Source organism: Lycium ferocissimum, chromosome 2 (genome assembly GCF_029784015.1).
Source record: "Lycium ferocissimum isolate CSIRO_LF1 chromosome 2, AGI_CSIRO_Lferr_CH_V1, whole genome shotgun sequence".
Classification (NCBI taxonomy): Eukaryota; Viridiplantae; Streptophyta; class Magnoliopsida; order Solanales; family Solanaceae; genus Lycium; species Lycium ferocissimum.
Genome location: NC_081343.1, coordinates 62511257 through 62579933, shown reverse-complemented (window position 1 = coordinate 62579933; position 68677 = coordinate 62511257). Strand labels below are relative to the sequence as shown.

The 68677-nt window shown below is 34.4% G+C and overlaps 8 protein-coding genes across 11 annotated transcripts; 4 read left to right on the top strand and 4 right to left on the bottom strand.

Annotated features, from left to right (window-relative positions):
- The first annotated feature begins 10125 nt into the window (after positions 1-10125).
- LOC132046653 (uncharacterized) lies at positions 10126-12972 on the top strand. Its single transcript, XM_059437353.1, has 4 exons — positions 10126-10260; positions 11569-11635; positions 11759-11957; positions 12575-12972. The coding sequence occupies exons 1-4, from the start codon at positions 10150-10152 to the stop codon at positions 12615-12617; spliced, it is 420 nt and encodes a 139-aa protein (XP_059293336.1). The 5' UTR covers positions 10126-10149; the 3' UTR covers positions 12618-12972.
- Positions 12973-14177: 1205 nt separating this feature from the next.
- Positions 14178-23667, bottom strand: LOC132046652 (plastidic glucose transporter 4). The gene is made up of 14 exons (XM_059437352.1): positions 23440-23667; positions 22862-23130; positions 21613-21727; positions 20725-20792; positions 20330-20462; positions 20147-20246; positions 19941-20053; positions 18578-18671; positions 18305-18458; positions 17459-17605; positions 17302-17375; positions 15398-15486; positions 15118-15232; positions 14178-14577 (listed from the first exon to the last, which is right to left on the bottom strand). The coding sequence occupies exons 2-14, from the start codon at positions 23106-23108 to the stop codon at positions 14395-14397; spliced, it is 1632 nt and encodes a 543-aa protein (XP_059293335.1). The 5' UTR covers positions 23109-23130; positions 23440-23667; the 3' UTR covers positions 14178-14394.
- Positions 23668-30690: 7023 nt separating this feature from the next.
- LOC132046651 (chloroplastic group IIB intron splicing facilitator CRS2-B, chloroplastic) lies at positions 30691-34243 on the top strand. 2 transcript variants are annotated; one of them, XM_059437351.1, is made up of 9 exons: positions 30691-30869; positions 30966-31218; positions 31345-31429; positions 31518-31585; positions 32812-32862; positions 33021-33094; positions 33256-33314; positions 33439-33515; positions 33910-34243. In XM_059437351.1, exons 2-9 carry the CDS (start codon positions 31018-31020, stop codon positions 34024-34026), a joined length of 732 nt encoding a protein of 243 aa, XP_059293334.1. In that variant the 5' UTR covers positions 30691-30869; positions 30966-31017; the 3' UTR covers positions 34027-34243. The 2 variants fall into 2 exon arrangements, with proteins under 2 accessions (XP_059293334.1, XP_059293333.1); XM_059437350.1 differs by having other exon boundaries at positions 30693-30869; positions 31014-31218.
- Positions 34244-35437: 1194 nt separating this feature from the next.
- On the top strand, positions 35438-36596 carry LOC132046650 (uncharacterized). The gene has a single exon (XM_059437349.1). The coding sequence runs from the start codon at positions 35612-35614 to the stop codon at positions 36278-36280; it is 669 nt and encodes a 222-aa protein (XP_059293332.1). The 5' UTR covers positions 35438-35611; the 3' UTR covers positions 36281-36596.
- A 146-nt stretch (positions 36597-36742) lies between these two features.
- Positions 36743-42175, bottom strand: LOC132046649 (uncharacterized). 2 transcript variants are annotated; one of them, XM_059437348.1, is made up of 5 exons: positions 41239-42175; positions 41082-41143; positions 39207-40958; positions 37796-37919; positions 36743-37619 (listed from the first exon to the last, which is right to left on the bottom strand). In XM_059437348.1, exons 1-5 carry the CDS (start codon positions 41393-41395, stop codon positions 36910-36912), a joined length of 2805 nt encoding a protein of 934 aa, XP_059293331.1. In that variant the 5' UTR covers positions 41396-42175; the 3' UTR covers positions 36743-36909. The 2 variants fall into 2 exon arrangements, with proteins under 2 accessions (XP_059293331.1, XP_059293330.1); XM_059437347.1 differs by having other exon boundaries at positions 37757-37919; positions 41239-42173.
- An 8639-nt stretch (positions 42176-50814) lies between these two features.
- On the bottom strand, positions 50815-51949 carry LOC132047847 (uncharacterized). The gene has a single exon (XM_059438826.1). The coding sequence runs from the start codon at positions 51610-51612 to the stop codon at positions 50932-50934; it is 681 nt and encodes a 226-aa protein (XP_059294809.1). The 5' UTR covers positions 51613-51949; the 3' UTR covers positions 50815-50931.
- A 3603-nt stretch (positions 51950-55552) lies between these two features.
- On the top strand, positions 55553-59740 carry LOC132048294 (uncharacterized). 2 transcript variants are annotated; one of them, XM_059439201.1, is made up of 10 exons: positions 55553-56009; positions 57070-57165; positions 57784-57868; positions 58051-58172; positions 58307-58331; positions 58427-58510; positions 58582-58611; positions 58692-58797; positions 58884-58948; positions 59340-59740. In XM_059439201.1, exons 1-9 carry the CDS (start codon positions 55917-55919, stop codon positions 58945-58947), a joined length of 705 nt encoding a protein of 234 aa, XP_059295184.1. In that variant the 5' UTR covers positions 55553-55916; the 3' UTR covers position 58948; positions 59340-59740. The 2 variants fall into 2 exon arrangements, with proteins under 2 accessions (XP_059295184.1, XP_059295183.1); XM_059439200.1 differs by having other exon boundaries at positions 59330-59740.
- A 528-nt stretch (positions 59741-60268) lies between these two features.
- LOC132046648 (elongator complex protein 5) lies at positions 60269-66230 on the bottom strand. Its single transcript, XM_059437345.1, has 9 exons — positions 65926-66230; positions 65744-65836; positions 65483-65649; positions 65326-65372; positions 62943-63012; positions 61580-61806; positions 61334-61423; positions 61100-61175; positions 60269-60943 (listed from the first exon to the last, which is right to left on the bottom strand). The coding sequence occupies exons 1-9, from the start codon at positions 66090-66092 to the stop codon at positions 60750-60752; spliced, it is 1131 nt and encodes a 376-aa protein (XP_059293328.1). The 5' UTR covers positions 66093-66230; the 3' UTR covers positions 60269-60749.
- Between the last annotated feature and the right edge of the window lie 2447 nt (positions 66231-68677).

Sequence of the window (68677 nt, the reverse complement as noted above, 5' to 3'; positions counted from 1 at the left end):
GTTGACTTGGTGTCAGGTGAAAAAAAAATTTTGGGGTATATCGTGGATCAGCCCACGATATACCCCTTTTAATATATAAATTTTGGGCACCCCCTTTTGGTAAATACCGTGTATTTTTATACCCTTTAGGCTCCGGACTCTTATCATCTCTATGATTGATTGATTAAATGTTAAATCATGTGTCGCATTCGTTTAAGCAAATCACTATTTAAACGTAACATGCAAACAGGGACGATTTAGTGTGCTATATGGGGTTCTCGGAACCTCAAATGCATTTTGCGCGTTTACAGTATTTGTATTGAAAAATCTAATATATATATAACAAATACGAATTGGGAACCCATTAACAAAGTGTGCTATTACTTTAGTGGTAAAATAATAATTTTTTAAGCTTTGTTCCTCTTGGTTAAGGGTTCGAATCCCCTTGGCCACCATGTATCAATTTTTTTATTTTTTAACTTGAGATGGGTGGAAACCCCCAAACTTCAAATCCTAGACCCGCCTCTATGCAGATAGTATCAAGATATTATCAATAAATAGTAATGCAATGTTATGAAATCGAATCTGGTGATTTGTTATGTTGATTTTCGTGCCCTCGTGTGTAAAATGAAGTTGTAAGGCACACTTATTTGGACTAGTTGATGCACATGAAGACTTAAATTGAAAAACTAATATATTGAGAAATCTTGGGGAGCAAAAGATATTTTTCTCACATGATTAATAGGAGTATATTAATAGCCGTCACTAACTCTAATAGGAAAAAAAAAAAAAAGGGTTAGTCGAAGGCATTTAATTTAACGGAAAGCCAAACAACTTAGACAAATAAACAGGACAGCCACCTCAAATAATAACAGGATATTCATTTGGCATTTTGTTTTCAGTTGTTTGAAACAAAAATGGCAAAGTTTTACATCAACGACAATACAATCAAACATTACTTATATTAAATAATCTAATTGCTAACTGCGACAATGGCCCACTTGCAATGTTAGGTAGTTCTACCAATAATAAATGGGGAAAAAACAAAACGTGGTTAGGACATTAAACTGATTAAAGTACGAAAAGAAAATGAGACATTCGACTATTGGTTGGCCTTAATCTTTCCATCATTTTTATTCTCTTTTGAATTTACCGGTCAAAGCAGGAGCACACATTAGTACATTACCAAATCGAATTTGATTAAAAGCTTATCCGTCGCGCAGAGGGAAAAAAGGTTGAATGTTAAACGTGCAACATCTATATATCCCTCAAATTCAAATTGTGTGCGCATGGGAATTGTGATGGGAACAGAGTTCCTTTTAATTGATACAATTTTAAATGTAAATATATTAGATAAAGTAAGGAGTAAAACGTAGTGAGTGTAGAGAGACTCTGACACTGTTGTTTTCCGATGTCGATGTCTTCACATGGTATGGGTGTTCGGCAATCTTCAACTAGTGTGTGCTGTTAACCGTTCATGAGTCCAGTTGTCGCTCTTTTAGTACTGTATATTATTGCTGATTCAGTTAGTCACGTTTCTGCCTGCTATGTGTCTATATATATATATATTATTTTTTTTGGGCAAATTATACGTTTGGCTGTTCGCCAAAAATAATTATAACAGTTAAGTAAATATTCAGATACTGTTATAAAATAATAAAGCAACAAAAAGAATATTAAAAGAAGAAGAAAAGAAGGAGATATCTTATTTCTTGTTGGGGATTCATTCTACGACGGAGAAGAACCTCTATATTTATAGGAAAAAAGTTAAAGATCTGAAAACCCTAATATTTCTCTCTTAAAGATATATCCATAATAAATAATATTTATAACACTCTCAATGTCTATTTGATAGATAATGTATACTCGTTAAAAACTTCTTAAAAAAAAAAGCAGGTGGAAAAAATTAAGTGAAGGAAAAAAGAGTCACATTTCTAATAATACGCCATTTTAGTTGCCTCATTATAACCTTACAAGGAAAAACCCAATGGACAAACCTTGGAAATCTTAAAAGAAGTACAACGCGTATTAACTCCCCCTGATGAGAACATCAATCCAAAACTTGAATCTTCGCATTCCAATCTTGTGAACCATCTTCTCGAAAGTTGCAGTTGATAGAGACTTGGTGAACAAATCAGTCATATTATCACTTGAATGAATTTGTTGCATGTTGATATCTGCATTCTTCACCCCGGATCTCGTGTGTGAAGAACAACTTTGGTGAAATAAGCTTTGTCTTTTATGAATCCACTCTTTAGTTAGGCTATGTATGTTGTTAAATCTTGAGTCTTTGGATAGAGTTGCATCGGTATATAATATTGTTGAAATCACTCCAAGTGCATTTCGGCTTGCTTTTATAATCGGATGTTATCTTTTATATGATTTGTTGTCGTAGCAACAACATCGTATGGCCGTAATCTCTCATAGTCATATGAAACATATAAAGGAATCAATTGCATAAAGATACGGCACTTCACGACGAAAAAATTAACAAGTTTATTTCAACTTCTTTTTTAATGGATAATATCTTGCTTTTAAGAACTGTTGAAGAGTTTTGAATAATTCTCAAGTCATCAACTTGCACAAACAATATAATATATTTTGATTTTCACAAAGACGTGGGATAAATAGACCATAGTCATTAAATATTCATTAAGGTGATTAAATCACATTCACCTTGCTTGATTTAATTCATATACGAATAGTGAACAAAACTTCTAGAACTTGTATATGCTTCAGGCATTCAAAATTCTTCAGGAATTTTCATATAATTTTGTCAAGTAATTCATATAGGCTGTGATAACATCTATTTCTATTTAAATTATGTGACATCTTAAAAACCTGGACAATAGGTCAATAAGCTTTACGATTACCAAGATTCATCATTTCCCTTGATAATAATTTCTACGTTAGCATGCTTTAATAGACGTAGAATTTAGATCCTCACAATCTTTTTACAATATTGCGCTATATTGTACCAAAGATATCGTCGACGATATATCATTTGTATCGGTTCGCAATGTGACATAACTTATTGAGATCTCATCACTTCTATTATTTTTAGGTACCTAAACCTCTCATGAGGTTTCATAAAGTGTTATGTCGTAGGCTCTTCAAGAGCACATTGCCTCCTTATGATGATCATTTGCTCATCTTTCTTTTCAATGATTATTGCGTTTGAAACCGATTAGTCTACCATACTTCATGCATGTTGTAGACTCTATCCTTCAGGGACATGAATTTAATAGGAGCATTTTGCAGCTGAAACTAGAAATTAATTTTGGGTAATGATAATTCATAACATATTCCTCAGCTGCTTATTCTCTCCCCCTTATGTTAGAAAAACTAACATATATCTCATCTTCTTTAGGGGAATCCATCTTTGTTCATCACGGTAGATTAATTAATCATATACCACACATAAAAAACTGTTAGATGGAAATATCTAGTTCCTAACCCTGAACCAATTGTGAAGGGAGAATTTATCATAATTTATTGGTCTGAAGCATACAAGCATACAAGTGATGTTGTATACAATATATCATATCTCAGACTAGCACATGAAGCTTTGTTCTCAGAAATAATGGTTTAGCTATTTATCGGAGGCATTCAATGCCAAATCAGCTTGGATATAAACCAGCATTAACAAGATGAATTATCTTGATTACATAATCTGAAAATTGTGCCCTCAACTCAATTATTTTGAGGAAGTAACTTTGCATATGTCAAAGCGTAGTTGACAATACGCACGTGTGGCCAGATCTATTCGATGCATCTATTTAAAACATCACATAATAGGAGAACAGGGCCATATTCACCTTTTATATTTTTTCAGAATTTTACGGAATTCAATCCCAACATTAGCTAGTATAATCAACTTATCATGAGAACAATAAACAAAAATAAATTCTTGAAGAATCTTCTGTTCTTCAATATACGTCAAATACTCAATCTGCACATCATATTTGAATCGGGATGGCCAAACCGCTCATGCCGACTAATAAAATTTATTTATACTAGTAAACTTCAAGTTTACCATGCCATGTCTTTAGTTCTAATAAACTTACGGTTTACTATGACATGATTTTTTTTTTTGTACCAATAAACTTACAGTTTCTGCGTGACATGTCATTTCATCATGCTTATATTTGTGTAGTACAATTTGGAGAATAAAGAGGGTAACCATTCACGTACATATTGCTTACCCACCATGATTTTGAAAATATTTAATACTCCCATCATTTATAGTTTCAATATGATAGCCATTTACTTTAGTAAACTTTGGGTTTACTACAACTTGTGTTTCGATCATAACAACTTCATATATTACAATCTAGAACGAGTTAAATAATAGATATACACTGTTCCTTAGAGCCTTTAATTTATTCTCCATAATCGGATATTGTTTGTACCTTTGCGGTGTCATGATCTTGTAGACGCGTAATTAGGCTCTTTTGAACCTTGATCATTAATTTTGTACTACCAAATATTACATAGACACCTTGGTGTCATCAAAACCTTACTACTTCATGAGTAAAGTTCAGAAAGTCTTACCAACCGGAGTTGAAGTTCAAACCTTACTATTTCAAAAGTAAATGTCAAAGTTTACTACTTGAAGTAAATTTCAGTGTTTTACTTCATGAGTATATTTTTCAAAAGTTTACTATTTCAGTAATTCAAACTATTTTGACTCAATTATTCTACCTCTTTTGGAAGTGAGACATGATATTTTCACAACCAAGAACATGTCTATATTTATAATATTTACTAAATATCATCACATTCACTTAAGGGAATGAATCTGTATTTTTAACATTTATCAAAAGTTCTCATTCTTCAGGAATGAAACAAAATTATCTCTACGTGTTACGAAAGATATCAAATTATGATAGATTAATGCTCTCTTTTAAGATGTTGCTACTTCGAAGAGAAATCAAAGTATCCATATAACATAGAGTATTCTAACATATCTTGATTGTAATCACAAGCATATAAAAATATTATCACTTCTAGTAATTGATGAAGACATGAAATATATTACCACTTCTGATGATTATAGACATAAACAAATTAATCATAACAGGGATACAAAAATTATTATAATTTCTAATGCCAAAGATATGAATAAATATTATTATTACTTCTGGTTACAATAGATATTACTATATTATATAAGAGCAAATGTGAGGACTTTTGTAGTCCTCATAATAATTTAAATTTTTAAAAACTTTTAATTAATTACTTTTATGTCTTAATCTTATTTATTTAAGTCAATTTTTTTGTTTTTTGTTTTTAAAGTCTACTTTTCAAAAGCTATCGAACCTGGGGATTTTTGTAGTCCTCACAATAATTTTCAAATTTTTTTAAAACTTTTTAATTAATTACTTTCAGGTCCTAATCTTATTTATTTAAGTCAATTTTTTTGTTTTTGTTTTTAAAAATCTCTTTTAAAGCTATGAACCTCCTACCTCATTTTACGTTCTTTGATTTCGATTGGTGCTCGATATCCGCATTTGAGCCCAATTAATCCAGATAATTACATAGAGCGCCTATTCTTCCTCCAAAGATTTTTTATATCCATGTTCAACCCCTAATCACAAGAAGAGGACATATAAAAATTATTATTTGTCTTAAAAGTTCATTAACTATGTATATTATTTATTTAACTAAATAACTTGATTAGGATACATAAGTTATAATGTCAAATTGCAGTTCCAAATTTGATTTGAATTAAATAATTTCATCAAATGGAAGTTAAAATATTAAAGGTGGAATGAAAATTTTCTTTATATATATTATAATTATATGGTTGTTGTATCTTGTATTAACACAAATTATATTCTTTAGTTAAAATATCTACTTTTATATTTTGAATTTGGGCTAGGGCATGGCAATATGATATACAAGTATGACCGCTTTCGGTGATCGTGCCCTAACAGTTAACGTAAATCATGAAATTAATATTAAAATAGTACTTGGGTCCTGACGAGTGACGATACTGCTCTTAAGGAGCAAATTTAATTACATCTAAAATCATGGAAGCGTATACCAGAAAAAGCTTATGCTATTTAAGTAGATTTCCTTTTCTTTTCTTTTTAATCATTGGCCAGAAATTAGCTTTTGCATCCTTTATCACTTTATGGTGTTATCCAGTAAGCTTGATAGCTAGATTTTAAATTGGCAATACATATATCTACGCATATTAAATAACTGGGCAAAGAGCCACGAGATACCTGTGGAACGATTTGTAGAAGTCAGCAAATATTTCGTTTACGATATTGTCCAGTTCCTCAGTTGGTTAGAACCGTCTTTGATAACGTATAAAATAATAAAGAATGAGAATATTACAGAGAAAGAGAGAAGATATATTATTTCTCTTGTTAGGGATTCATTTACAACGGAGAAGAACCTCTATATTTATAGGGAAAAAGTGACTTGATCCCAAAGTCACTAACCCTAATATTTCTCTTAAAGATAGACATCCATAATAATAAATAATATTTATAACAGATACTAGATACTCTAATTATATATAAAATGTGTTAATTAATGTACAAAAATATACATTTTTCGGATATTGTTTTGACTGGCAAGTTATACGGTGTAAAAAAGGGTCATTTGCACTTTGTCCTTATTTTGTTCTGGTCTTTAATTTTTGCTCCTCAGTGCAAATAATTTTCTCGCGGGGCATAAGTTCATAATAGGGAAAAGAACATGACGTAGTAATCACCAAACTAATCCATTCACATTTAACCATCGTTTGGGTTTAATCCCACTAGGTGTCCTGGCCCTTAAATTAATGCCAAAAAATAGCTGGTTGACCCAAAATAATGCCAAGGCTGGTCGGCCCAATAGCCCAAGCGCTTAAAAAAAAAAAAAAAAAAAGACTTGTCGCCACAAAAACGTCGCCACTAAAGGCTGCTACAGCATATATACATATGTTGAATTATATATACACTTTATATACAAGAATTATACATTTTATATATATATCTTTAGAATTAATCAAACATTTATTATATATAAATTATACGTTAGTTATACATTTATTATACACATATTATACAATAATTATATGATATTTATTTTTAACATATACAATAGTGATACATATTATATACCACAATGATACGGTTTATAATACATTTTTTATAAGTATGGTACACTTTTTATACAAGGCTGATACAGTTTATATATACATCGTTTAAGGAATTATATATACACTTTCTATACAAAAATGATACATATTATATACAAAAATGATACAATTTTCTATTCTTTACAGGGCAGTTGCACTGTGCTGATACACATTATATACACAAATGATACATATTATATACAAAAATGATACATACCTTAGTGATTCGTATTTTATCAGTTCTATACATTACGATAGTGTTTGATACACATTTTATACACAAATGACATGTTATATATAAAAATCGCATCAAACATTTTTGTGTTTGGGTTTTTATTTGAAAATTGTCTTATTTAAGTTTTGGCTAATGGATGTGATTAATTTAATTGCTACATTTTGGGTTTGAGAAAAATTGGGCCAGAGGGTGGGATTATTTATGGCCGACCGGCCATATATGTCCTTTTCCCTTCATAATATCTCATAAATATGCCCCTCGCTCTTAAATAACTTATGTCCCACTAGTTATAAATTTAATTTTAAAGACCAGCCCATTTAAAGGGAAAACTGTGCAATTTCTTTTGCAAAAATCTCTTTTAATTATGGCTAGTGTAGTAGGAAATAACGAATGGTGTTCCCAAAAGTGTCCGTTCTTGAATTTTTATCCTAGCTACAAAATTTTTAAAAGTAACTTGAAAAAATTTGTTGGGGAGAACTAATGTTGCCCATCATGCATAAGTTCTAGCGTTTGCTTATAAGACTGAACTTGTGGTCAATTGAGCAGATTCAAGATTCATTATCTTGAAATATCATGAACTTCTGTCTTATAGGCATAAGTTATAACTTTTGCCTATGAGGCATGACTTGTGATCAATTGAGTAAGTTCATTAAATTAATAGCCAAACCCATCGATAGTCACCTATGGTCTTCCGTATTTTTCACTTGAACATCTCAATTAACCCTTGTTTCATCTAGACACCTGAACTTGAGTTAAAATATGTTATTGAATGCTTTTTGCTGATGTAGCACAGTCCGTGTATTTCACCCTATTGTGGAGCTTGAAACAGAACATTTTTTCTATTTTTAAAATTTTTTCTTTCTCCTTCATCTTCTTCCTCCCTCCTACCACTTTCTTCACCCTTTCTCTTCATCTATTCTCTCGCTGCTACCACCGGAACCACCACTTCTCCGTCATTTCCCTTTTCACCCACCACAAGAACCACCAAATCTCCACCGTTTTAAACCATCTGTAACAACAAATATATAAAATAAATTTAGGTCTAAAATAATTTTTGATGGGATTTCATTTTTTCCGATTGAGCATGATTTAAAGAAGCAAAACGAAAACAGGGGGTGTGGCAGAGAAAAGCATGGCGTTTTTTGCATACAAAAGACCCAATTGGGTAAAGGATTCAAAATATTGAAAAAAACACATCAATATATTCAAGAAAATATAAAGAAATCCAGTTAAAAAAACATTTAATTCACCTTTTTAGAAATTAAAATCATCTTAAGCAACCATCAAAGTCACTGTTTTGTCACTTTGGATTAACAAATTGTGATGAAAATATGAAGACTCCAACTTCAACATCACTATTTTTGATGACCCATTTGCACGAAATGGATTCTTTAATCAAATTGGGCAAAACCCAATTGGAAAAATGCAATCTTTGATCAAATTGAGAGAGACCCAATTGGAAAAATGGAAGCTTTGATCAAATGGCCTGCGTTAGAAAATGGTCTCCGTTAATGGTGGTCGGCTAGTCAAAGAGTGGGTGAGGATGGGGTTTAGAAAATAGGATTTTTTTTTTTAATTTTTTATTAACTAAATAGTTTAAAATAATTGTTTTCCTCATGGTTTATTTTTTAATAATTATTTTGGATATTTACGGCACATGTACTACTTTAATATGTCAATTTGCCACGTCATTAGCGAGTAGGTTACACACACATCACATATTTAGCTGAATGTGTAAAAAGTGTTTAAATGAAACAATTGCGGTCTACCTCAAGTGTTTAATTGGAACAAAGCGTATTTGAGGTGTCTAAATGAAAAAACTTGATGACCACGAGTGGCCGCCAATGGGTTTGGCCTAAATTAATTTATGACCACAACTTATGCCCGATGGGTAACAAAAGCTTTGCCTACCGAATTTTTTGAAGGGCATTTTACATAAATAGCGAATCATCTAGCTAATGTTTCAATATTTACGTTCAGAAGAAATCAAATGTTGACTCACATGTTTAATTTTTTTTAGTTGTATTCATGAATACAACACTTTTTTTTCCAAGCTGTATTCATAAAATAACTATCCGTATTCATAAATTGTCATTGTATTCATGAATACAACGATTAAAAAAACGAATACATATACACCAATAACTACACAAAATACATCATATTTTTCAATATGTATACAACGATACAAACAAAAAAATATAGTATAAAACATTCATACACCAAAAAATTAACAAATATGCCATATTTTCCGGTGTGTATACAACAAATACAGGCGAAAAATATTGTATACAACATAGATACACCAAAAAATTAACAAGTACAATATATTTTTTGGTATTTACATATCGACGAACGATTATTCTCGGTCCATTGCGCGATGGGCAGAAGTTCGGTCAAAGCTTTCCGTAGCATGAATGCAAAATCCACACACCTAACTTTCTCCTTCGAATTAGGGGCGAGCTTTGAAAACACAAAAAATAACAAAAACATTGTCCACAAAAGAATTGCATTCAAACCAACGGCCAAAAAAAAAATTATGTGCAAAACCAGATGAAGACCACAAAAAACGCGCCCCATTGTGTGAACTTAGGGGATGGTCTAAATGATATTAATACACAAATATTTGCTGCTATAGCTACAAATGTAAATACTCACCATATGTTTGTTATATCATGTAGTTATTCCTTTTTGAAGTCAAAGCTGGGCCAAAAAAAAAAAAAAATGAAAACGCCCCATTAGGGGTCTGATTCCTGTCACTGGACCCAAACGGCGAAACGGGTCTGGAGGCGTTTCGATGGAAGAGGACGACGGAAGGAGAGAAGCAGCGATAGCATCAGCACCATCTCTACGACCCAATTTCACGCCCAAAAAGGGTCTCAATCCTTCTCAACTTTCCAAGTTTCAAGTAATCTTTTCGTCTTTCCTTATTGCTAATCATATGTTAAAATTTAAGTTGTCTAAGAGAACTTTCAATGTGGCTTGCAATCATACACCTAAAAAATTAGCTCCATTTTTCTTTGTGAAGAGGCAATGCTTATGATAACTGCATGTTGAGGAAATAGAATAAAATTGGCCCAAATATATAGACTGACGAGGCAATTAGTTTGGGATTGAATAGAATGTCGACGAAATCCAAGGATTTCAATTGCTTGTTTTATAGAATTTTCCAAGTTATATTGGACGCGTTATTCCCTTATTTCCAGTTTTCAAGTGTAGATCTCAGACTAGTAAAGCATATCACTTTGTTGTGCTTTGCAAGAACTTTTGGCTGGTTGACATGATTCTATCCCAAAAGAGGAAGAAAAAAAAAAAAATAATTTTAACCTTGTAAAAACAAGATTTTTTTCTTTTGGTTGTGAGACTGGACATGATTCTATCCCAAAAGAGGAAGAAAAAAAAAAAACTTTGGTTGTGAGAATTGGTAAGGTTGGTGTGAATGCCAAAGCACATCAACCTACTATACTAAAGCATATCAGATCATGTGACTTTCTAGTCTATGATGCAACAAGTAACCCAAATTGTAGATCCTTAGAAACGACATACTATATATTTGCTGATACGTGGTAGGGACTAGAGGAAGTTGTAAGTCGCTATAATGGAGGTCTCTTTTCTTGTTTGTAGCTATAAGAAAGGATGCTGAGCTATCACTGTTATTTGTTCACATGTCCATTTTACACATTTGCTAACAGTTACATCTAAAGCATGAAGTACAAGTTGGAATGCATTGAGTTGTTATTCTGAAACACTAGAATCAATAGAAGGACGTCTGCCTCACCTCCTTTATGTAACCCATGCAATTAAGTATTTGCGAGCTTTTTCAGAACATGGAACTATAAGTTAAAACATATCTCGTTATTATGCTCAGAATATGAGTGACAGTTGGGCACTTTTAAACATTTTTTCTAAGTCGTGGGATAAAGGTTACTTTGATTTTGGTCTGTATAGTTGGATAAATAGTTATGAGATGATAAAGTCGCTCTGAAAAAGAGAACGACAAAACTTAGAATACTGAGGTACAGGTTAGCAACAACATTGATTGAATGTCCTGACAAAGGAAATTCAAAACTGGTGCTTGTTGAGCTACAGGTTAGGGACTACATTAATTGAGCATATGACACTTGGATATAAAGATACGTGTGCATAGTTGTTTTAGTTTTTTCATCTTAGTTTGACTAGATTGATTTTTAAATACCGTATTCTTTGGATTTGCCAGGAGTTGCACCGAAGACGCTTAAAAATAAAAGCAAAATCAAAATCAAAGATCAAGGATAAATCAAAAGGTGTGCAGTTTGATTCTTCTGCACTCTGTTTACATTTTCAACGATCTTTCCCTTTTTTGCTTGTTTATATTTTCTGTTGACAGTGAATTTCTAGTTAACATTTTGACGAGGAGAAGTTTTCAGGACTTGATAAGGCTGGAAAGTATAATGGTAAAGATGTCAATGCCAAATGCAAGGAGATCATGGATGAAAAATCAATTAAAGCAGCTGAAGATCCAAGAATTACGTTGTCCATAGGCAGTATGACGGACCTTTCACCCTCTCAAGAAGACAGCTTAGCAGGACACACACTGTCAAAAAAGCGACAGAAGTTGCATTGGGGGTATGACCCTTCAAAATGTTTGCAATCATTATTTCTAGAACTAACCATTAGATTTAGTGCCAAGCACATTTAACAGTATTTTACCTTTAGAGCTCGTTTGGTAGGAGGTCTTAGGTAAAATACTCGTGGTATTAGATGTGGTATTATTCTATATCATGTTTGGTTGACATTTTGGGGCATGCATAACTAATACATGGATTAGTTAATACACCAAAGGGTGTATTATCTTTATCCCACCACCATCATGGTATAACTTATCTATGGATAGCTTATCCATGGATAAAAAACTAAATGACAAAATTGGCGTTGTTTTGTTCCAAAAAACCTATAAAGGGCAAGCATCTAAGGGTAGAATTGTAACAAATTATTTTTTAAGTTTTAAAAATAAATAAATATTCAAATGGTATCTTTTGTGTCCAATTTTAGTGCAATGAACCAAGCACCCAACAAAAATAATCCTTGTATTACTAATCCCTGCATTATTAATCCATGTATAACTTTTCTTTGAACCAAACGACCCCTTAGTGCTGTATTTGGTTGGTTATCTTTCTCTATTTCTGATTTTTATTTTGTATACATTATGTTCTTATGAATCATGCGTTTTTTACCAACTGTAGGCTTGACACCAAGGAGAGATGGGAAAGGAAATCCAATATGTAGAGGTATCAGATTCTGAGTTTGCTGTGCTCCTATCATGCTAGACAGCTCCAAGGAAGGCAGTGTAAAATCTTTGATCTACATGTAGTAATGGATCTATTATGAACTAAGATGATGTGTCTGGCTAAATCATCCAGCTCGTAAACCCAAGCTTAAGAGTGTAAAGATGTACATTGATCCCTAGGTTTATGAGGAAATGGTAACTAAGCCTTGGCTCTGGCGTAGATCAACCAATTACTGCTAAATGACTTTGATTCTTCTGGGCTTGGCCCTTTCACTTGTAATTGCACGTGTTTTATTTGTTAAACAATACTAATATTTTTCTTTAAAAATCGTACAGTTTGGAAATTCCAGCGAATGATTAGGAGTTTGTTGTCTCTTTATATTATGATACCTTGCACTTCTTATGCTCGCAAAACAGGTTTGCTTGAAACCAACGGCTCTCTCTTCTTAGACAGCCTTGAGCAATCTTAGTTATTGGTTTGGGTTCAGTTTGTTATCTGGTACATTTGTTTAGACATTTAAATAGTGATTGGTGCTTCTTTATTTAGCTGGGCAATACACACTCTGGTGGAGTTTTAACTTCTGATGCAGCATCCTAGAAGCAATTCAATTGGACTACTTCATGTGTATAGATTATAGCGACTTCTTCTATACACAGCTTCTATATGTGTTCCACCAGGGCTTTGGTCTAGTGGCAAGATTGTAGCACGTGATGTGTGGGTTAGGCTGAGGTTGGCTCATTATCCAAAAGTTACAAACAGTGTACCCAAACTTGTCTTGGGGAGTGTTTCTCTTTTGTATCTAATGCTTTCTCCTGTGTCAGCAATTCTGCACTCACCACTTACGAATGGTTTGTATAAATGCATCCAGTATTTTCAACCTGGAACGCCTTGCAGTTGCTGTTCTTGAATACATATTATTTTTTGTTAAATTGCAACTATAATTATAGAACCATCAGAGAGCATTCATCTCTGGAATAAAAGGTGAACGGTACCTTCTACTGTGCCTCTCTGTTCGGCTTGAAGCTTAAGGAAAACCTAAGTATTTCCCAAAATTTCCTGTTAATTTAACTAGATTTTTAAAGTTGCAATGTCTGCTTGGTTTGAGTAAATCTCAAACTTAGTGAGTTTAGTTATAATATTATGTAGTCACTAATCTTACCCGTGTGGTAGAAAGGCTTGAACACAGCTGAGTCCAGTATAATTTTGCCTTCCCACAGGTCAAAATAACTTGGTTCAGGTAGGCAAGGATTGACAAATGACCCCTCATTTCTTACATATCTAAGCTTCATTAAAGTCGTAAATAATGGAAGACAAAGGCCGAAAGTCCACGGAAATGGCTTTGGAAGACTCCTTATTTTGGAAAACTGCAATGCAATCTGCACGATAGTTTTTTTTTTTTTTTTCCCTTATCCAAAAAAAAAAAAAAAAACACTATCGTGCAACTTGCATTGCAGTTTTCTTGGGATTCCCTGTTGCTGGCATCTGAAGATAATCATCTTGCACACCTAACCTTCAATGTAGTCGCAATCAATCAACAGCTGAAAACAACTTCTGGAGATGGGTTCTGAAATACTCATTTATATGTGGATCATTTTCCATAGAAGTTACATGTTTTTTACAATGTCACATGCTTCCTGATGCCGAAGTAAAAGAAAATCAAACAGAAGTACAACTCCAGTCTAGCAACAGACTCCTACTGGGGAGAATCTCCTCAAAATCCAGACCACTGGATGGCAGAAGCTGAAATTACTCTCAGCCGTTCATATGGGTACCACTCAAATTGCTGGATTTAACTCACGTTCTATCTCCTCCAGTGACCGCCCCTTTGTCTCCACGACATTACCAGCTATATACATGACAGCAAGAAGACAAACGGATGCAAATCCCAGGTACACCGTACTGATTCCAAATTTAGTTACAACGCTCAAGAAGTACAGGCCAATAAAAAAGTTTGTTATCTGTTCAAGGAGAAAGACGAGTTAGCCGTTAGAGACAATAAGTAAACATGGAGAGAATGAGAACTCGACTAATCTTGCAGTGCTGCAAATACCACCACGATGAAGGGCAACAATTGATTCCTACTTTCTCATATATATCTTCTACAGCTCATGCTGGGAAAATAAAAATCAAAAGCAAAGGATACTTCTCAAACAAAAGAAGCAAACAGTAAAACTCAAAATCAGATAGCCAAGGGAAGTCTTTGGTGCTTCAATGAAATGCACATTCCCCTAAGCACCCTGACAAGTGACATGCCATATTACCCAAGAGGCGTGACATTGAGAAATATGCTCAAAAGACATTTGAGCATACTTCTGTCGGCATACATTTCAGCTTTAGACTTTGACATTAAAGTTTGCTTCCAGCAAACCACCGAACACCACAAATGATGTTTATAGTAATTATAACCTTCTGTTTGTCAAAAAGACAAAAAAAGGAAAATAGACAATGTAACATCTTTAGCAGCAAAAGAGTACTAAGGTTTCCAAGCGGTAACTCACCCAATGCGTCCCCAAAGACAGAGCCACCGCCTTTGCCCTAATTCTAGAAGCAAATATCTCCGGAAGTAGAAGAGCAGGCACAGGACCAGCACCAAGTGAAAAGGACAACACATAGCTGCAGGAAAAAAAAAAAAAAAGAACCAGAAATATATATACACATTTAGTTTGCATTCCTTAATGGAAAAATCATAGCATTGACAAAGGAAAAAATAAAAGCAAAATTGCTTCAATGGAAAAAGAAGAAGTAATGCTCTAACAGCAGGGAAGCACATGTACTTACAGGACAGTACCAAGAACAGCTAGTGTGCCAGAATATGGTGCCAGGACCTTCCAAGTGAATGACAAGGAAAGTAACATCATTGATGCAGCCTGTCAAAAGATAATATAATGAGAATCGCAAATAAAATGGATAGAACAAGATATAGCTAAAAATAGAATAAATCAGGAGGATAAGAGCGTCATGTCCCTCAGGCTTCAGCATGATTATGCATGGGTTGCAGCTAAGGAACCATCTTAGCATTGACAACTAGACGCAAAAACGCATGAGTTCAGCTTCCAAGAATGATTAGGATTAGACCGTACAAGTCTCAGCCAAGCTATCCCACAGAGCTTCATGTTGGAATTCTCTGTGAGATGATTATAGTTGGGGAATATTCCAAAGACCTCCCTTCAAGTTTATCTTTGTATTACTAACTTCTCTTGTAGTTTGGAATATTACAATCATTCCCCTGGAGAAATCTGAATGGTGCGAACTACCGAACTGTCAACCTATTTTATACATTCATATACTTGCAGTTTTTCTATTAATTGGGAGAATCACACGTTTCTCCATTTTCTCAGTTAAGGGTACACAAGGACATCTTTGGAATATTAAAAATATTTTATCATTCAAATCAATCTTGTTACAGAAAAATCAAATTAAGTGGGGATACTGTAAAATTTTAAACTACGAGGGAGGTTAGTGTTGAAAGATAAAACCGAAGAAAGGATGTTTCCCTTAAGGTTAGGATTCCAAAGTTTCAAATTATCCTTAGAAGACTAAGGGTCGTTCGGTAGTGTAAGAATTGTGTTGACTAGTCTGTATTAGTAATGCTAGTATTAGTTATGCTGAGATTATTTCTTATCCACCGTTTGGCGTGGTGTCTTAAAAATGACATGCATTGCATAATTTCTAAAAAAATCATTTGCTTACAAAAATACCCTCCGCATTCTTTAGCTTTGAGGGATTTCAAGGGCAATTTTGTCTTTAACCATGCTTATGCATGTATTAATAGCCTTGGTATTGCTAATGCCATGGTTTGCTATGTATTAGTTATGTACATAGGACAATACCAAATCGGGTGTATAACTAATACTTGCATTAGTTATGACATAGGTTGAAAAAGTGTACCAAACAAGGGATTAGTAATACCAAAAGCTAATGCATGCATTATTTTCTCTAACGCATCCTACCAAACAATCCCTTAAGAGACTTAAGACTCACAAAGGGAATAATCAAATTCCATAACTTTTGATGTCTGGAGTAGAAAGTGGTTTAGTCGTATCCTTCTCAAAGAAAACAATGCTTTTGTTAGGATTTTGCATTTGGTTTTGGAAGAATTGGCTGTGTGGTAAGAATTTTCTCAAAAAACTGACTTTAGCCATTTTTGGTTTTATTGGAAACAAAACTAGTGGCTTTTTTTTTTCCCAGATCAAAACAGTTATTTCCGAACAGGCCCAAGCAAATTGATCTAGAAATCGCTCTAAGCAAGGATATAGCTCCTTAACTGAGTGTATCAATTTTATTCATGAATATATAAACTGAGTTTTGCATTCTGTAGCTTCTTACAAACCATATAAAATGACAATAGATGATTCAAGGAACGATTTACTTATAACGTAAATGAACTGCATCATACTATGACTGGTTATAGTGTTGCTAGTGCTAGAGTTAGAATTTCTGGAAGTACAAAGTCCTTCAATAAGTATAGATTTTGCTTCTTTCTTTTTTGATGAAGATTTTGCTGTTTTATCATATGTGTGTGTGTGTGTGTGTTGCATCTGTATGGCTACCACAACCATCAAATAGATTACATGTAATTTAATCACCTAAAAGTAAAATATCACGTATTGATGAATGCAGTTCACCAAGTTGTATTTGTTCTTTCAGATAGTAAACTCCATCAAGGACTAAAAATGACATACCATTCCAGTAAAGCTTATGAGCAAGAGACTTTTCCTTCCTTGTTTGTCCATCAAAGAGGATGCCACCGTTGTCCCTGGATGAATATGCACCCGATTAGAAAACTATATTCTATACTTAGCCATAGATGTTCCAGAAAACTTTGAGGAGAAGACTGACCCAAGACGTTGGCTGCTCCAACCAGAGCACTGGCTGCTACATCAGATGAAATTCCAGCACTTCGGAACACTGAGGTGGAATAATAGACAACAGCATTTATCCCAGCCAACTGCTGGAACAAGAACAAAGCTGCACCAATGCTAACAACTGCAATGCCGACAACGATTAGACCATTTTGGTGGTACAATTGTCTCATTTTGGTTGTACAATATAGCACAGAAATATCAGGAGCCCAAAATATCAAATACATTTGGATGATAGAATGAGTGACCATAAGACTGATAGTAGCACATTGAAAACAAACTCAGGTGGAGAAATCTGTGCACACAAGCAAAAACCAGAGAGGCTTTTATTGTTTGGAGAACAATTAAATTGTCAGCAACAGTTCTCTTCCAACCAAGACAATTGTGAAGGTCACAAATTGAGGAAGACAACAGAATTTAAGGTCCATTATTCTAGATATTTGGAAAACCACCCCCACCACCCGAAAAAAAAAAAAAAAAAAAAGCAAAGTTGATTAAGGCATCAAAAAAGGAGAGCAAAATCATGCTTCAGTGATAATCAAGGTTTTGGAACCTAAGCAAAAGTGCAAAACACCTGAAAGGCGTTTTTCTTAATTGCAGCAGAACAGAACTACCCACCACAGTCTGAAAGTCCTAACGATGGTGGCGCAGGATAACAGCCAATGTTAACAGTATGACAACATGTATAGAAATTTGAGTTCGTTCTTAAACAACATGACAAGTAACTATTAGACCATAGGGTATAAAGAACTGCGCTTCAGATGCTTATCAGTCACGCATAATCAACATTATCTCCAATACTGATCAATCAAAAAAGATATACCTTTCCAATAACGGCTACTAAAAAGATCAAGCCACCCAGCATCTGGTTCTGAAGAACCCTGAGCAGAAGATTCCAAATCACCCATAACCTCAGCAACTTTTTCTTTACCATATAACCTTTTAATAGATGTCTCAGCTTCAGAAATTCTCCCTTGCTGCCAAATAAAAGTGATTAGTTTAAGTAAGATTGTAAGTCTCCACGTAGAATATAGCAATAGACAGGATATCCATAATGAAGATTTCAATCTAGAAAAGAAAGATCTCATGAGAAAACCTGATAGAGCCACCTAGGACTTTCTGGAGAAAATGCCATTCCTAACGCAAGTAAAACAGATGGAATAAGTGCTATACCAAACATTGTTCTCCACCTGACATGAATTAGGAGACAAGTAACTTAATGGATTTAACATTAACCCAAAAATTTAATCATTAACACCGGAACTGCAAATGTTAGCCAAGTCCATGCTCGTTAGAGTTTCCAAAGTCTAGCAACTACTAGTTGTAGAACCTTATTCATTTACGAACAAGGTAGATGGAAAAGAATATCAGTTAGAAACCGAATAAGACATAGTCAGTCATTCAACTGGCTGACGAGAGATTTATGGGAGTAGAATATGCAATAAATCCCAGAAATAAGTAAATAAAATAGCATTTATGGGTAAATCCTGTGAGGCCTGCTTGCTCTGGTGTAAATTAGAAAAATTAAAAATCGGGGTACACAACTTGATTTGGTCTTCCAATAGCATCCAAAATGGTTGGTAAGAGAAAATATTCCCTAAGCATGAACAGTTTTGGCATCTGGACATCCCAAAAGGATCACCGCATGTCAAAACTACAACAGAGTATTGCTAGTCTGCTTTAGCACCCAAAAACTGGAGTATGGCACTGCGTATAGCAATTAGAACCATACTCACAGTTATCATTTTACTTCAAGTTCTCTCTCAAGGAAAATCAAACAATGCAAAATTTATAAAGTCTAAAGTAATTGGGAAAAATAAATAGATAATAAATAAACATATGTATATAAATTTTGAAAAAAATAGAAGCCTGCCAGGTAAGCATATAAGGGCAAACAAAGACAGCACGATTTCCATCAAAGAACTAAGCAACAAACCTGATATTTTATTATCTGAACAGGGAACCAAATAAATAAACTTAACCATAAATCGCCTCACCTCACCACTGTTTGAAACTAGAGAGATACACCAGTAGCTGAACTGAAGTGGATAATGTATTTAAGTTGTAATTTTATCAATAGAAGACTCATGAACTATAAAGAATGAAAAATACATAAAGGTTAAAACAACAACAACATACCCAGTATAGTCCAACAAGTGGGACATAAAGGTTAAAAATAACAGAAAATAAGCTGACTAGATAATTAGGCACCAAAAAGGTAAATTCTGCCAACTACGCCCAGTTTGATCTCAAATAGTCAAACTTGTCCAGAATTATGTTAAGATCACCAAATGGGTATCCTATTGGTTCTGGACTAATCAGGTCTAAATAGAACCATTCATGCCATCTTGTTGGAATCTTCATTTGCCAAAATCTTTTGGAAAGCCATGTACCAATCAATTTGAAGTTAAAGATATCTAAATTGTTTTCTGCTATGAACAAAAGTAATGAGAAATTACCACAAAGGATTTCCAGACAAAGGCAATCCAGCCACCAGTGCAGCAAGAATTCCAATGCAAATGAATAGCTGATTGACAGTTCCAAGTTGGCCGCGAATTTCCGTGGGTGAGATCTAAGCACCGGAAGTTTGTCAGGATGCTATGAAAACGAAAGTAAAACCATTGAAATAGCGTCTGAAAGGTGTAACTTTGAGTAAGATATACACCTCAGATATGTAAAGTGGCACAATAGCAGATGAGATGCCAATGCCAATTCCAGTAAGTAAGCGTCCAATGATCATAGCCTGAACACTCTGGGCAGTGGTACTGAAATTTTGAAATCACATTAGACACTTGTATCAATGCAAATGATCAGATATTGTATCTTTGACTATGGTAAAGGTACATACCATAGAAACGCACCAACTGTAAGTGGAATCGCATCCAATATAAATGTCTTTGTACGGCCAAATTTATCAGCCAGAGCTCCCCCAGTAAATGAACCAACAAAGGCACCAGCAAGAACTGTGCTAACAATCCATCCTAATAAAAGCAATAAAATAAAAAATTGGTACTCCTGTATCTAGATAATAAACCAAAGGAAGTAAACTGTAAGAAATAGGACATCTAAACAACGCTTGCCCAATAATTATTTGCCCTAACACAGCCAAACTATTAACTCTGTGACAGAGCAAAGGCTTCATAAGAAGCTGACCCTTTTTCGAGCAGCTCAGGAAACAGTAAAATAGGTTAGGAGTCAACTGAAGCTATATTTCACATAAAAGCCCATTCAATCAAAACTTGCCTTGTATAACAGTGTTCTCGACAATCCCAAGATCCTTAGCTAGATACTCAAGGGCACCATTCACCACCCTGAACCAGAAAAATGACAGTTATCGTGGAACTAAATAACACAGTAGAAATCAGAGGTTACATGTGAAAACTGCAGGGCTTGGAATATACCTGAACTAAAAATGCTTATGGCTTAGAAAAGGCCTGGACTAGAAATGTTTGGTCCAGTTTGACCCAAAAATTGAGCAGACAGCCAACCAGAACTGAACCAATTCATCAATTTTCACTTTGAAAAGTATGGTGGTAGAAACACTCCCCTATCCCATAACAACTTTCCCATTCCCCTTTCTGTGGGTTCTCCAAAAATTATGTAACTTTATTAAAAAGCAACTTTTATCATTCAACTTACCATATTTTCAATAAGTTATCGAGAAGGTACCAGGACCTATTTTACAGTTCAGAAAGTTGGTTAGTTACCTCCCTTTTTGGGCCCAATTTCTTATTTATAAGAAACAAAACTCATATCATAAATAGGTCGTTTGAATTACATGAGGCAACAAATAAAATTCAATAACTTGATAGGGCATGCAAACTACAAACAAAACTATGAGTTCCACTCACGAGAAAATAAAATGGAAAATCAACAAATATTTAGGTTATACAGTCAAACAGCTGAACCAACAACCAAGACCAACTAAGCAAATACTATGATTGCACTTTCTTTGGTTAAGGTTTGGGTCCAAACCAGCATTTAGTCTAATTCCAACTAGTGTGTAAAACAAACCAACCCTGTGGCCACACCTACGAGCTGCATAAACATGTTGATGGAGAGGCAACTATGATAACATATGTAAGATAAAATACCAGTAAATGAACGTTCTTCAATCATATAATGCCGTACCCTAGGTGATATCCAAATAAAATTGCTCCCAGACAAGCTACACCCACATAGGGAAGAACTGATGCAGATGATTGCCCTTGAACTTTGAGAGGTGCTGCATCCTCAATATCCTCTCCTGCCACACAGCAATAGACATGATTGTTAGTAAGTTTCATGGCATCATGCAGGACCTCTGCTTATGCGTAATGCACATGACAAAACAATAAAAGTGTTCATTTTTTCAAAATAAAACCTAAACACAATCTACTCAAATGGAAAGCTCAGGTGAAAAAGTGAACTTTATGTAAATGTTTTGGTTGTTTCAGGAAATGAGATCCAAAACTAAGAAAAGGTAAGAGAGAAAAGAAAAAAATTCCACTCAGTTCCCACCAATATGAGAAACATTAATGATCTTTAACCATGCACAATAACCATCCACTGGATGTGACATCTCTCACTCATAACCTTCATGCAATCCACCAGTTAGGACTGCAACCACCCAATTCCTAAGATTGACCATTCTCACCAAATTACAGCTAACCCATACTGCCATACAAGTAGTGCAATACTACAGCAACTTCACACCCAACTATTATCCACTTTTAGTGTCCCCATCCTTTCCCCTTCCTACTGTTGGAGCAGACAAAAGAGGAACCAGAACTTCCAGACTCCCAGTGAACAGTTATTACGTATTAGCCACCTTATGTTAACAAAATAGCAGAATTTTAACATTCCTTCGCATGCATAAGCAGAAACCGAGCCAACATGGAGCAGTCCCATAAACATATCCGTAAATGAAGACAGCAACGAATTGCCTCACAGTTTAATCCAATAGAGTGTCCAACAGTCAACCCTAATACGTAAAATTCATTATGGAAGAAAATCTTGCACCATTAGTTCTACATGTCCCTAAACAGGTGCATCGTCTAAAAATAATACCAAAATGTCATATTTTCATTACGGCACTAAGATATTTAGAATTCCAGACATAAACTGAACAGAAAGTTGAAGGCCCACACCCCGAAAAACAATCAATCAAGTACACCTCTTTCTATATAAATCCTCTGCACCAAGCTATAACGTTGATTCAGTATATAAATTGGGATTGATTTCTCATATGGTCACTCAACTAGTACTAATACTTATTATCTCAGAAAGTCACCCTTCTTCAGCAAAGAAAATGACTTTCTCAGATAGTAACTATTAGTAGTTGAGTGATCATCTGAGAAATCAACTATATAAATACGAAAAAGAGAAGCGTGATATGTACCAGAAGCTCGAATTCTATGTGATCTGGCCTTTGCTGACGAACCAAACACACTTTGAACAGTTCTCCTAGCACGGCCAAGTTCAATTCCCACGGAAGTAGAGTCCATATTGACTCCAAAGCAACTACTTCTCCCAGTCATTCGGATACTTTTACGAGCTAAAGTCGTCCTACTATGCAAATCACCAAAGCCTGGTAAAATCCTGCCAAATCCTATGTTGCCTTTGACTGTGAAACTTGAAGCTTGCATTTTGGAAGACTTTTATGCTTACCTGTGGGAAAAAAAGTATATATAACGGAAAAGTCAACAAAATAAACGGCAATAAATAAAGCAATACACGAAGCGCCCATACTGCACACTATTATCAGTGAAACACCGTCCATTAGCTCCATTTCATCATCTACACTAAACTAAACGATTCGATATAATACCTAGTTAATTATAGGCACGTGAATCGGAAATCAACACCAGATTTGAAGCAAAATAAGAACAAATAACAATCCAAAGAACTGATTATATGAAGAAATGAAACAAAATTGCAATGAGATTGACAATAATTGAGAATTGGAATAATAAATACAGTGAAATTATGCCAAGTGGAGTGTTGAAGCCTGAGAGCTTTTTGAGTTTGCTAATTGTACTATTAGTTTCGATGAGCGTTGTTGTTAAATTAGAATAGAACGTAGTTGCTACGAAGTGGCATTGGGAGGTTCGATGAATTCGAGACAGTTGAGAATTGAGATGGACAAAACTGTTCGCTTACCTTTTTATTTTAACTCATCGATTACTAGTAGTTACCAACCAAGTTGATGGACAATTCAATTATTTTGATATGGACAAAACTGTTCGCTTAAGTTTTATTTAGTGATTATTCAAAAACATGTAATCATGCTGTACAATTCAAGAGATGTTAGCATATTTTTGTCATTAATTTTTATGTAATGTAAATGATTGTTTAGTAAAGTGTTTTAATTATTTAATACAAGAAGAAAGATTGTTACGGAAAATGGTCTATAGAAATTATGATAATTGAGTCATATTTAAATTTAGAGAAGAAAGAAAAAAGAAACTAAGAAGAGCTTATATGGATAGAATACAGTTGGATTGCAGATTAGATTTCGGTAGCGTGGGAGATTACATGGCCCGCACGTGATCTGATCTCTCTAGTCTCTGCTATACTGATTCATCACATGTGAATTTAGAATTATTCGTTAAGTTGACCGCAACGGCGCTATCCACCTCATGTGTGACCCAGACTCGGCCCGCTAATCTTACGGGCCTCAGAATTAGTACAAGACAACTACACATACGGGACCATGTAAATTTTCATTTTTGGCAACATATTGTTCACTTTATTTTTTTACACTGTACCTACAAATGTTTTAGATTTTTCCTTTTATTTTATAGAGAATCAATAAAAAAACAAAAAAATTACATGAAGTTTTTTTTTTTTTGGCGGATTGTCCTTCATTTGGGGTGGTCTTTAAGTTTTACCCTTCGCCTAATACCCCGAGGTTGTGGGTTCAAACCCCAGCTCAATTAAAAAAAAAATCACAATTACGATTTTTTTTAAAAATTTTTGACTGAGTGGGGGTTCGAACCCTAAACCAAGGGATTTTTAGCGAAGGGCAAAAATTAAAAACCACCAATTTGATGGGTAAAAATTAGAGACCACAACCAGCGAAGGGTAATCCTGTAAATTGCCCGACACTTTTTATATATTTTATCCCAGAGTTCATGTTCACTTCTATTTTGTACTAGACATAAGTTGCCCGTGCACAACATGGGTCCAACACGTGACTCGAGTTACTTTTTATATGTTTGGAGCAAAATTATGAAAGATTGACGAACAAGAAATTATGAATTTGCTTATATTAAATGATATCTAATATAACAATATTTTGAGAAGCTAATACAACACTTATGTCCATGATGACAAATTTACCAAGTAGATTTTCTCGAGGTACTTCAAAGTAAAAACAAAAAAATTGCTAACAAACAGTTGATAATTCTAAGCAAAAAGTACGCATTGTATGAACATGTTGTCCCTTAAATCCTGCAGGATTAATCAGTTGTGTTAAATAGAACCAATATTCATAATATGATAAAGTTTCCACATTAGATTTTATGCTCCATAAACTTAAGATAACAACCTAGAAGACAAATACGTAAATACGACTTGGTAAACAAAAAGGCCATCTAAACAATCAGTTGATCTCAATATATTTGCTCAAAAAGGCCATCTAAATTACCAAAACTGATCTTAATGTATTTGTTTAATTATTTTTGTCTTTCTTTCAAATTAGCATGTTTGGATATTAAATTGTTTTATTTTCAAATATGACAATAGAGGTAACTTGAGAGAAATGCAGATTATATGAATTTATGACTGAAAAATACAGATGGCCTGGAATGTGGGATCCACGTGAGGGAGTACAAAGTTGGACATGAGTAACGTACTGTGTGGGTTAAGAATATGGTGACGAGTGATGAGATAATCAAAGGGTCAAATTTGTCAAGGCACTCAAAATTTTGTATGGCAGCTACAGTAAAATTCTTTATTGGCCGACCACAATGTTTGATTTGGATTTACAAAATTATTCTACTGAATTGCCAAGCAAGCATGTTGACGTGGTGCTTGCTTATTCCCTCTTATAAGTTAGTAGAATTTGTCCGCACTATCAAATATTATTTTGAAATACCATTTCTAGAGAAAATTTAAATAATGCATTATTGGTAACTTTTCTATTTTTTGACACTGTTTGATTTCATGATGAACGTTTTAAGTGGCCATGTATATGAACTCCTCGCTACAGTCAACTATTCTTTATCTTGTGACAATTGTTAAAATTCCTTTAGATATGATTCTTCTTAATAAAGGATGGTAATTTTCTATAAATAAAATTATTGCGAGCAACGTAAGTTAATTTGTCCCTTTCTATGGAATGAAAAAAGATTTTTAAGAAAAGGAAATCTCATTAATTGTTGAATGAGCAAAAGACATAGATTGACTCCTAAACTATACTCCAAATGTCAATATCACACTTAAACTATATAGGCGACCTATTACACATCTGAACATTTAAAAGTGAACTTATTTACCCCCTGCAAACTGATGACCAATTGCACAATAAGAAGTGTAACACACTCTCTCGCCACATTAGCGCCACGCCAGCACTACCTTGGAAATTTCCTAAATTTTAATTTTATATTCATTTCCTTTTCTTTATTCATTTTCTTTTCTTTATTCATTTGATTTTCTTTTTATTAATTATATTTACACTAATTAATCCCTAATTAACTATTAAAATCCTCCAATAATTATATCTTCGTCATCACCACCACCCCATCTCACCGGAACCACCAATCCGCCACCACCATCGCCACCAATTTCACCACCATCAATCCGCCACCAGTTTCACCACCATCAATCCTCCAATAATATGGGCAAATGAATTTGAACGGAGGGAGCATTAGTAATTTTACTACTACTGTTGCTATTACATCTTCAAGCTACTGGTGGCGGGCTGCTTATCTTCATCTTCTTCCTCTCTACTCTCCACCAGCCCGCCACCCCACCCTCCCGTCTCCTCCACCTTCACGCCGCCCTACCCCACCCCCAAACCCTTCTTCTTCATTTCACCACCACTACCTCGCTCCGCCCCCACCTCCATTCTCCTCCGCCTTCACTAACCGGGCGGAGCTTCTAACGGTGATGACGGGGAGGACGAGCAGTGGTTCCTCTTTATCATTTTTTTTTGTTTCTTTGAAAATAGCTTGATCAGAAAATAATAAAATTTATTTTATAGGTAGATTAGATGCAAATTTGGTGACCGGAAAATGAAGAAGATCGAAAAAAATGAAAGCTCACAAGAAAATATTGAAGCTTATTAGAAACAATGGTGATTATACAAGAAGGAAGGGAGTAGGGATGAAGAAGAGGAGAGACGGGGCGTCGGCGTGGTGTCGTGAATGGAGGAGAGAGAATGAAAAAAAAAGGGATGAAGAGAAAGGGGAGGGGGCATGAAGATGGAGTGGGGGTGGCGGGTGGGGATGGGGATGAAGAAGAAGAGTTGGAGGAGAAGAGTGTGGGGTGGAGTGGGAATTAGTTTTTTATTGTAATTAAAATTTATTTTTGCTTTAATTTTATTCTCACTCCCCTATTATTCAATTATAATTATTTTTTTTTGTGCCACATCAGCTCAGAAGGTGGTATTAAATTCACTTTTGAGATGTTCAAGTGTGTAATAGGTCGCCTGTATAGTTTAAGTATGATATCGACATTTGGGGTATAGTTTAGGGGTCAATTTATGTCTTTTGCCTTGTTGAACGTGTCAAACTAATGATATTTTCTTTGATTTTCAAGAGTTAGGCAGCTGAAACGTATTCATTTGACCCATTTAAGTTGCACGTCGAGATCATTCGAGAGGAATATTCTATTTGGTGAATTGTTGGAATGGAGTTTTGAATGTCTCTCTCTTTTTTCTTATTAAAAATCAAGTGGTTCTTGGTCATTTAAAATACGGAAAAGGGTTAAATATACCCCTGTACTATTGGAAAACAGCCAAATATATCCCTGTGGAAAAGAGCCAAATATACCCCTCGTTATACGTTGAATGCAAATATTCCCCTACCATTATACTTTGGGCACAAATATACCCTCCATCATTAAAGTTGACCAAAATGGCCGAAACATATTCATTTGACCCATCTAAGTTGCACGTCGACAAAGATTCGAGAGGAATATTCTATTTGGTGAATTGTTGAAATGGAATTTTGAACGTCATCTCTTTTTTCTTATTAAAAATCAAGTGATTCTTGGTCATTTAAAATACGGAAAAAAGGTTAAATATACCCCTGTACTATTGGAAAAGAGCCAAATATACCTCTCGTTAAAGAGCCAAATATACCTCTCCATTATACTTTAGATGTAAATATACCCTCCATCATTAAAGTTGACCAAAATGGACATGTGGCGTTGACATTTTAGTGAGGTGGCATGATATGTCACTATGCCCTTCAAAGGCTCAAATATACCCTCCATCATTAACAATGACTACTACAAAGTACTCGGGGTGGACAGAAATGCGAAAGAAGATGACTTGGAAAAAGCGTATAGGCGTTGATCCAAGATTTAAGAAAGATAAATTCAAACATATCTCTCAAGCCTACGATGTGCGTATTTGCTACTTTAACACCCTCCACTCCCCTTCCCCATTTTGTAACATACATCGTATTTACATAAATTTGTAGTAATTAATTTTGAACAAAAAAGGAAAGATACTCAAACCATATAATAGGTGATCCCAAAGAACCTCAATTTTCATAGCTTATTTTTCCTAATAATGGCAAACTGGCGAAGAGCTTCACGTCCATCTCACCGAGATGTCAACGCCACATGTCCACTTTGGTCACTACTATTTGTGCCCATCTATTTGCACCGCCATACATTTAGTAACACCCTTGAAAATTTCTACTTTATATTTTTTTCATCGTAGTTGAATGATGGATGAGTCCGAGCCAAAAATGGCTTTTTACGGCCAACACCAAAATGGCATGCCTTTTTTTTTTTAAACCCAAATGGGTATTTCGTGTAATGTTGCAAAAAATGATTTTTTTTTTTTTTAATTTCGTTTTTAATATAAAAAACGAAATTAAAAAAAAAAAAAAAATGTTCATGGCATCGTGCAACATTAAACCTTCTAACAATGCCATAAACGAAAGAACGAAATACAACTATCCTTGTGGTGAATCCAAATTCAAACATATCTCTCAAGCCTACGCGCGTTAAACACAACTTTGCTACTTTAACTAAAAGTCCCTCCACTCCTTCCCCATTTTGTAACATACATCACATGTATTTACATAAATTTTAGTAATTAATATGTTGAACAAAAATAGGAAAGATAAATTTAAAGTATAAAACTTTGCGTCCAGTGATGAGAATAATTAAGTTATATCCATATAATAATATTCGGTGATCGTGTGGATCCGTATATATGCCCAATTTGTTCGAATTAAAAAGCGAATAGTAGTTAGTATCTCACGTTTATTTTTCTTGTTTAACAATTAACGTATTGCTATACACGCAACCCAAATTAGTTTGGAATGACAAATACATATATATGTATGGTACGCTCCATAAGGCATAAGTATGCCCCCGTCAAGGCATAAGTTTGATAATTCGTTAACAAATTTATGGGGAGAAAATAAAATGGGCAAACCTGAGGCCGACGTGAAGGAATTATCAAAGTTACGTGACGTTAAACATCTCACCGAGATGTTAAACACATGCCATATGTCCACTTATGGAAAGTATGCCTCGAAGATTTTAATCTTCTTACGGACATTGTTCAGACATGCTTATATTTACAAATTAACAACAATTAACAGTAAGTATGAATTCAGCTTGAGACAAGCAACCCAAGCGATATGTCCAACTGAATATAGAGTACCAAGATTTTTTCGATAACGAATTTAAAGTAACCATAAAACTGATATATTTAAGTTATATCCCAAAAATTAACAAATCAATATTCTGCAGATTAGGGTGGATATATATGCCCTAACTTTTCCGTTAAAATTTAGTATCTCACGTTAATGACAATGGGTTCGTGCCTATTAACATTCAATGCAACCCATAATTAGTTGAATGACAAACACATATATATGTGATTTTTAACATATAAGTTTGCCCCCGTCGGCGTAAGTTTAATTCAAATTTATGCCGATGGGGCATAAAGAGCTTCCTCTCTTCTTTGTGAAGGAATTATCCGTTATGCGAAGAAAGTATGTGTCTGCCCACAAGGCATAAGTATGCCGGTCATAACTTTGATACAAATTCACCCAAGTATATAAAGGTTATTTTAAATTTATACTTGCCACAAGTTACAGGGTAGAGAGAGAGATTTCAAACAAGTCTAGTATTATAAATCATTGGTTCAAAGATTATAAAAGAAAATTGATAAAACACTTTAATGGAGGAATTGAAATCTTCAAAGGAAAAATCTATGTTCTTCAGAGAGACGTTCAAAGGAAAATATTAAAGGAAAATGGTTATTTTAAGTTTTTAACGGTTAAAAACTACAAACCATTTTCCTTTAATATTTTCCTTCCCCAAAAAAAAAAAAAAACAAAAAATTATACATTTCGTGCAACATTGCGAAAATACCCATTTGGGTTTAAAAAAAAAAAAGGCATGCCATTTATGTAATACTGTAAAAAGAACCCATTTCATTATGATGGATCAGTGCTTCTTTAACTAGTTTAAAAAAGAGCTTCCTTCTTTTATATTTGAAGAAAGTATCTACTCATTGATACAAATTCACCAATATATAAAGGTTATTTAAATTTATACTTGCCACGAGTTACAAGGTATAGAGTGTTCGCGCGTTTGTTTTAACATTTTAAAACACTCACAAATTTAAAAATCTATGTTCTTCTCTTCACTTTTTGGAACTAAAACTTCTTTTCCAAAAAATTATACTCCCTCCAGTTTAAGGAAAGTTAAATTATTGTGTGAATGTCTTCTTTTCTATATTTGAAAACGATTAACCTCGGGAGTAATAAAATTCATCTAAATGATGAAATTTCTAAAACCAGAGGTAAATTTCATTAACTAATTTTGAACTAAGAGAGAGGTCTGAGAAATGTCACAACAAAGTAACTATTAAACCCTCAATTAGGTCATGTTGAAAAACCCTCAATAACGGGGCTTTTCACCATTCTTATTTCATTCGATATTCTTAATTTGGACCATTATCTAAAATATTAAAGAATCAATGTTTGTAAAATAGTTTAATAAGTAATTTCTTTAATAACATAAAATAATTTTTGGGACGAGTACTTCTATCATATCCGTAAAATATCCTCTGTGTGAGTCTATCCAAAGCTCTCAAGAAACTTAAATGGTAGTGGCGGGCAAATTCACTCTGTCCAACAGTATTTCTTCTTAGCTCGAATCCTTTGCTCGACCGTATTCTTTGAATATATTTCTAGAATCCACTTGAGGTATGCCAAAGATAAGGTTTTTTTTTTCCTTTCTTCCCCAAGTTATGATTTTGTTTTCAATTCTACTACCTCTAATTGTATATTCTGTTAAATCAGTTCAATTGAAAGGAATACCCGTGATGTTTTAGTAATTTTCACTATCAGGTCAATGTTGCATGCAGTATCTGCCCCAAAAAGTTGCAGTATATCATATCCAAGAACCCCTTGTTATCAAAGGCCTTTTGCCCCCACAAGGCTTAGAGTGTCAGCTTCACTTCCAGAGCCTAATGGGGTTAAGGTTGAGTACACTCCTTGGTTGGTTGTTGGATTGGGAAATCCCGGAAACAAGTATCACGGGACTCGCCACAATGTAACTTACATATACTCAAAGCTTCATTTTTTTAATTTTGTGTGTTCTTGCAGAGCTCTTTCAGTGACTTTGTTCTTTAAATAATGCATTTTTTTGTTTTTTTACATCTTGGGTTTTGTTAATTAGGTTGGTTTCGAGATGATTGATCGAGTTTCTCAAGAGGAGGGCATTGTGTTAAACACAATACAGTCAAAGGCCTTGATTGGGATAGGTGGTTACTCGAATCTGCTTGTCGAAAATAGTGTTTTTCTTACCAATGTTGAGATTTGACGGTTTCTTTTTGATGCACGTTGGTACAGGTTCCATTGGGGAGGTACCTGTTGTATTGGCAAAGCCTCAGTCCTACATGAATTTCAGTGGAGAATCAGTATGTATTCAGTAGCTTTTGTAGTTTAGTTATTCAGTCTGTCTGCAAAATTTTTATAACCATTAGCTATTTAAATTGAAATACTCAGCACTCAATGGGCATTTGAGCAATGTTAAACACTTATCTCTCATTGGATTAGGCATATATCTTCTTTACCCTTTCAATTGACAGTTGCTAAGAAAAGCTGCTGTATCTGGCACACCGTTACAATGAAAGAGGCTACTTTAAGTTTTCTTTCTATGTAGAAGATTAAGATACAAGGGTTGCTAATTTGGATTGTCCTCTCTGACAACCTGTTTAAAGACTTGTCACCTTCAATTCTGATTATCTCTTTTAATCTCTGCTTCATATCTATGTTCTTTAAGCATTATGAAACTCTACTCAATGGACTCGTTGTCTCTTATTAAATCAGCTTCTACTTGCAGTGAACAGACACATTGTCTCCTATACTTGTACATCTGCTGCTTAGAAGAGTTGAAACATGTTAGGTTCTTTGATCAACTTTCTGATTGCCCTAGAATTAAAAGCTTGTCAGACCGACATTCTAGTTAACCAGATTGCATCTGATGTGTATTAACCCCTTGCATAGGATACCTACATTCTAATTGTTTACTGAAACTGATGGCAAAGCTGTAACAACCTTGGACCTAACTCACACCCCAAAAGCTAGCTATTAAGGTGGGAGAGCCCAAGGCTATTTAAACCCACATAAGCACATTATGCCCACCGATGTGGGACATAACAAAAGCTCACACTTTTAGCCACTATCATGCTAGCAAATATTATACAGATAGGAGAGCAGCATACTATTCATTCAAAAACAATTTCCAAATTCTATTTACTGAATTTTGTTAGACCCCTTGGTTCTTTGAAATATTGGCTTAGGTTGATAAACAAAGCTTTTTTTATCGATACTTCTACTTCCTAAATATTGATATTCCACAACTAGCTAAAAGGCAGGGACTATAGAGAACTGAGTTCAACTTACTTTCTTTTTAACTGTTTATTTCTTTTGTTGTTTCATGTTTCGCATATATAATTGATTAGAGTGAGACTGGGTGACGTTTGCTTCAAAAATTTGAAGAAGGGTTTCAAACCAAAAGTTTTCTCTGTCCATTCTTTTCCCATTTTAGGGTGACCTAGCTTTCTTAGGGGGAAAGGGCTCTGTATCCCATCTTTGGTAAACATGGACCTAATCCAAATCTTACTTTTGTATATTCTACTAGGTTGGACCGCTTGCTGCATATTATCAGGTGCCCTTGCGTCACATCCTTCTGGTATGACTTCTTTTATTTTTATTCATTACTCTAGGAGATAATTTTCTTTGGTTTTGAGGGTTGAAGTTGGGTGTTCTACTGGATAATACATTGTAGTGTGCTCCAAATAACCTTTTCCCATCATTCGAACTGTAAAGTGTTTGTGCTCATCCTTGTAGGTTTATGATGAGATGAGCTTACCCAATGGTGTTTTGAGGCTTCAGCCTAAAGGAGGACATGGCCATCATAATGGGTATTGTTCTTGAGTAGTCAAATTTAAGTGATACTTGCTCTGTAATTGTACTGTGTGTAATATCTGCTCAGTGGTGCTTTCTAATGCACAGGTTATTAAAGAGCTTTATTTACTGTGCAGAATATAGAAAATTCGCATTTGATTTCTTGTTTATTTGGCAGGGTGAAAAGTGTGATGGAGCATTTGGATGGTCGCCGGGAATTTCCACGATTTTGCATAGGTTCCTCCTGATTGCTTATCATTTTTTGTGAAAGCATAGTCGCATAACTACCAATTCAAACTGTGTGCTCATATACCACAACCAAATCCCAATCTAAAAAGCATGTTTTTCATGTATTATGCAGGAATTGGAAATCCGCCTGGTACAATGGACATGAAGGCATATCTTTTGCAAAAGTTCAGTGATTTAGAGCGGAAACAGGTACTTGAGCTTCTTGATACTTGTCAAAGTACTATTCATCTTTTCTCATTATGAAAAGCATTCCAATGAATGGCTCAAGTTGTCTCTTAAACTTCATTATCATACAGGATCCCCATATATTCCTTGTTTGTTTTGCAACCTATTTGTCACCTCTTGTAAAATAGACATCAGAATAAGGTGGTGCTGGATATAGCTATATATTCTTCTGCAGTGTGTGTATGCATATGATGCATTGCAAGGAACTGCCAATTGGTTTCTCCCTACCCTTCATTACCTCTTCCACTCTCCTGACTTGTCCATGGAAAATAAAAGATTCAAAGCTAAGCAAGAATAACAATATGAGCTCTTGATGTTCAATAACAGTTTTCATGTTTCTCTTGTTGTACACGAACAGGTGAATGCAGCACTTGATCAAGGAGTTGAGGCTGTCAGGACGGTAGTATTGGAAGGCTTTGGCAGTAGAATCTCGCGATTTAATATAGGGCAGAAATACAAGTATCATAAAGTTTGATGTGATGAATCTAGAATGAATGTATGAAAGACCACAATAGTTACCTGATAACTTAAGTCTAGCTAGTTGAGCTTGCACTGGGAGTCTGCTTAGGAAGTTTTTGGACTCTTTTGAGTAATGCTTATAGTTTCATGCTGGCATGCAGCATATGTAAACACTTGTAGAATAGATATTTAAAACGAAAAAAGCACTTGTAGAATAGAATTTCATTTGTCCCTCTTACAGTTGCAAATTTGTTATTGAGCATGTTAAAAATGAGTGGCTACAGCTTATATGTGATTCTTACTTCCCCTTCTCTTACAACGATAGGTCTTTTTGTTATACAATAACCTTGTGATGCAGTAATGAAAATCTCGTCACTAACCTTGAGCTTGCATGTAACCTCATAAGAGCCTTTTTCGATGGATGACAAGCAGGTTCCTTAACGCCTAGCCATAAACAGAATGCCTTACTCCCATGTTTTTCATGATCATTTGCTGGTTTATAAACAAATCTAGTAAATTCACGTCGACACTAGATTTGTCCACAACCTGATGATGTTATTCACTCGACGCTAGATTTGTTTGTAAACCTGCCCAAAAACAACGAAGGTGAATGAAACCATCAGATAACAATAACATCCTGTGTTGTGTATGTACACATTTTACACCTCTCCTAAGTGCTCTCGACCTTTCCTAATTGGTATATCTCAGTTCACCAGGTTACGGGAGGAGGGGTTATCAAACCCTAATTGGATGTTTAAAATCACTTACTAAAGTAAATAGTATAATGTCGAATCCGTAGTTTAGAAATTTAAAATAACATTAACAATAAATTAGTACTGCGTGTCAAAATCTTGTATACTCCGTACTGTATGACACTGCTAATAGCTCCTTGCCTTTTTGGCAAAAGGAACCGGGAAACACGGTAAATACTTACTTACTCTCATCAGGTGTTTATACTAAATCAATAGATGTATGTCATGTGTATGAATATACACAACTATCACTTTACCATAGTTGATTAATGTACATATCATGTCATTAAATTACTTAACTATAATAAGTTGTATTGGTTTGGTGTAAACATCCGGTGTGGATAAATTTTTACCCGGAAATACAGATGGTAAAAAACGGAATATGGTAATTCTGGTATATCCACGTGTGATGCTGAGAAATTGCCGTCCGATTTGCAAAATTTTATGAGAAGAAAAGGTCCTTTTTTACAAACGGCCAATCCTTCGCATTTTCCTCGTCATTTGGCATAGGATACCAACGTTAATCCCCGTGCCAATTTCATTTCCTTTGATTCATAGAATCCCTAAATATGCTTTATAAACTCAGCTGCCTTAAATCTTTCGTTTTAGTTAGGCTTTGGACCCACCTTTTACAATAAGAACGTTAGAAACCAAAAGGGTCAAAAAAGTACAGTAGAAAAACATATCAAAGTCCTATTGGCTTCTTTTATTAGACCGTTGGAGACTGAAAAGCCTTTTGAAAAACCACAAAATTCTCATCAAATCCAAGAACTCCCCTTAAACTCCAAACACAAACCTCCACAATAATTCACTGTCTTGGCAAACTGAAGTTACCTTCATTCATTCGCCATGGCAGGGACCAGTGAATCTCTTCTTCAAACTCAAAATCTTAACTCTCTCTTCACTGCACTCGACCCCAAGTCTTTAATTCTCTCACAATTTTCAAATTCTGATCAACCCCAATTCCTTCAACTCACTACTGACTGTTTTCTCATGGAGAGGGGACCTCGTTACAAAGCCTATGCTGATCTTAGAGATAAAAAACTACGAATAAAGCACATGAAACAATCAATCCCTGAAGAAGAAGAAATGGAATACAACCCCGAGTTTGTTTTGACCCCACCGAAGAAACAGGTGAAATTTCAAGCGAGTTTTGTAACACCACCTAAGAGGCCAAAAGGGTCATCGATTTTGGCTCAATCAGTGCCTGATTTTTCATCAGCATTGAGGAAAGAAAATCGAAAACCGCCACCCTCTATGCTGCCAAGTTTGAAGGAGAAGTCAGCTACGCCTCCTCCTTCAAAAAGTGGAAAGTTTTATGGGAATATTGGAGGTAGTAAATCAGTGAATTCAGGGGAAAAGAGGACTGGGGGTATGATGACTAGGAAGAGTTATGCTAATGTTGAGGAACTGAAGGGATTAGCTTCTGTTGCAAGGAGTGCCATTAATGGAGAAAATAGAGTTGGAAGAACTAACAGAGTTGCTAACAAGACTGTTCTTGGATACAGACAATTATGATTCAAGATTGGAGGAGAAACGAGAAGGAAGTAATTGATTTTTTTTTTTTTTTTTTTTTTTTTTTTTTTTGGGTTTTTTCTTATGGGGTTTTGATTCTTTGATTTTTACATTTGATTTGCTTGAAAGATTGGTTTTTGAGTTACTTTTTGTCGTTAAAGGTTGATTTTTCAAATTTGGCTTAGAGTTTGTATAGAACAATGGGTTTGAATCGGACTGATTCATTGTAACCTGCTGGGAAATGGGGACTATAGAAAAGTGCTATGCTTATGGATTGTTGAAAATTGAATGTCATAACAATAGATTTTTTCTTATGCATCTACTTTGTATGCTAAGAAGAGGCTTACTGGATTTGACTTCAAATTGTTCATAAATTTCAACCATTTTTCATTTTGTGCCCGTCAAATTGGTGGAGGGAAAATATTAATCTTCTCAGTACTGTTCATAAATGCTCATTCATAAATGTAAAAGCAACTAAGCAAGTATAATAAATAGAATCAGATGCAGAAGAATCTATTGATTTGTACAAAATACTTTGCTTGAAATTATTGAGGCCAGAGTTATCACATGAGAACACTGATAGGCTTAAAAAAACTCTCAAAAACAGGAGCTACTAACAGTTCCATCTGAATTTAACTAGAACCGTAGAGGTCTAAAACAACTTCATCTACTAATACTTGGAGAATATGCCTATCAACTTCAGTGCCACATTCAAATTCTTCAATCTCAAAATCCGTCCATTTACCCAAAGAATGGCTCATATCCCATTCTATTAACTCGTCAGGGATCAACCCAACAAATTCTGTCCACTCTTTGACCTCTTCAATAATATCAGCAATTAGAATCTCTTTAGTCATACTTGATGGCAGTCTAGTCCAGGTTCTGAAACCAGAATCAGAGTATCGACCAAATTTTGAGTCTAGGTACTCTAATAGACAATCAAAGGCAAATCCTTTAAGCTGACTCATCTGTTTTGGGTCATTACAGCCAAGCAGCTGACCAAACGTCATCCATAGAAGACTTGATAGCATTTCAAGTTCATTCAGGAAAAACTGGCTCAGAGAGAACCCATCGTCTACAGGTAGAGCCTGTTGTTCACGTGTAGCTCCAAATATGAGTTCAGTATTCAAAACGACCTCTTTTGCGTAACTGAGTTTGCTTCCTTTTAACTGATCAATCTTGCTTAGCACTCTAGAAATGTTGTTAACATGGTCTGTGATCAGTGCTCTGTAACTCCTCCTGGTGAATAAAGAGGTTGCACAATCCGAAAGATCTCTATCAGGTTCTGGAAAGAGGGGTTCATCAGATATAGAGTCCACAAATTCAGCAAGCAATTTGTCCTCTGGAGGTAAACAAGCATATATGTTAGAAGCATGGATGAATGAAATCCAAATTTAGAGGTGTCTTTTCTTTTTTTGTTTTCTTTTGAGAGAAAAAAATAAAGTTTGCAAATGGTAAAATTTGAACGAGGGACCATACTTGAGCTACTATTGGGACTGCTGGAGAGGTGGACCATACTTGAGCTACTATTGGGACTGCTGGAGAGGTAGCTGTCATTTGAAAAGGTAGCTTCAAGAACACATCCTGGACTACGGTGATCAATATCAAGTGAATTGCCAACAGTTGCCGAATCTGGTGTGGACTGAGCAGAAATTCAAAGGCAATAATAAGATTCAGATTAACAATAATAGGTTTATAACAGAGGCACATTTACAAATGTTCATGTACTTGAAAAGCAAGGAAAGAAATTATTAAGGGGAAAAATACTGAATAATAAATAGTCCTTTCACTAATACTCTTTGGCTGAGTGAGGAAAAAAGAAAAGTACTTCTCAAAAGCCTAGTCTACATGATGACAACCGAAAAAGGTTTCAGTTGATCTTGGGTGTCAAATTTTTCTGAGGCAGCAGCTAAATATTTTACTATCATAAATCAGGTGCCTAACCTGGGTGTATGGACTTAAGGAAACGATGATATACTGCCTTTTATGCATTAAGGAAGACAGTAAAAACCATTAGCATCCTTAAATACTACTTCCAGACTACTATTAGTACAGTTCCAACGGTTGCCTTTGTTTCGCATTTAATAAGAAGCCAAAAACAGTTAATATTCCAGCTTTAAGCACAGATGTATACATAGCCTCAACAGAAATAAACGTAGCCTTACATACGAATGTATTTGCTAGCTTTTTGGTGCAACCTGGTCATAGTAAATGATGTAGAATCCTGATGGAGATGATATTAGATTTGCACAATCTGTAACTTTTGATGCACTTTCTTAGTGCTGTTAATACTTGCATATAAAATTTAGCCCTTATCAAAAAGAGAAGCCAAAAACAATCAAATGGTACTAAATCAACCAAGCAAGATTGTGGTTCTTTGTATGCACGAGCTACATGATTGTACCAATTTGATACTTCCAATCAGTTAGTGTTAATGGTGCCAAATCTTCTCATAGCAACTAACAGTTCAACCCACTCAGCTAAAGGCAAATTAGTCGGATCAACCAATCATAAAATTTAGTATGAAGTCACCAGTATTGAAAGACTATGCTCCATTTTTCTGCAGTATTACTAGGCTTCTTTATTTAGTCTTTCTAAATGTTATCTACTATTAGCTTTTTCTCTGTGCTCTTATTACATATTATAAACCAAACAGAAGTGTTCGTCTGTAATACAGTGTGCTCTATAAGTAATCTTGACTGCACTAGCACCGAGTATTAGTTTAGTATATAATATAATTAGGCAGGAAGAGAACTAGTTTCATCAAACGTAATTTATGAACTATCCACAAGTTCAAAGCTGTTTACCCTCTTAAGAAACGATAGGTATTGATGTCACTCCAGCTTTAAAAAGGAAAATATTTCCTAAGAAATCATTCAGTATTTCATTCTTTGCAACTTCAGATAGTTAAAATTTAAGCAATGCTAACCTGGAAATTCATGCAAGTATTTCTAGAAGACACGTCACCATCACCACACAATTCTTCTTTTCTGCTAGGTCTAAGAGGCAAACTATCCAGATGAAATTGTCTCTCTGCATTCAAAGCAGTTATTAGCTCCTGAAGGATTGTTGCAGTGCTTTTTCTAGGTGCAGCACCCCCTTCTGCGAACTCTTCTTCACTAGTCAATTCCTTTAGCTTTTGCTCCAAAAGTGCTCCTAAAATGTCCCCTTTCAAAGGAAAGGATTTCTGCAAGCATGCTGTTTCATCATTTCCTTTAAAGAAGGATCTCCCTGTAGTAGCATCAAAACTTGAGCTATGTTGAGACTTCCTTTTTGTGACTTCTCCATGAATGCCAGCCTTCTGCTTCATCGCAGATTTAAATGTAAATGAAACAACATTACTTCCCTCAGACCTATCATTGATTGTGCCACTTTCTCGGAAACATGGCAGCTTTGGTTTAGTGGAGTGCTTATCAACAGAGGAAATCGGAAAAACATCTTTTCTACTTGTTTTGTCTGAACAAGGTCTTGATTCTCTTCCCACAGAACTTTCACCTTGTCTAGAGACATTCATCAATCTCTTCTTCCGCACCGGAGAGAGGCAATCACTTCTCCTTGAATAAGGTTTTCTTTCAGTTTCAAACTTGCAGCTGGATGTACCTAACCTTCTGTTCTGTGCAACAAAATTTTTGGTATTATTCGTAGATTCTGTAGCTGCTAAAACTTTGTTGCTCTGCAGACTACTTGGCTTAGACTTCATAAGACCTCTCTCTCTATACTGAGATGTTTGACTTTGCTTCTGCTTATGCACATGAGTGACAGATGATACATCCTTCTTCACATTGCTCCCTTTGCGGGTGCCATGCATCTCTATTTGACTTCTGCTTATAGGTCTCTTGCCCAATATGAGTTCTGCACAGTATGATACATCATCTATTTCTCTCTCTTGTTGATTCCTGCTGCCAAAAATGGGCAACCTTGGCATATTTATTCCTGGACCTTGACAAGAAGGTTCAGAGTAACTGGAAACAGGTGACAAAACAGACGATGGGTGTTGGTGTTCATCCACATTTGGTGTACCATTCTTACTATGAAGCAAATAACCACAATTTTTACATGAAGGCACAGATGCTCCTTTCAAAGTCTTTGAATCCACATAGGAATTAGGGCATTCCGAATGGTGTGGTGCAAAATCTGCTTTATCCTCTAAGGGAGAAAAATATCTAGGATAAGTGAGAGCACATTTCGCCCTATTCTTTTGCAACCCCGGTTCCAAAATTCTAGTTGCAGCCCCAATCAACCTAGATGCATTCCTACCAGAAACATTTCTAGGACTTTTTACTGGGGAAACCAACTTAGGCTGATGTTTCCTTGGCCTTGATAATACAGTCTTCAACTGCAATGCTTCAGCACTAAATCTGCTGACCGGACGTCTCTCGCTCAGCCCTGTCTTTTGAAGCTTTTGAGGCCTCAATTCACGCTTTATTTCGGCCTTCTCAAAATTCATATCTTCATTATCAGATCCGCCAGGCTGAGCACCAAGCTTCTCTGCCATATTGTTCCCAATTCCAGAAGCTGAAGCCTTTTTGGACTTACCACCTGGTCCTGCAGGCATTGATTCCAAACCCATGAGCCTAGCAACCAAACTTGGAGCTTTCATCTCGCGCTTGCTTTCACAACGAGCATTAGTCATTCCATTGTTCTTTGCATTTGGAAAACCCCCACTGTTCTCATTAGCAATCTACATTGTTCATACAAGAACCACAAACAATAAAAACAAAAACTTTGTTGTCAGGCTTACAGGTGAGACACTAGAAGAAGGAACAAACTAAATGTAGCAATAATTTGTTCAAGAAATGAGTACCAAACGAATCTTTGGCTGCTTCTCATCCCCTCCAAACTTCTTTGAAGCCTCTTTAAAGCGAGCTATAAAGATGCAACACAAACAAAGAAAATATTACCCCTCTAGCTAGAATCACCTGCAAGAAAGTAAAAAATGAGTGGAATGTGGAGTAGCTAACCTGGTGAAAGCAGTTTCTTTGGAAACAGCTTCTTCTTGGCAAATCTACGGTTCCAATCAAAGAGCTGAAAGAAAATGCCCACACAACCTCCAGGCCTTTGAGGTTTTTTCTCAGTAATGGCTAATGATGATGCTGTTATAGCTAAACTGTCATTCATTTCTCTAACTGAGCTAACACTAATCCCTCAAAATCCTCTCTTGAATTTCTTCACCTTTTTTTCTCACACTCTACTGAATGTGATTCACCTACTTTGGCTTCCCAAAAAAATTCTATCAAACATTATCAGCATATTAATTGGAAAAAAAAAAAAAAAAAAAAAAAAACCACTGGCCCCTCTGCCCACCCCACTCACATTTTCATGCAAGAAACAAAGCAAAAACCCAACAAAAACATCAGGAACAAGAAAATAGTAATGAACAGTAGCACCCTGAGCTGTGTTCAATTATGACCAAATTTTCACAAGAAACCACTCTCAAACAAAGAAAACAGCAATACCCAGAATGTTTTTTACTTTCACGCAAATGTGCTACTGTTCAAGAAAACGGCTAGAACTGACTATAGGACACTCTTGGAAGATAAAAAAGGAAAGAAAGAAAAGGGTATTGACTGAATCTTGGATTACCATATTCTTTTTTAAAAAGGAGAATCATTTGTACACTAGAGGTAGCACATGCTAAGTCACGCAACCATATAATAAAAATCTTTTCTTTAGGGGATTGAGGAACCCCAGAAAGTGAAACCTTCTGTTCTTTCAGAGAAAGAAGAGAAGATTAGCAGAATAAAGCTGTGCTGTGTGAAAACAGCTCTTCTTTCCTTTTTCAGGGTGGAGAGCACAGAGTAAGGGAAATGAGACAAGTTTGATGCGTAGGATAAGAAAGAATGGACAAACTGAGCAACCCCACGCTTCCTGGTCAACATGTCATGAGAACCAACATCTTGGTTCAATGTTTCGTACTATAAGAGAAAATTATATACGGTCTTCAATGTTTAGTCTTTTTAAATTGTGAAAAATATTAAAATCTTTAAAGCTTCATGAACTCCGTGAGTAGTTATTTGTGTAGCATTACTTTGTTTGGTATGTAACGTAAAGTTACGGGCTTACATTGCAGTTATTTGTGTAACATTACTTTATTTTGTATGTTACGTAAAGTTAGGATTTACATTCTAGAGATCAGAAATTTTAATAAGAGTAGTCAAAATTACTACGCTAAAACTTTTTTTCTATAAAAAGGAATCAACGAGCTATATATACATAAAGTTTTTTTTACTTATATATACATTTCAGGAAAGGAAACTTAATTGAATTCTCTTTACCATACGTATCTATTATTACAGGGTCCTCAGGTACATCATTATGTGATAATATGTTCATATCGATTTCCACTTCTTGACTTTGGATCATGAAAAACTTACTTCACGTTGTATATTGATGGCTTGTGATTTTAAAGGGAAAAAAAAAAAAACTTTTCTCTAAATGAATATGTAGAAGTACGTTCTGATGAGATTGAGAAAATATAGTTTCTGAACCATTGGATGATTCAAAGAAATTTGTTACTTTGATTTTTGCTTAGTCACTAAGAACACCATAGCAATGAATAATTTAGAATCAGAATAGGTATAACTAACTTCAGTTAATTAATAGTGCTTGTTATATATTACTGTCAGCTTTATATATTAAAAATTATCACCAGAACAACTGTACTTATTAATTATATCCTACACTACTAATTGTATCAATTATATTATACTTGACCGAATACAAGAAATTACATTTGAAGCAAAATATTTTCATGAGGAACAGTCAAGCCTAGCATATTTATTCTCTTTGCAAACATTAGTGTAAAAAGCTGAGCTGTATTTTCTTTTTTTTCCTTTCCCTCAGTACAGTACCGTCGAGTCTACGTCGTCTGCTATACTCATCTGTCGTGACATTGATCTTGAAGCGTAGAATTTGAAAAACTTAAAGCATTACCACACTCGCTATATTAAAAGTGTATCACACTCTCCTAGTTAGGGGTGTTCTAGAGTTAAAACGACTTAATTCGGTTTTAAATATCTAATAAAATAATAACCATCGGTTTTGGTTATTGTCGGTTTGATTTTCAATTTATGACATTCTTTCTTTTATTAAGACATTGAGGGAAAGACATGCTTTTAAAATAAGTAGGGTTTTTACTTTTTAAAATTAAATTAATAATTAAAAAGGTATAAAATATCTTTAATTATTTATGAAAAGTTAATATTATACATATAAATAATTATAAATTTTATGTATATAATTATCGCTTTGGTTCGGTTATTTATTCGGTTATTTTTTACTATAACCATAACCAAACCAAACCAAATATTATCGGTTTTTCAAATTTAAAACCAAACCAAACCAAATGTCGGTTGTTTTATTCGGTTTGGTTAAATTTTCGCTTTGGTTTTGGTTTTAACCAAAACTGTGAACAGCCCTACTCCTAGTATCTAGAGTGGAAAGACCACGTGGCATTCCAGCGTAGCGAGTGTTGTTGTAGTTGTTGTAGTTGGTACTTGCGAGTTGGTGAATAAATTGACCTCGGGTAACTTGCCGACACGTGAATGTTCAAGTGCCGGCAAGGATTTACCGGACCAAGGATATTGCTTCTCGTTCAACTATGTTGTTGTCCATCCCCTATTAATGACAAACTAATTAAAGTGGTACATAGGTTAAAAACAGAAAAAAACACAATTTGGGTCCCTGACTAGCATGATTAGATTCCCACTAAATATTTGATAATGGAGTAGTTCTTGTACTCTTCCATTATTATCGACATCAATTAGGACGTTTAGTAACTTTTTCCCCTGATAGTTACTCCTTACTTGTCACGTTTGCTTTTTGAGAGTCAAAATGTATGGATTTTGATCAAGCTTTTAAGATGTTTTTCTGCATCATATTAATATCAGAAGAATTACAATTTATAGTAGTTTTTCTATAGTTTCCGAATATCGAAATTTTAGTTTTTAAATATTGAATTAATTTAGCTTAAAAAATTAGTCAAATTAACTTTCGAAAAACAAAATGTAACAAGTAAGTGAACAGACGTAGTATATAGTTTGACATGACATAAAATTTAAAAAAGAATTGCATTGTTTTAAATTTTAAACATATTGTATCATTTGTAAATTATAACATTTATATGATCATAAATATTTTGTCATTGAAAATTATAAAAATGTACTAGTCTTTTCTTAACAAATTAATAAGAAATTTTTTCTAAAAAATGAAACGGAACAAACAATGACATCAATTTTCTTCACGACTATAGTTGGGAAAACATTACTAATTGCCCCTAAAATACAAAATATTTATCCATCCATACCCCCTCCCAAACTATTTTCGCTTCTACCCCAAACGGCTGAAAGTATTTACCCGGCATATCCCTCGGCCAAACCCCTTCCTCTTCGTGATACCATCGCAGTATATTTATATATCACGATGGTATCATGGAGGACTAAGAGAAGGACTAAAACAATCCTCCACGATACCATCTCGATATATTTATATACCATGATGGTATCATAGTCCTGAGGAGTGTCTCATTGAAGGACTGAAGCAGTCCTTCATGATACCATTATGGTATATGTATATAAAACGATGGTATCATGGAGAGTTGTTTATCAAGATCAAGCTGTTCTTCATGATACCATCACGGTATACGAACATGATCATCCATGATGGTATTATGGAGGACTAAGAGAATGACTGAAGTATCTTCTATGATACCATTTCGGTATATTTATATATCATTTTGGTATCATAACTGAGGATAACTGGGGGCATTTCAAGTAAATATTTTTAATTTTTTTGGGGTACAAAAATAATTGAGGTATGAATGAATAATTTTTTTTTATTTGAGGGGCATCCGTGATTTTTCCCATTACTGTTTGATGACAACTCAAAGGAGTCGCCAACTAAGAACGAAAAGGACACAAGTAATGAGATTGGTTTGGTTGAACTTGAAAAAGTATTCATAAGTCATGACTAGTCAACTTCCATTCACAACGTCGTACGTCAAATTATTCCCTGATAATCTACGTATTTATCCTTATCATTTCTCCGACGCTATTTTTTGTAATTAATTTAGAAAAGATAATACTCCCTCTGTTTTAATTTATGTAATTTGATTTTCTTATGAGTCCGTACTAAAAAAAAATAACTTCTTTTTATATTTGGAAACACTTTACCTTTATGCAATGATTTATAGTCACACAAAATATATGTTACTCATTTAGGACCACAAGTTTAAAAGTCTTCTCTTCTTTCTTAAATCTTGTGTCCAATCAAATGGATTCACATAAATTGAAACGAAGAGAGTATCTTTTAAAATTGAAACAAGTTAACTTAAACTTCTCATTTTATTTCTAAACAAGTTTCTATAATAGCTCAATAAAGATAAAAGATTACAAGTTTCAGAATGTTCATAAATACAGGAATATTATGGCATATTAAAGACTATAAATTATCCTTTTTATATTAATCAAGTTATATCATATAAATTAAAATGGGTGGACCATGGAGGCACGGAGTACCCTTTTTCCAAACATCTAGTAGAGAATTTCAGAAAAAATACTCATTTGCTCTAAATGAAATATTATTGTCAAGAAATAGTACTCACTAGTTCTTATGAGGAAATAGTATTCATTCCGTTATGAATGATCAATTTGGGGGATAAAGATCAAAATCCAGTTTCCAGTGCACGTGTAAATCATTTTTTTGCGGAGTTTTTCAATCAAATTTTCTTTCCTCATATTTTAAATCTTTAAAATTTGCCCTTCGACTAACACCCATGGTTCCGGTTCGAACCCACGAAAAATTTTAAAAAAAAAAAAATTACTTAGATAGTTTAAATTTAAAATTGAAACAAGTTAACTTAAACTACTTATTTTATTTCTAAACAAGTTTCTATAACTTTGATAATTCCTTCACAAAGTTATGCTCCGCATAAAAGTTAAGATTAAAAGAGCGCACAATAACTTTGCGAAATGTTCATAAATAAGGCATAAGTATTCAAGAAAAAAGTATTATAATTTTTAACTACATGCATATTAAAGACTAACAATATTAAATTATCCTTTTTATATTAATCAAGTTATATCATATAAATTAAAATGGGTGGACCATGGACCAATGCATCCACAATCAAACTTTAGGTCCTTTTTCCAAACATCTAGTTTGAGAATTTCAGAAAAAATACTCATTTTATTTCTTGCTCTAAATGAAATATTATTGTCAAGAAATAGTACTCACTAGTTCTTATGAGGAAATAGTATTCATTCCGTTATGAATGATCAATTTGGGCGATAAAGATCAAAATCCAGTTTCCATGGGTGTACCGAAGGGCAAAATTTAAACATTTCAAATAATAGTTAAATTTGCAAAATTTAAAGACGTGTAAATTAAGGCATTGACTCTTCAGATTTCTAAACTATATAATTACATATTTAGAGAGAAAAAAAATACTATAGACAGATTTAATATAAACATTTAGGAAACACTCAAACAAGACATAGTCAAAAATATAAGTACTTTTATTAGTGAACAATGACTATGCCAAATCGATAGACAGGCAAAGAGAAAATGGTTCTGACAACAGGTTTACGAATGCTTGCTGTTGATACATGTGAAAGAATGAAAAGTATCAAATCCAAAAATATAACAACTGAAAAACTGTTGGATTATTTTATAACTCCATTTAAAAACTCTAAATACTAACAATGTGGAACATGTGTATTCTCCGAATGGAATTAATTGTCAGGAGACGGACTTAAATACTGAAGAGAAGATCAAGATTTTTAATTAGTAAATCCAACATTGATTTTGCATTAGCAAAAAGAAGCATTTAATATCTTGTAACACAGCAATAAATCAAGCTATCAAGTCTAACTCATTGCCGACGTTTTTCTTTGCCTTTAGCTGGATGCTGAGCATTGCCCATATGATGTCTTAAATTTTAGGTCCCAAATGTCAAGGTACTGGGCTAAGAAGTACGTCTAATGAATATGTTAAAGCAGCATAATTAATTGTCATAAACTTAATAAAATGATATTACAAATTAGTACTAATAATTAATAATTCAGTGGATGTTGTATCACAAAAAACAAAATCATAGAAATAATAGTATACCAAACTATTTCAACTTGTCATAACGAGCCAATAAAAAAATGGAAACCAACAATTCCAATCAAAAAGGAATTCCATGAATTAGTTGATTGAGTCACTATCAAGTTATTGAATCTTTTATAAATGATCACATAATAAGAATGAGGAGCAAGAGGAAAGCATAACTTTTCAAAGGCTCTGCAAAGAAGAAGAAGAAGCAGTAAGGTCATAGTTTTTAAAAAATTAAAGATATTGCAAATAGGTGTGTTCAAAGGGAATATCTAATGTAATTCCTATGACATTTAAAACTCTTATATCTAGCCTAAAGGGCTATCTTTTTTCAACCAGCTCAGTGTGTCCCTTACAAAACGACCATAAGTTATTGGAGATTTGATTGAAAGATGAGGGTGTTTGCTCTGGTACAAGTATAGAGTGTGATTTATGTTTCCTTGAGTGTAATCCAACGTGGGATGTATCAACTACAAATCGATGTGTTTGTCCAACTACTTCACCCGGTTTAAAATAAATATCTATTTAGCCATTTGCATAGATAAATAACTCTTAAAAGGGTATTTTAACTAAACTACCCTTAATCAAATACTTTTACTACCTAATTAATATAGTTTCGTAATTACATAAAAACTCACTTATCTAAATAAGAATAAACTTGAAAGAAAATAATTAATTCGTTCTTAATTATGTAAGTGGACACTTATTTTGAACCAAACTAAAAAATCTAAGTGAACACTTATTATGACCAGAGGGGGTATTTGGTTTATTTACGTTATGCCCACATAATCAATAATTTAAGGGTTTTTTTTTTTTTCACACCCACATTTAATAGCTTTGAACATAGAGTGTTTGTCTAAGCACTCCTTAAATTTCTCATTAATTAAAACTCTATTTGTTGAAATTAAAAAAAGAAAAAATTGAGAAAATGTACTTCAATAAATGATATTTTATGTTTTGAAACGTCAAATAGCTTAAAATTAAGTATAAGCTATTAATATTTTCAACTAGACGTAATATAAACGTAGCGAGCCAAAAAAGAATTTGAGTAAAGTTGGCCTATGGATACTACCTATTTGTTTAGATTGTGGACTACATAAGAATTACATTCGATAACCGGTTTTAATCATGTTATTTAAGTTATATTCAATTTTTAAAATTATTATTTTACTTATACTCAGAGTCCCTATTGACGAATTTCAGACAAAAACTTGTCTGCTCCTCCTCCTTTTTCTTCTTCTTCTTCTTCTCCTCCTCCTCTCGTTCTTAGTTGTTGTAAAACCAAAGTTGTAAGCAATGACCAAGACATTGTTCTTCTTGTTGGACTTGGTTACTCATTCCAGCTCCAAACATTCAGCTAATCAATTTCCAGGATTCTGTTCTATCTTACAACTCAAGTTTTTGACATCTGCTTTTTGAATTACTTGGATGAAGATAGTTGAATATATACCCATGGATACATGACGATAAAGTGACCCTTAAAGACATAAATGTTTTTCAACATAAACTTGTCCATTATCCAATATATGGTGGTCTTAGATCCACATGTCAGTTGGATGAAAAAATACAGTGGAACTTATCAAGAGTTACATAAATTGAGATCCAAAGTTAGGCTTGGTAGTACAAATTTCAGCCATAAGAGTTTAGAGTTTGGGACTGTCAAGCTAAATATAAGCAATATGCCGAATTGTCTCAAGTTTGCGTTTGGCAAGCCCTATTTCAATCTCATATGTCTTAAGTTGATTCTGATGCGATTAAACTTACAAAAATTATAAATTTTGATTATGCCTTAAATAAGAAGCTTAAAATCCGCTATCTGTGCATTTGGCCCAGACTACACTGCTAAATTGCTCCCCAATCTATTATTTAGGCTGCAACGTCCTCTCCATTATGCTACTTGCTCTTATTTCGTCTTAATGTTTCACATCTGTTCTAATGTCCTTTATTTTATCTGTAGCCAAATTTTCCAGTGACACCATAAACCACATTAACCGACAATTGGATAAAGGATCTTTCTGTCCTTATAAAATAAGTAAATCTTGGTGAATAAGTGAGAATTGCAAATTGAATGGGAAAATAGCAAATGAAACTTTAACCAATAGTTAACTAATCTGTACAATTAAGATTGTAATTGCCTTTAATATTTTTTAATTATAATGACAATTTGCAAAAATTAAAAATAATTAACTTTACCTCTAAAATTACCTGATAATGTATGATGCACTAAACTTAAACTCATCTGTAATAAAACTACCAGTTGCTTTTAGTCCTGCCATCCAAAGCAATAACAACTGCTAGAAAGTAAACCCATTCTTGTCAAAAGGCAGGAAAAAATTAAAGCAAACCCATGTAATTTCATCGTTCTCTCAGAAGAAACAATTAAAATATTTCAATATAAGTCATAAGCAACCAACTACGACTGCTATACTTTTGTCTGCAGTCTTTGACAGAACAAAGAAAGAAACCAAATTCCGAAGTACGAAAAGTTTTTATTCTGCGGCTCACATGCCTTTATTCTTTGACTTTTGGATTGATGGTCCAACTTTCACCATTTGCAGATCTTTCTTCCTCATTCATCTCCTCTCTACTCTGTTTGGAAGCTTATCCTCCGTAAATCTTAGATCTTCTTTTGCTTCTTCATTTCTTTCCCTTAAAAAAATATTTTTTAGTTAAAGATGTTCTCCATTTAGGCTTGTCAGTTATATTTTTTATTCTAGGATTACGGCACTTTCATGGAGTAAATAAATTCACAATGAAACAGTCAGAGCGACATAAATGTCCTTGAATAACATGCTTGCCTAACTAAAAATGAAATTTCATGCTTTGCCTAACTCATCATTTCATCTTTATGACTGCTTTTGTTGCTGGGTTTCATAGAAATAATGTCAAAAACCTAATTATTTGTCAAGGTTAATGGTATTTTTACCTTTCTATTCCTCTTTTTTTTTTTTTCTTGAAAGTAATCGACGGATTTAATTTGTCTTAAATAAATGATGGAATTGCTTGAGAGAAGAAGGAATTAATTTTAAAGTGTTTGAAATAGAAAGAGTTAGGCAAGGAAGCAGCATAAATCTGGAAGAGGAGAGAGGGAGAGAGAGTAACTGGGTGGGGCTGTAACTTGGCCCATTTTTTGCTGAAAGTGTGACCCAAATCCACTTGGCGAAATACAAATGGAGTCTCATACAAGTATTGTGCCACGTAATAGTTGTGGCTCGTACAAAAGAAATTTCTCTTCCAAGTACATAGAATCCCAGCATGTGCCACAAACCAATTGCACAAATAACAAAATATTAAAGCAGAGAATGGGACACACACTGATAGCAAATTCTACCTGTTCTTGCCCAAAAAAGAAAAAAATAGTGTGGCATGAAAATGAATTACGTCCATTTCCCTGGCCCCAACTTATTCTTTCCTCAATCTCATTCTCAACAATGTCATTGTAATTGAAAAAAGAAAACTAATTAAGGATCATTTACTAGTAGTACTTAAAAATAATATCGTTACACTAATCAATCGTCTCTTCTTGGCTTTTTCCTTGCCAATATCGTTACACTAATTAATCACCTCTTCTTGTTTTTTTCCTTGCCACTTGAAAAGATAGAGCTCAAACCAAACAAATTTGCTGGAGGGACATTTAATACTGAGTTGATTTTAATCCCACTGCTGTATGGATTACTTGGAATCTTTCTCAAAGGAGGTTTTTGATGATGACCATTTGAAAGAGAGGAAGATGATCTCTGGGAATTCTGTTTATGCTTCACACTTGGAGTAGAACCAGTTGAATTACTTCGAGATAAAAGTGCCAAAGGACATAAAGTTCTTGCATAACTAGTACTACTGCTACTACTATTACTGCGCTTGAATCTCCAAAATGACTTTGAACTTTGTTTTTCATTCGAATCAAGAATCCCACTTTTCATTTTGATCAATTTTTCATTCTTGAAACTCGTCTCATGGGGGATGACCAACTTATGACTTTTTGTTAGTGGCTTGTTGGGTGGAAGAGTTGGAGGAATTTTTCTCTTCATTTCAATGGGGAGAATTTTACCATCAAAGAAAAGCTCATCGGCTGAAGAAGATTCAAGATCAAGGCTTTGATGAAACACACAAAAATCAAAATCAAGACCAGAGTTAGAAGAGGATGAATTAGTTGATGGAATTCCAGCAGTATCTGTTTGAGAAATGTCGTGCGAGAAAGAGATACGAGGACTCGAATCATCAGAACATAACTCAATCGCCATTGTAATTGGCTTCAAAATATTTTGTTGCTTGCTGTAAAGAATTTGAAAGAACAAGTTGGTCGAAAAGATCAATTTAAACAGATGGGGGGGTCGTAAAGGAGGGGCCTAGCAAAGTTTGAAAAGTCCAAACCTAACTAATAAAAATTGCAACCGTCAAACTGACCCCATGCATTGGAAAAAAACAAGTTTGATTAATTTATTTCCTAGGAAAAGTGGAGTGTATTATTCAATTTTGCTACACGAAAAGCTCGGACAAGGTGATGAAATTAGTACACCGAAAGGCAGGATGATTAGTGGAGAAGTAAGAAGCTTGAAAAGAGGGTTATGAGGATTTGTTTGGAGACTTCATAATTGAATCGATTTGACTAATATATACACGGTAACTGCGTAAATTTATTTTTATGAAATCAATACAATTAAATCCATCGTCGCAGACTCGCAACATTCCTCCTATTTTTTAAAATTAACTATATCATTATCTTATTAATATAGTTAGTTACTTGTGTAAATCGAAATGTTTTACTAACTTTTTACATTATTAATGGATTCTGCAATAGACCCTTCTGGTCTTGTACATTGAAACAACCTTTAAAAATGTAAAGTAACTTGTGATCGATTTTTTAGAGCTACTGGAACATACTTGTAAGCATACGAGAACTAGCTGCTCTACTTTCCCTTTCTTTTTTAATGGATTCAGATATTGAGGTGTAGCTTTCGCTCTCTACGATTTTGCTAAAACTTGTTGAGCCTGTGTGCCTATGCGATTATTAAGGCACACATATATACAAGGAAATATGGTCATATGCCCACTTACAATTAAATATAAGAAAATGATATTTTCATATGTTTTGTGTGTCAATTTTAGATCTTTTATGTATGGAGAATGAAGATTTCTCGTAAAAAGGACATAAAACTAAAAATATTTTATAAAGGATAAGAAACCAATTGACCCTGTACCAATATAATTGGTTTTAAGTTAGTAATGAGAAAATCATGTCAACCTGCACCTCGGTACCTTGATCCATTTCCAAACAAAAAGGTTAAACAAAAGTCCTTTTCTCTTCTGTTAAAAAGGTCGAAACATCTCTTGATGGTTATCACTTTGGCAGAACGTTTTAAAAGAAAGGATCCTCCTGTGTGCTTTCTTATACTCACCGTTCTTACTTTTTACCCCACCATTTTGTCATTTGAGCGTACACAGAGAAAGCAACTCCTCAGCATTCGGGTGTTACCCCATCATTAATTAAAGGTTTCGGATATAAATTGGTAATGCATTTTTTCAATATGAATGACAGTTTACTCCTGTTTGGCACTTTGGCGTACCATTAGTCGAACAGCAAATTTTAGATACTGAATGATCAAATTAGAGAACTCCATTAAATATCAGTTTCACATCTTATCACTCTTCAAATATCCCTTTCCTGTCACTTGTAGCCCCATTTCGTTCTTATGAATAATAATAACACTTTCAATTTTTAATTCGGACTTACTTGACACCTTCAAGTTTTCATTTGGACATCTCATTTTTTGCACAACACAAAATTGGATGCATTAACTTTCATGAATCCTCTCAATCAAAAATTTCTATATTTGCACATGTGATGACATTTTCCCAATTAGCATCGTTTGATATGCTCCTCAGAATAAGGCAACTTTTATTTTGGAGAAAGTTTATTATTACAAGTGAGACATGACATGAAGTACTATTATACAAAACAATGAAACGTGATTATTACCCAAATCTATGAGACATGACATGATGTACAAGATTATCCAAAGCTCCCATAGGTTAATTCGAGCAATCTCGACACACAGCCACAAACGAGCAGAAGCGTAGATTTTACTTTTTAAAATATCAATGGAAAAGAATAGCCATTACCCTAAAATTAGCTTCTCTGAAGAGGATTACATTGTTGATTTGAACACGTGAAATCTGAAGTCTAGCTTTGTAATTTCTAAACTTTAGACATTTACCCAAATATATTCCGTTCAAAATTGTCAACTTCAAGCATTTGGATCTGAAATTAGATTTGACAGTCCCTAGCTTCAAACTCGTATGTACAAATTTCAGACTTTAGATCCTTCCACTTTAGTCTCGCTTGTCTGGAATTTGATTATGAGACAGCTGGACATTAAATACTTTGTAATTTTCGGCCATTCTTTTAACAACGATGCCAAGCGATTATTTGTCCAGTTGCCAATAGAAATTATTGGATTAGTATCAGAAGGTTTGAATTAAATGTGAAGTTATTTGGACAGTTTTAAGGCACAATCGTGTTAAATATTTGGACAATTTTAAAGCACAATTGTGTTAAATTTTTACTTAGTAAGTTATGACGACCCGTTAAGATTTTGTGGCCAAATTCTGGCGATTCGTGGGGATTTATGACTAGACAAGTTTTCCCTTCAATTTGAAATGAATCAAGATTTGTGACCAAATTCTAGCAATCCATTAAGATTTGACCATAAATCCTAGCGACTCGATAAGATTTGTCACGAATCAAGTTTTGGCCATCAATTTGAAAACCTTGACGATTTTGCTACATAATGCTGAAACCAGATCCATTTTGGCATAACTTTTAAAAATGAAGTCAAAATTTAAAAGTGGCACTAAAGATGATTGTCTTGATCTCTTTCTGAATGAAATTTTCGAGATGAAAGGAGATATCACGAGAAGTTCTTATCTGAGATCAACATGAAATAATGCCCGACAATACGTTTAAGAAACAAGCTACTCCAACTCTCGAATCACGAAAAAATAATTTGGAGAGAAGAATCAAGAGAAAACAAAATTGTATCACTAATTACTCTCCTACTATCTTATTCTTCGATTTTATTATTACATGTTGTTTCCTTTGCGTCGGTTATCGCATTATTAGTTGCTGCTACTGTTCCTTTCTCCATTATTTTCAACATGCCTTTTTCACAACTAGATTTAATTCCTTTCCATACCCGTTTTTGATATGTTTTACTGGAGCCAAGGGTCTATCGGAGACAAGCTCTCAACTAGGGGTGGCAAATGGGTCATTTGGGCTGAAGTTGGGCTAATCAAGATGGATTAGCCCAACCCTGCCCAAAGTGTATTTGGGCCAGAATGGGTTGGGTCAAGATGGGCTAAATAATGGGCCGTAACCCAACCCGCCCAAGTTGATTCAATTCTTTACAATATTCATAACTTTTAAATAAATCAATATTTTTTAAAAACAAATTATAAATTTATTTTTTCAAGCTATACTCAAATTTTGACACAATGCATCCTCAATTTTTCATATACAAAATTTTGACAGATTTTTTTAAGCATTGAGCAAAAAAATTTAAAAAATAAAAATAATTTTTTTAAAAAAAAAAACATAAAAAATTAAATTTTAAACAATATTTTAAAAAAATATATTTCTTTTAAAAATAAAAAATAATTAAAAAAATGATAAATGAAGATTCTTATATTTTGTAGTGTTAGGTTTTGTAAATAAGAAAAAGTATAGTTATGTTTTGTAATAAAGAGTCTTAAGTAGCTTTATGTCATTTTTTTCCCAATAATGAATGGGTCAATTTGGGCTAAAGTAATGGGCTGCTTTGGGCTACTTTGGACAAATGGGTTAAGTTGGGTTAGCCCATCACAATTGTATGTCATGCCCAAACCCATGAAAATCTGGGGGGGTCAATTGGGTCTGGGCCAAAATTGCCACCCCTACTCAACCTTCACAAGATAGGGGTAAAGTTGCATATACACCACCCTCCCCAGACCCACTTGTTGGATTACACCAGGTTATGTTGTTAAAAAAATATTATTCTCTTAATCATCATAATAATACAACCTATTTCAATTGAACTACCCTGAGGTGGAGGACTAAAGTGGGCCAGGTGGATCAAGAAATAAAGGCGGCAAAATCGGAATGTTCAATTCAAGGCCCGTCTCGTTGCTACATCAGCAGCAAAATAACAAACAAAGGGCATATCTCATTCAACAATGTGACCCAAAAAATGCAAACAAAACTCTGCCGCTATAAATAAAGGCAGAGAAACTACCATCGGCCGGCCAGTTGGAGGAAGAGCTCCACCAATAAACGCCGCCTCCTTCTGGCTTTCTCTCATTGTTAAAGCGTTACGTGCAATGCACAATAACTAAACAATTTAAACAAAAACCTCTTGAAGGATTGAAAAATAAAAAGGACAGACCGGTGCACAAAGCGGGCCCCATTCAAAGGGTATACATACAAGAAAAATAGAATCCACTAGACGCTTGGGAATTGGGAGATTGAAAAATCAATTTGATATATATATATCAGGTGACATAATTTAGGAAAATGAAGGTGAATTGGGAGGTTAAGGATTGTTGTAACCATGACCAAGTCATCTTCCTTGTCACCATTGGTGTCTACATCGTCTGCATTTTTATAGTAACCTTCTCTCTTTTAATATCTTTATGTAATGTAACGGTTTTACTATCATGGAAAATGCCACCTTTTTTTAGACGAGCCAATAATTTGTTTTCCTTTTTAGCACCTCGATTATTCCAATTAGTACATGTTATCTCTCACTAGCACGGTACTTGGTAATTCTGTTCTCCTGTGATTTTTTTTTTTTTCCACTTTAAAATTAAGGTCACATCCTTGGGTGCTAGACGATTCAATAATTGACAAAGCATAAATTAGCTCATCTATTATCATTTTCAATTAGATTTTTTTTTCATATTAATTACTAAGTCGTGGTATATTAATGATGCATCTAGCTTGGTTTTCACGGATTTATTTAGCAAGAATTTCAATTGGCTGACATAATTAAGGTGCGAGAGCAAGTATTTTTCATTAGGCAGCTCAAACTGTTACAACCGAAGTTGAATACTTCTACATGTTGAAACTTAGTCCACCAGCTTTTGGTTCAAAGTCACTGTGAAATTGCATAATATAGTTCCTAGGAAAATTGAGTAACCAAACTTAATTCAGAAACCTGCAGCTTTTCAATTATACAATACTTCTGTGGTTATCAAAAAAAATTATACAGTACTTTTGTCAGACACATGTTCCATTTCATCTATATGATTATGACCACGTCTTATATGTTGCTTGGACTCTTCAAAAATGTTGACTGGTGTGTGTCCGATCCTCCAAAGGTAGTATGTTTTTTGAGGATCCAACACAGGTGCAGCAACCTTTTCGGAGAATGAACAACATATAAGATTTGAGTTGATAAGGTCATAATTCATCAGCTTGCATTTTTGACTCGTCGCTGGTCTTCTTAAGAGTAAGACAAAATGCCAAAGTTTGCATGTGTTAACAAATGCAATACCATGTCATTTGCAAATAATCTGACAAGATTTTGTTGCATATGGCAACTTCAAAGATTGTCCATGTGTAGAAACTAACCAATTGTTGTTGTAGTTCTGAGATATTTTCTATTTGGGTCTTCCTTCAAGATTTTAATATTCATTTTTCTTGTTTCTTTTAACAATTGAAACAGTTATGGAGAACATTTATTATAACACCTTTCAAGCTCATTACTGTGTTTCTTCATGAAGTAAGCCATGCAATTGCTTGTAAGCTCACATGTGGTGAGGTAATATCTCCTCGGCAATTCTGTAGATATAAATGATTTAGGAATTCATCAAAACCATCTGTACTTCTATATCGATCCAATTCCATTCTACTAAGTGACAGTCTTTGGCTTCACCTCTATATATATGTATTGCAATTTAGTAGGATATGGTTAATCGTTTCGCTCTTCGATGTTTAGATAGAGAAATTTAAGATGTCAGTTATTTCAGAAACTCTAAGTGAGACTCAATTTACATCACATGTTAATATCCACTTTGAACTGTTGCGCAAGTCAAGTTGAACCTAGACAATTTTCCAACGGAGTATTTGCAGATGAATTTGACCTTCTTTTTTTGCTTTTAGAAATGTACCGGCTCAACCACAGTCACTTGTCAAGTCAGACAAACTATTTATACAACATGAGATTCACTATTTACACTAATGGAAAAAAATGAATTGCCTTAAACCCTGGTGTCTTGTGGCTTGTGGTGAATGATAAGGCATGGTTTGGTTGCTGCTTCATGCTAGATGTGACATGCAGAGTTGGTTCCCCAGATCAATACAAGCTGATAATGTAATAGATAATTTATACATTAGTCTTAATACCCTGAACAACTCTTTTCCGGGTTTATTAGTACAGGTGGTGGGCCTAGAAGTTCATGCTAATGAGGGGGGAGTGACACAAACGCGTGGTGGGCTTTCTTGGGTGATCTTGCCTGCTGGATGTAATTACCCTTCCTTGAAACAATTTCCAATACACCTTTAAGCGCTTGAAGTATCTTGTTGAGTTCCAAATTAATATGCATTTCAAGTTAGCACATCCACTGTAATTTGCTTTGTTTACTTAACCTTTTCTTGCACTGACTATTGTTGTCCTCTTTTTTGCTTTTTCTCTTTTTGCCTAAAGATCTGGGTTCGTCTTTTTGGGGAATGGTTCTCATACTCGCATCGACAAATGTTCTCACCGCAATGATAGCTGCTGGCTGTTTTATTGCCGCTTTGTTTATCGTGCTCTTCCTTGCAAAAAATGTATGAAACTAAGCAAGAAAAAACTTGCATGTATATGCTGAATATGATTGTAGATAGTCAGGTCTTCAACTTTATTCTACAGCAACTTTTACTTTTTACCTGTGTAGTCTAACTTGCTTTACTTTCTTGAACAGTGGACACTTAGAGGACTTTGCATCGGTTTGTACCTCCAGGATCCTGATAAGTTTTCAGTACTTGATATACAACTGCTATTTTGTCTTCACTCATTGATCGCAACAGACTGGATTTTCCAGGATTTATCATTTTCATTGGTGGAATTTGGGCTATGCAAATAGAAACGGATGTTCGTATGCTCCGTTATGTTATTCTCTTCATAGGTATGAGCTCTTAGTCCTTTCTCCATTCTTTTTTGTTGTGTTACTTATAAGGGTTCTCTCATTTACTGCAGGTGTTATGAACAGCTTGTTTTCAGTATATGGTATGAAATATCCTTTCCATTTACGAAATAAGAATTCTCCATTGAAGATGTCACATGGCCTAACAAATATGACAGTGCAGATATCTATGATGATTTAATATCTCGAAGAGTGAACACAAGTGATGCTGAGAAGTTTGCTGAACTTTGTCCGTGCTGTTGTGCTGGTATTTTTTGGGGAGTCCTCTGGTTAGTCATAGTTTCAGAGAGAAGCTGATTTTTTTCTCATAATTTTGTGTTCATTTATTCTTCACTTACTATGGACAATTTTATAGGGGAATGATATCTTTTGCATTTCTTTTTGGAGCTATGTACCTTGGACTTGCCCTTTTATCTTGAGGTATTTTTTTTGCTGCAAACTTCCACTTTTTATCTCTAAGGTTTTATCGGTTCTCTCTGACGGGTGTTTTAAGGGCTTTGTATATGGCCTTCATTAATTCTGAGTATTACTTGTAGTTTTTTGTTCACTTGTAGTGTGTTCAGTGATCCTTTTTTTTAAAAAAAAAAAAAAAAAAAAAGGAAAGAAAGAAAGGGAATTGCAGTTATACCTGCAAGTGTTAATTCAGAAACATGGAAGTGATGTTATGAGAAAGCTTGATTTGTTCTTAGGTTCTCAGTGACTTGTATTGTTTTATATTCTTCTTTCGGGCTAGACTTCTGTGCATCATATAACTTTTCGTTATGTCATTTCCTCTGAATCTGATTATTTTCACCTTTTTAGGTTTTTTCAGATGGGTTAACATCCTTACGATATGGCGGAGCAAAATTCCTGTCGTCTCATCAGTCTTTCGATTGGCTGTTGTACAGTATTTCATTAACCTTAGATGCGACATTCATTTTTGTCCAGGGGTGTACTCTTATCATTAACCAAGTTGGCACATTCTTTTTATCCCTATTAGATGGGGTTAGTACAGTTATGACTTGTATTTGTATAGCAAGATCAAATACCATGGCTTCCAGATCAACTGATTCCTTGGCTAAATTAGAGAAATAGAAAAATGTTTATGTTTATAAGTCTTGATTTCACTGTAAATCAGTGAGTATAGTTGTTTGATGCCTGAACATGACTTGTTCCCCTTGTATTTTGCTTAACTAGATTCAAGCGAGTGTGAAGAATTTGATTAGTTTTCCACTGCTGTTATGCTTGCACGTAATTAAGACTTTTGACGGACAACACTTTCGGCTTTTAGGAATTGGAGTAGTTAGACCATCCCCCTTCTTTTTTACAATTGATTCTTTTGAAATGCTACCAGCAAATTTCCCCGGTGCCGATAATTTCTCGTTTTAGCATCTGAAACGAACACAATTGAGGGTTTATATTCCAAATTGGTTCAGCAAAGGACTGAAACTATGCACCCTCATTCTAACAATAATATCCTAGACGACATATGCATCAAGGAACTTCAATATAGAAATACTTACATTACTCCAAGATCAATGTTCCACTTCACTTACCAAGAGTTGAACCAGGTAACAACTGAGATTTTTAGTCATATCCTTTGTTCTGATTTAGAGAATTACAACTTAAAGAAATTTTGATGGAAGTTCCCAATATCTCTACTTTGTTTTCAGAAAGCGAATCAACCACTGTCAGATTAGCTCCTACTCTGGACAAATAGATCCTTTAATGTGCAATAAGACAAGCAACTGCGGGATGAAGTAGCACACGCCCAAACTTCGGGTAACATATGTAACAAACTAATGTATGGTCAAGTCATACAAGTTACAAAGCTGTTAGACAATCATAGATAAGCAAAATAATCCCGTTGTAATCCCACCAGTAATCCAGTCGGAAAACCCCCAAAGAAACTAACCACCTTACAAATGGTTTGATTCATTCTACTCCAACCCCTTGTACCCTTAATACGAGTGGTCAAAGGTACTTAAAGATAAGTTGCACTAGTTTGGTATCAACTAAACCTCCTACTTAGCTGGACATGCCAGTCAACCTATAAACTTAGAGAGGTCAAGAATATTCCATTGAACCGATATGTATAAGTATATTACCAGGAAAATATTTGGGACATGGACTTGGTGATGCCAGCCTGACCTTTTGACATAATTTAGATTGTAAATTGGTCGCAAAGAGCCTTCATCTTATAAATCTGGTATACGGATGTTTGAAAAGTGATGATACACAATCATATGTCCAAATCATCATCAGGATCCTCATCTGAATCTGGCATCTCATCATCTGAATCCCGAAAATATATTATTTCACCCCTCCCAGAATCCTCCGTTGTTTGCGGTTTCTCAACTGAAGCTTGTTTCTCCTCAGTTTCACTTCCATTAAGGGATTTGCGACCATCATAGATTTGAATGGGTTTACCAGTTCCTGAAGAGGCAAAACAACAATTTTTACTTCCAAACTGAAAGACAAACAAGTGGAAGGAATGAGAAAGTATCTTTCTGCACTGAGTTTTCATTTTATCTTCAGAGCAGACGACGAAATATACTATGATCACAAACTAAACTCGAGGTCCATGCATACCTTGGTGTTCAAATGGGAGTACGACTTTCGCCCTGTCCAATCTCTCCTTCTCTGACAGCTCTAAATTGAATTGCACCTATCACAAAAATTAGTTTTGACATAAATGTAAAATGATCCGACTTCCAATTCCTCCAAAAATCAGTGCATGTATCACAAGCTGTATGCTTGCACCATTCAAGGAAAGGGGAAGAAACTATTACTTCTACATTAGGTTTGAACAGCAAAATAACTCACCTTAGGAACAAGACTTTGGGCAGTGAGTCCATCTACAGAGGAAACTTCTGTAAATTTGATGCCTGATCCCTCAACATAAAGTTCTTCCCTCTAAGAATAGATTTTTAACAGTGTAAGATAAAGTGTCTCTGCTCTCTTAATTTGCAACGGAATAATAACGTTTCCTTTTTCTCCTATTCTTCTTTTTTTTTTTTTTTTTTTTTTATTTTTTATGGGTCGGATGGGGGAGGGGTTGAGGAGGTTTACCATCACTCTGACACGTCCATTTCTGCGTTTAAAGCGTACATGAAACTTCCCCCTTTTAAGGCACTGTTCCACCATCGGGAGGTCCTCTGAGGTGCTTCTCTGTCCATTTGTTCTTTGAACTATTGGTTCCACCTCCGCATGCATAGTGGACAAATATTCAAGAGTTGCAGCCACCTTGGCCTCATGAAGGTCCACATGCAACAAGCAAAATATGCATGACACCTGGTCTGCAAGCAAAATAAAATAGTTTAGGCAACTTGTCGTGTGCAAACAAGAACAAGCCAAGACTAAATTGGTTGCCAAAACTACAAAAATCACATTTTTTTGGACAAATTCTTCCATTCTCAAATTTCTCCCTCCTTTAATTTTTAGAAATTTTGCTGCGTGCAATTTTTCAGTCAAGACAAGCATTTCCACGTTACCTAACACCTTTCAAATAGGAGATCAAGGTGAGCAATTGATAGTTTGAAATCTAACCTTCGAAAAATGTTCATCCTTATCTAATTCCAAAAGTTACTAAGTGAATGATGAATAAAAGGATTAGCCTTTGTAAGACTTTGGTTTTCTGATTTCTTAGTGCAGACAGTAACATCAAAAAGACTCCGAGAATCGAACTGATGAGAACCTTAAGCCTATCTCAAAGATCAGCTAATACAAATGAACCAACTACATTAAATGCACCTTAAAAGAAAAAAGAGTTCTTAGGCAAATGATAACAAAGCTTCTTCAACCAATGTGTCTTTTCCAGACAGAAGATACTGGACACTGTATTGATACCAAGTAAATCTGTTAGCTACGAATTGCAATACAAAGGAATGATCATATGCAAACTACATTCAGCAGTTCAATGGCTGCTGCCACCTGGCAATTCAGATTCCATTTGGGCTCTGTTTGACAGCATTAGCAAAGCTTGTGGAATTCTCTTTTCAACTTTCTAAATGTGTTATTCATCATGCTTATGCCAGGTAAACAAGAATAATCGATCATATGTTTCCATGAAACATCCAGACAAAGCAGGCAGTGATAAATAACAAATTACAATTTGCTATAGATAGCAGGGGCACCACATAGAAATCAGAACAAAGTTATGAAGGCAGCATGACATCTCCTAAAACTTACCATGACAACTGCATACATCTAGCATAAGGAAAATTTTGGTGCCCAAATCTGGGAGATGCAGATATCATGAGTTTGCAAGCAGGAATATCTAGTAGTTTAGGTTAATCTATAATTATGGCCGGGAGCTTATAAGAAATGGAAGCCAATAGCAAATCTTGATTTCATAGCCAGTCGGCCAAACATTTGCACCACATTTTTCATTAATAAGCTACAACATATGATGGCCAAAAACAACTGTGCCTACCATGACTGCGAAGATGACTTAAGATTCTTGCAACAGAAGGTAGAGATGAATGACTCAAGATCTCACTTACCTGGAAAAAGAATTAAAAAGTTAATATGATGGTGTTAAGAGAAATGGTGGAAGCAGAGAAGGGAGAGATTTGTTGTTTCAAATGAAAATATGCAAATGTTCAAACTGATATCAACAAACTTCTGAGGATTAAAAAGTTATGCATGTCCAAATCTTAATGCAGAATGCAGTTAGCCTCTTCCAACAACTGAAACTTAAAGTAGTTCGCTTCTTCATTATATTATCATTGCATTCAAATTAAATCTGCCTTAGTATCTATTTGTAATGATAAAACATTTAACTAGTTGATTCACTGCTATAAGCAATCAACTAAAGCTTTAGCATTTCTAAAGTGAGTAATTTTAGAGTTAATACTTAAGTCCAGCTTTAAGTGGTCAGTTTTTTTCTTTTATTTTGTTTTATTTCTTCACCTTTTGGTGACGAAGAAATTTTGCATTAGCATTCAGATGAAACATCAGAACATAATTTTACCCATAAAAAAAGGAGCATACTTCTACCTAACGAATAAAGTAAGTTATAGCCAATAAATACTACCAAAAAGCATCTCAAAATGTACTTGTACCTAAAATTGTCGATCTAGATATACTGCCTCCACTCAACCATTCTCAAGAGAAACTATTAAGTACCATTTTGGAGCTTATAAACTGATCTAAGATGAAAATGAAATATATCAGCTTTCTTTTGAGAAGTTAATCAGACAAAGTAAGACTGGTAAATCAAAGACTTCATCATGCTCAAGTAAATGGATTACTATGGCGCAGTGAAGCTCCAAAAGCAGGTGCACGTGCCATGGACCATTGCATTCTAAACAGACTTCAGTTTCACAGAGCTAGTGGTATTATTTTGAGTGAAATTCAGTTTCACAGAGCTAGTGGTATTATTTTGAGTGAATAAAGTATTATCTAGAAATGTGAAGTCCAGGTCCTACATAAATTATGCTTCACCTCCTATTTGGTGAAGACAAGTAAATAAACTTAAAAGAGGTGAGAAAATAGAACACCATATTACAGTGAGGTATAACCATATAAATGCCTTCATCAATATAAATCAGTTTCTGCACAAACTCATTGTAAAATATCTCAATACGACAAACTGAAACAGTTCTTCTGAGTAAAAACAGCATGGTTCATTTAAATAATTATGCAACTACTTAGGAACCACACCTTATTTACTTTCCATATGGTGAATAGTTAAATCAAGAATGATAAAACTAGAATTCTCTAAAAACAGCATGGTTCGTTTAAATAATTATGCAACTATTTAGGAACCAGACCTTATTTACTTCCCCTATGGTGAATAGTTGAATCAAGAATGATAAAACTAGAATTCTCTGAACCTAATCGAGGTCTATATTAAGAAAGTTGACTAAGCAACTGATGTTCAACTGCATATACAGAAGATTTTACTGTTGTGGCCAACTAGACGCGACAATCAGTTATATTTTCCATAACTTGATACATTGTTGAACTCAAACTTATTATGCTAGAAAAGTTCTATGGTTGCATTGAGCATCACTCCCAATGCATATCTCCGAGTAGATCAGTTCGTGGAGATGATAAGAGCTGTCAACTAATGGATGGTATAGCCACTAATGCAAATCTAGGCACGGCGGATTGTAATAAAACAAAATAATAGCTCTGATTCAGTACTGGATGTATCAAAGTAGTTAAAGTAAGAAACTAGAGAAGTTTCCTCACATAAAACGACTCATTACTGAGTGTGGATTCACTAAGGGACAGGAGAACTTTCATGACTTGTAAATGGAAAGCAATGCAGAAAAACTAAACTAAGAAATATCTAGGAAGTTTCCTCAACAAACGTGCAAACAGTTCTAGCAGTCATAGACAGCAGGACCACTAACGTACTGACAAAATGGAAGGTACAATAGTACATTGTACATTAAGGCTGCTGATTGTCATGTTTTCTAAGTGATTCATATTTCCTTTTTTTGGAGAAATGAATAGAATAAATTTTCATCCTTTGTAAAAATTGATGACTAAAGGCGTAATATGCTTTTTATCTCGGTCAGGCTTCCCATTTTGAGGTAACAAGAAAAGAGAACCTTTTATGTGAATGCAGGACCAAAATTTCCTACACAGGGTCCGAGAAGTTCCCTTCAACATATACTAACTACAACAAACTACTTTTTGATTGCTTCCTATCTAGTGATCACTCTAGACATCTTCGCAACAAACTACAATATTCAGATGTGAAATTCAAACCAAACATTCCAAATCAATGAAGAAACCACTTAATACATAAGCAACATCCACTCTCAGCTCACAGAACCAAAAATGACATTAAGTAACATTACCGAGTCTATTGCAACTGCAAATCTCCCTTTTCCCTCTTCAACAATCTCTGCAACAATTGCAACAAAAAAGATCAATTTGAATTTTACTAAAACACAACGTAACTTTTATCCTTAACCTTGCAACTATCCAAATTAACAAAAAATCTCAAAGCCTTACCTTTTCCAAGTTCAACAATCGAAGACAAAACCTTGTCCAATTCTTTCAAGTTCTTACATAAACTAGTTTTCAGAACGCTCTCTTCATACGGATTTCTTAAAGTTCCTCTCTCCATCAACTTGTTTTTCCATCCAAGTGGATCCGAATAGCAATCTAAAACTCTTATCCTGATTTGCGAGCAAAATTCAGTACATAAAAAAAAAATCACGAATTTTATTCTCATAATTAAAAATCACACACTAAAAGAAGTTAGTTTCTAACCATTTACTTGATGAAGAAACGTCGAAACCTTTATTTTTCAACACCTCAGCATAGAACGATGGAGGCCGAGATAATGCAACCAGCACAACACCTCTGTATGAACAATCAATCAACGAAATTATCACATTAAAAAGTTTGTTAATAATTACTACTTAATATATTTGGTGAAGAAGTGAACTGACCGAGATTGTGATTTACCGGCGAGAATATTGGAAGTGAGTTGTGTAAGCACGTGATTGAAGACGAAGGAACCGAGAGGTGTATGGATAGTATCCTTTATAGTAAGAGCAGGAGCGTGTTCTCCTTCGAATGCTCCGTCACGGAGAGCTCTGCTTATTGTTTCCGCCATTGTTGAGAGCTGCGAATTCTGAAATGCCGGAGATAAACCCTGGGTTTGAACAAGTTTGGTTTGCTTATTTTGGCCCCTTAGGTTTTGATGCTATTCACTTAGACACCCTATATTTTTTTTTTCTTATTCCTACAGCACAGGGTTAGTTATCACAACCTTGCAAATTAAAGCTCGCTTGTCTTTTAACCGTTAAAGGTCTTTGTTTTGTTTTGGATAAAGAAGAAAGTAAAATCTATATCTATATCTATATATAATATAATATAAAGCTAGGCATAACTAAGGTGATGTGGCACCTCTCTATGGCCACCATTCCTAATTATCTTTTTTCTCCTTTTTTTTGAATTTTTTCCCTTCTCATTTTGCTCCAAAAATATCCAAATAATCTGATTCTTTTTACTTTCCCTTATTAATTAGAATTAAAGTCCCCTAAATAAGATCTTTAATATGTCAATAAACGGGTGAAGACAAAGGGTCCCCACTTCCTACTTATTTTTACTTATTTTTCAGTTAGCAGTAGTATATCTTTTTCAAAAAAGAAGTAAATGAACAGATTATTTCTGTTAAGACTAAATAAAAACTCACTATTAATTTCCCTTAAATTTCTTCCACTATTTTTTTGTTATTAGAATTTACATGTACGTTACCCTCTACTCATTTCTTTCCTTAAATTTCTACCATTAATTGCTTTATTATTAGAATATACATGTATAGACGTTAAATATTTTATATGTGTTTAAGCAGATTAAAGAGGAAGACATTAAGGAAAATGAAAGATATAAAAAAACACTTCTTAGGACATTTCATCATCCAAAACTGTTTTTGTTTGAGGACGGATATTCTACAGCTATGACAACGTATATATGTAAGCAAAATAGAAAAAAAGCATTTTTATGGTGTTGCTGAGGAAGGGAATGAAATGGAGAAAATAGACGATGTAGGTAGTATATGTAGCGTAGAGGAAAGAAGTGAATCATTAAAAATAGAAAGAAAGGAAAATTGCAAGATATCAAATCTGAAGAACGTAGATGAGGAGAGACCTCGATCAAATGGACAAAACAATGGCGACTTTATATGATGAAGATGACAAAAGTGGTCATGTCGGTGGAGGTAGAAAGGTGGAGATGCGTGGAAGCATTGGATTCTTTCGCAGAAATATTTTGGTATGTTCGTGAGTTGTTACATGTTATTAATCCTTAGTATTTTGTACTTCATGAATATGGAGTCTCGCATCTTAGTTTCTCTTAATTTTCTAATTTATTCTCTCTTTTCTCTTTCAGTTGAACTTTGTAGATTTGTTTTCTATATGTCATTTCTTTTGCGGAATTTATATGCAAAAAACGTAGTGAAAATTGTAAATCGATGAACATGAATTTTATGAGATGCTGTAAATATAGAATGTTTAGTCCGATTTTTTTTTAAGGGAAAAGAAATTTTCCTATATTTAGAGCAGTGACTTCAGACTTTGGTGACTAATTGGTAGATAAGGAGTGAGAAGAAAGGAAACAAAAAGAGAAGGAAGAAAAAAACGGATGAAAAGGAAGAACGAAAGATAATGTTGCTGTAATCTGTATTAAAACAAGGATCAATAATTATTTGAAACGAATATAAGGATAGATGTTTGTTTCACCCCTCAATCATGTTTTGAACGATCAGGGTGTAGTTCTATTAGCTTTTGGACACTTTTTTAAAAATATTTCTATAGGAGAAATTTATTAATTGAATTTGTAAAATTACTTTGTGTTTGAATAGACTTATACCCCAGCAATGGCAAGTTTTTTTTTTTTTTTTCATTTCGAATGTTTTGTTTTGATCACTGATAAAAGCATTTTGGTTTCTCTTGCCAACAAAATAAGTTCTACAACTTTTAGAGATTTTTTTATTTTTTTATTTTATGCATCTTATAACTTGAAGGGACCAATGACTTATTATGAGAATATCACCAAATTGTCTTCCATTGGACAAATAACCTACCAAAATCAACTCATAAGCTATCCTCTCCCAAACAAATCTCAATTAACTAAAATGTGCTAATGAAGCATTAATCAAACAAAAAAGGCTCAAACCTTAAAAGTAAGAGATCTTAGGATCAAAACCTGCTTTAAATAAATTTCGATCAAATAACATACAGTTACATGAATAGATACCATGTTCCTGGTGAAAACGTATCTAGCTATATAATTTTTTATATTACTTAAAAATTAGACTAAAATGAAAACATATCTAACCTTTATTGCATTTTTTGTCAAACAGCTAAAAGTTAATTATAGATATTTTATGTAAAGAAAATTAATCAATGAAATTTTTCTCCGTTAAATTTCCCTTCACTTTGTGAAACCAAACATGATATAAGAGAATGAGAAGGTAAAAAAAAAAATAGGTGAAACAACCTATCTTAATTATTCTAAAAAATTGAAGATTAGAAAAAAATAATTTCATAAATATAAGGAAATCAGGCTTCGCGCGGCAAGTTCACTAGTATATGCATAATACATAAACAGACACTTAAACTTGGTCTCAGCTGATAAGTATGCCCTCCAACTTTAAGGTGCACAAGTAGGCACCTCAACTTGTAAAAAGTGAAACAC

Bases quoted from the DNA above. Each gene is read 5' to 3' on its own strand.
- LOC132046653 (XM_059437353.1), top strand. From the start codon at position 10,150: ATGGAAGAGGACGACGGAAGGAGAGAAGCAGCGATAGCATCAGCACCA. The intron at 10,261-11,568 runs GTAATCTTTTCG...TGGATTTGCCAG, and splicing joins CTCAACTTTCCAAGTTTCAA to GAGTTGCACCGAAGACGCTT. The intron at 11,958-12,574 runs GTATGACCCTTC...TACCAACTGTAG, and splicing joins CGACAGAAGTTGCATTGGGG to GCTTGACACCAAGGAGAGAT.
- LOC132046652 (XM_059437352.1), bottom strand. From the start codon at position 23,108: ATGCAAGCTTCAAGTTTCACAGTCAAAGGCAACATAGGATTTGGCAGG. The intron at 18,672-19,940 runs GTAATTTCTCAT...AATTCATGTCAG, and splicing joins TTGTCTGGAAATCCTTTGTG to GTGGAGAACAATGTTTGGTA. The intron at 17,376-17,458 runs GTCAGTCTTCTC...ATATTCATCCAG, and splicing joins TGGAGCAGCCAACGTCTTGG to GGACAACGGTGGCATCCTCT.
- LOC132046651 (XM_059437351.1), top strand. From the start codon at position 31,018: ATGTTGCATGCAGTATCTGCCCCAAAAAGTTGCAGTATATCATATCCA. The intron at 31,430-31,517 runs GTGGTTACTCGA...ACGTTGGTACAG, and splicing joins AAAGGCCTTGATTGGGATAG to GTTCCATTGGGGAGGTACCT. The intron at 33,516-33,909 runs GTACTTGAGCTT...GTACACGAACAG, and splicing joins GTGATTTAGAGCGGAAACAG to GTGAATGCAGCACTTGATCA.
- LOC132046650 (XM_059437349.1), top strand. From the start codon at position 35,612: ATGGCAGGGACCAGTGAATCTCTTCTTCAAACTCAAAATCTTAACTCT.
- LOC132046649 (XM_059437347.1), bottom strand. From the start codon at position 41,395: ATGAATGACAGTTTAGCTATAACAGCATCATCATTAGCCATTACTGAG. The intron at 41,144-41,238 runs GTTAGCTACTCC...GCATCTTTATAG, and splicing joins AAAGAAACTGCTTTCACCAG to CTCGCTTTAAAGAGGCTTCA. The intron at 37,620-37,756 runs GTATGGTCCCTC...GTTTACCTCCAG, and splicing joins CAGTCCCAATAGTAGCTCAA to AGGACAAATTGCTTGCTGAA.
- LOC132047847 (XM_059438826.1), bottom strand. From the start codon at position 51,612: ATGGCGATTGAGTTATGTTCTGATGATTCGAGTCCTCGTATCTCTTTC.
- LOC132048294 (XM_059439201.1), top strand. From the start codon at position 55,917: ATGAAGGTGAATTGGGAGGTTAAGGATTGTTGTAACCATGACCAAGTC. The intron at 58,511-58,581 runs GTATGAGCTCTT...CATTTACTGCAG, and splicing joins TTATGTTATTCTCTTCATAG to GTGTTATGAACAGCTTGTTT. The intron at 58,612-58,691 runs GTATGAAATATC...ATGACAGTGCAG, and splicing joins CAGCTTGTTTTCAGTATATG to ATATCTATGATGATTTAATA.
- LOC132046648 (XM_059437345.1), bottom strand. From the start codon at position 66,092: ATGGCGGAAACAATAAGCAGAGCTCTCCGTGACGGAGCATTCGAAGGA. The intron at 65,373-65,482 runs GTAAGGCTTTGA...CAATTGTTGCAG, and splicing joins GATTGTTGAACTTGGAAAAG to AGATTGTTGAAGAGGGAAAA. The intron at 61,807-62,942 runs GTAGGCACAGTT...TTTTGCTTGCAG, and splicing joins AAGTCATCTTCGCAGTCATG to ACCAGGTGTCATGCATATTT.